At 36.1% G+C, this 72,089-nt stretch overlaps 1 protein-coding gene across 1 annotated transcript; it reads left to right on the plus strand.

Moving 5' to 3' along the window:
- Positions 1 to 22,152: 22,152 nt before the first annotated feature.
- On the plus strand, positions 22,153 to 46,429 carry LOC107775449 (copal-8-ol diphosphate hydratase, chloroplastic-like). The gene is made up of 15 exons (XM_016595176.2): positions 22,153 to 22,395; positions 24,846 to 24,932; positions 25,024 to 25,082; positions 25,696 to 26,008; positions 27,147 to 27,330; positions 28,144 to 28,358; positions 28,720 to 28,840; positions 28,958 to 29,073; positions 29,520 to 29,746; positions 30,231 to 30,346; positions 39,042 to 39,140; positions 39,250 to 39,492; positions 42,706 to 42,817; positions 45,310 to 45,504; positions 45,981 to 46,429. Exons 1-15 carry the CDS (start codon positions 22,287 to 22,289, stop codon positions 46,209 to 46,211), a joined length of 2,427 nt encoding a protein of 808 aa, XP_016450662.1. The 5' UTR covers positions 22,153 to 22,286; the 3' UTR covers positions 46,212 to 46,429.
- Positions 46,430 to 72,089: the final 25,660 nt, after the last annotated feature.

The raw sequence follows: 72,089 nt of genomic DNA on the forward strand, positions 1-72,089 counted from the left end.
CATTTCTAGTGGTTTTCATGTAGTATTTCATGTGATAAGAAGGAGAGAGAGTAGAGGTTTTCTTTGGCATGAAGGAATGAAATATGAAAGGAGGTTATGGACAAGCAAGTCACAAAAATAATATATATATGAACTTTGGATAAGTATGAAAAGGGTGGTTGCCCCAACTACTAAATATCTTTAGATAATATGGATGATTTGCTGCGCAAAATATTATATATATATATATATATATATATATATATTGTATTTCATAATAATTCATCAAAATGGTATTAAGCGTTACACATAGCAACACCATGGTACTTCTTTGTCAATATTAACACAATCTAAAGTAAGCAATGTTCATATATCAGAAAATTCACGTTTAGGAAGTGTGATGTAAAATCTATCCTCGTTATAAAGACGGTTAATTGAGAATGCAAGTATTAGAGTAAAAATATTAGGGTGCTACAGTGTTATTTTTTGTATTGTTGTTTTTTGTATTTTGTAGGAGTAGGAGCATAGAATCAAGTGTGGGGTACGCTAACATAAGATGTTGCCTGTGAAAAGTCTGAGTATCTCGTGAACTGCTAATGCTTCGGTCTTTGACCTACCAGGGAGTCTCTTTTACCATCTAGCTATTTATAGTATGCATTGAGGATATTGCAAAATTTTAAGTGTGGGGTGGGAAGATCTCATGAGTAATTTTTTTTTGTTATGTTATCCTATCTTAGTTGTAGTACTTTGTCTTAGTGTAGTGTTTTTTGTAAAAAACAATAAAAATTAAAAACGAAAAAGAATAAAAAATTAGAAAATTTGGACTTTTTCCAACGATGAATTTTCTGGACAGCTTTCTTGAGGGATTAAGATTCATAAAATGCCAAAAAGAAAAGATTTTCTTTTTGTTTCTAGTTACTTTTAGTTAGGTAATAATCTCCATTGGTTTTTCATTGTGCATCAGTTCTTTTCGAGGAGATGTAATTTGAACTTAGTATTTTTATCTTTTTAGGATTAGAGTAAGAGTAGGAAGGAAGAAAGAATTGCTCTTAGATGCCTTTTGACGTAAATATCTGAGAGAAGAGAAAAAATTAGCAAAACCAATAATACATCTTGTCCTTACTAGTGAGTGTGAGTCAAAGTAGTGCTTAAAGAAAAAGGTAATGTTTTGGGGTTGATATTGTTTGTTATGTTTAAAAATTGGGTTGAAGAAAGTTGTGCTTAAAGTGATTACTTGACGTGTTAAAGTGCTTAGCAGGGTTAACCACTATTTCCTATATATATCATATCCGTCCCTTAGCTCACGTTACAACCACGATAAAGTCCTAATTAATTTTAGATCGAAAGCCTACATTAGTAGAGGTTTACATAATGGGTAAGCCTATGGTACCTTTTTGCATGCATGTGACGTTTTTGTGAGAGTGAGTGATTTTTTTCTTATGTATGAGTCCGTAAATTACATTTGGATAACTGATTTGAATGTGCGGACTGTCTACTCTCTTTACTGTTTTGTAAGGGCTCATAATTTCGCAATGGATTGGTAATGTTATTAGACTTGTCTGTTAGGGTGAGTGTTCAAGCCATGGGTATTTTGTGATATTGAGTCAATTTTTGAGGTTAGGATTATCATGAGCATATAGAATAAGTTTGGCATGAAAAAGTGGGAAGTATGTGGAAAGTACATATATTAGAGCTTAATTGTTGGTATCAACCATAGTAATAGGTGTAGTATGTTTAGTTGTTATATGTTCTCTCATGATGTGGTCCCTTGAATTGTGTGGTTGAAGTTGTAAAGTTTAGGTTGCTCGAGAACGAGCAAAGATTTACTGGTGGGGTGGTGATGTTGGGCATATTTGTATATGTTTTAATGTTACTTTATTGGCATTTTGCCATTTGTTTTGATTGTTTTTTATGTCGAATATACTCAACTTAGCTTAATAAATGATTTTGGACTGATTTTGGGTGTTGATATTTTACACTTCAATACCACACAAGAGAAGGGGTGATTTTGTGTGGTGTCCAATTTTTGTGTGCACTAGATTATCGAAGGTCCTGGTTCTTCTATGCGTTCCTTACACTACAGTTGTGAAATCAATAATGCAAAAGTAAAGAAAATAATGTATTTTTACGTGGAAAATACCCAGCTCAAAAGATGAAAAAACCATGACCTACTACCCAGTAGGATATTCTCCAAACACTTCACTACAACTCTGAGCCAACAACAAAGTTTAAAAACTTTTGCAAACCTAAAGATTAAATCTAACCTTTATAGCAATATGCCACAGGATGTTGCGACTACTTTAAGTTAATTCTAACTTGAAAGATACAACTCGAGTTTACAACCTCTTGCAAACCTCAGGATTAACTCTAACCCTTGTAGCAACATGCCACAGGTTATTGTGACAGCTTCAAGTTAACTCTAACTCGACTGATACAACTCAGGTACCTAGTACAATTTGCTTCTAAGAAAGATGAAAGGTACAACTCAAAACGTCTGCTACACTTTGAACTAGAAATTAAGAAAGACGCATAAAACTCTTTATGGAATTAGGTATTCAATATGGTTCATGTAGCTTTGGGATCGCACTCTTAAAACTCACAGGAATTGCTCACAAAATGCTTTGTTATTTTACTCTCAATTCTTGCTTAACTTCAGTATGTGTACATCACCTGTAAAAAAGAACACATTTGATATTTATAGAGTTATAGAATAAGGATTAACTAGAGTTCTAATACTTTACTCTTTCTTAGTGGAAGAGTTCTAGTTATTTTCAACTTCTAACTCCTTCTTTATCTTGGATAGAGTTCTCTTCAAGTAAGGAGTCCTGCTCTTTATCAAATATGCAACCTTTTCGTTTAGGGATTACCAGAAATAACCACTTATACTTATCTCTTTCACGTGCATGCCTTTTGCTAGATTCTGTCTGTCATCTATGTACTTTGTCCATGGACCTAGTTCATGCATGTGTTCCTTTCTCAATCATCAAAACCAAAACTGCTCAGTCAACAAATTCCTCATTTTTTTATGATAACAAACTTTGTGCTTTTCAAAAGCATGGAACCTGTTTCAGCTCAACTCAACATCAAACACAATATCATAATATTTTCCATCTAAAGTCATAATTCATCAAGGACCAGGTTTATAAGGTTATAAACATCACATTCCAATTCAAAAGCATACCTTATCTTCCTACTTTGGGCATCATCAAAGAGTTTTATAATTAAGTTAAGTAACTAGATTTTAACATATATCACTCATGGCCACTGGGGCTAGGGTGTTTATCGGGCAGATAATTACGCTTAACGGTTATAGAATTATAAATATAGTAATCCGCTAGCCATCCAATAAGACAACGGGCAGATTGGTATCAGATTAACAATTATCGGGCGGTTATGGGACGGCTTATCGGCTAAACCAAATAGAAATTTTTGCACAATCATTCAATCAATACCAAATTTTTAATATCATCTAAGATCTAACCAAACGGTATTTTTTAATTGAAGAGTCTTCAAGACTCTACTCATACTGTCATACACATATTAACCAAATTTTTAATACCATCAAGACTACTCATACAGACATACACGTATTAATCATTGAGATTTTGATTTTTCATTTTCTTAGTTTTCAATTCAAGAGAGAAATGAGACTGACAACTTCTCTGCCTCGGGTGGCTGCAGACAATTGAGAATTTGAAAATCGAAATTATGGATTTAGCCATTTAGGGTTTCAATATTACTTTTTATACATATGGGTAAAAGTGTAAATATAAAAATTCTTAACGAGTTAACGGTTTACCCGATAAGAAAATTGACTAATTCGCCCCCAAACTGTTAAGTCGTTAATTATAAATCTCAATCCATTCACCATCCAATACCCCGATAATTCGATACCAATAAGATAATAAGCTATCGGTTTGATTCGGTTAACGGTTTCGGTTCGGTTTAGAACAACCCTAACTGGGGCTACTTCAAATGCAATCATGGATTCAATTTTCTCTTTACCAATCTAAGGATATTATCAATCTAAGAAATATCAACAAACAATTAGAGAAAAAGCAGTGAATTTCATTGATTGAAAAGATCCTACCACAAAGCATAAGAAGAAATGAAAACATAAATCCATGAGGAAGAAATAGTGAAATCCCACTTGGGTCACTAGTTACAACTGGGCTAGGAAAGATTTAGGACTGGAAGGACCAGGTTCTTGGTTCTTGGATTGAAGCAGCTTCAACATATCTTGAAGAATACCATCCTTCTTCTCTTTCTACTTTGCAAGCTCACACTTGAGAGAGTCTCTCTCAGCCTCTACTTCAGCTAACCGTTTCTTCAGACTTTCTATCTCAACATCCTTAGCCATTTTCTTCTACTATTTGAGCCTTCTTGCTCCTTTTGGCAGACCTGGTTCTTTTAGACACAATTGAGCCCTCTGGCTCAACCTCTATCTCTTGAGAATTCTTTTGAGAAGTCTTTCTCTTTTTGACACTAGGTGTGGGTACTTCCACATCCTCACATTATCTTCAAGAAGCAGGTTCATCTCCTCTATCTGGACTACTCCACTTGGCTTACTAGCCCTTTTTCTTTCCTTTCCAAGCCACTTTCTTGGTACTCTCAGCTAAGGCCCATTTTACATTGGCCTCACTCTGCTTTTTCTTGCTCCTTGTAGTTCTTCATATTATGGGAGGGGTTGCTACAGGGATAGAAGGAGCACTCTTTCTCTTAGTGCAACCCATGCCCTTTCCTGCAACCGTTCTAACTTTGCTCTTCTTCTTTTAATTGTAACTATCTGACACCTTTTGCTGCAGATCAGGACTCTTGTCTATTTTAGTAAGAGAGGAATTGGTTCATGAAATCGTTTTCTTAACCTAATCAGCCCATTTGTTGCACTTTTATCACCAGAACCATTACTTATATCCTGTAATTTTATCCCCATATTTTCATTCATAGTATCTTCATTATCACTAATCTCTGCACTCCAAACCACCATTGCACTTGTCTCCTCCTGTAATCCATAACTAATAGGTGAATCATATCCAGTCACTTGCTCTTCCAACCTTCCCCTCGCATCAACCTCAATACCCTCACTCTCTTTTTATTTTCATTTTTTATTTTTACCACCAATGTCTTCAGTAACAACATTTCATTTTTCAATACCAGCCATAGACCCAACCAAAATAAACTGATTCTCAAGATTTTCTGCAATTTCAGAACCAAACTCAGAGGTGGGAAACTTAGAGTTACCTGTTCAGTTTCAGAAGAAACTAGTTCTTCCCCCTCAGTCGAAGACCAGAAAGAATCATTAGAATTTTGTGATTTTTCTGCCTAACTGGCTTATAGCTTCTCATTCAATTTCTTGCCTTGTTCTTTGCTTGCTACTGTATTACCTGCAATTATTTTGATATACTTTTTCTTAGGGGGATTTGGGAGGTTGAAAGTGTGGGTGAAGGTTCTTTGGCTGGTGAGGAAGAGTTTTTAGAGTTTTTGGGATTCTGATGGATATTTGCCATTTGATCAATTCAGAAACTTGAGATAAATAGAGAGAGTTTTGAGGTTTTGAAGATTTTGATCTTTAGAAAAAATTTGAGATAAGAGGGTAAGGTCAGATCAATTTAAAGATGGAAAAAGTTGAGTATGTAACAACAACTATTTAAAGGTTATATGTCTTTTCATCTTGGGAGTTTCAGTTTGAAGAGGCGTCGGACTCTTTCCAAATATTTTGGCAATTATGGCGCGTGGGTTTAGGGTTGAAACTAGTTCATTAGTAAATGATTAGTTCAAAAGGAGTTTTGGATAAAGTGGGACTCTTTTTAGATCATGATTTATATGCAGTTATTTCAAATTATGCGAAGTATAGAATACATACCTTATAAGCTCGGTTAACCAGGTTCTTCACTGAAAGTTCTCTTGTGTAAGACTGATTTTTTCCAAGAAAATAAGTGTAATATCATTAGACATCAGTAAGACATTTTAGCACATGGCACAAGAGTATACTAATAAAAGTATGAGACTGAGCAATATCTAATCTAATTATTTACAAAATTCACAAACTATCTAACCAATCATTGAGTTAGAACCGTTTTTTTTAGGTGATATTAATCATACCTAATTCTAACATATTCCTTTCAGTAGTACAAAATTCCAGAGTGATCAAACCCTTCTCAAAGTTGTCGCTCACAAAGTGATGCCTAACATCTATGTGCTTAGTTCTTTTGTGATGAACCGGGTTCTTGGTCATACTAATTGCACTAGTGTTATCACAAAAGATGGGGATACAACCTACATCAATTCCAAAGTCCATTAATTTGCTACTTAATCCACAATAATCGAGCACTACATGAGGCAGCAGCCACATACTCAGCTTCAACAGTAGACAAAGCCACAGAGTTTTGTCTTTTTTTTTCGGCCCAAGACACAGGACATGAGCTAAAAAAGTGTGCCATACCCGAAATGCTCTTTCTATCCACAAAAAAACCTGCATAATTAGCATTAGCATATCCCACTAAATCAAAATTACTATATTTTGGATACCATAGGCAAAGATCAGTTGTACCTTTTATGTATCTCAAGATCCTTTTCATTGCTTTCAAGTGGGACCCCTTTGGATTTGCTTAAAATTTAGCACAAAGGCCTACACTGAACCTGGTTCATCCAAATCTAATTTTGTGGATGTTGTAATAGGAGTGTCAATTTCTTTGGATGTTCCTTCCTGGTTTTGTTGCTGAGGAATAGGTTAATGGACAGGTTCCCACGAGGTTTGAGAATCAGTTTCTCTCTAGTCAGTTCCCTCTGTCAGGTTGCCTTGTGTGGAAGGACCTGTTTCATCACTTATTCCTTCTTGTGATGCAGCTTCAGGCTAGACTGTTATTTCATCATGTGAATTTCTTATCAGCCCAATATCTTCATCATCTTGTTCCTGCCTCTTAGAAAGAGTGTTAGTTTTATCAAAATAATATATACACTTTCTTCTACACACATAATTCTTTTATTATATATCTTACAAGCTTTACTATGTGAAGAATATCCTAAGAATACTCCCTCATCACTTGTGGGATCAAATTTACCTAGGGAGTCCTTTCCATTATTATCCACAAAGCACTTGCATTCAAATATCTTAAGATATGATATATTTGGGTTTCTCCCTTTAAGTAACTCATAGGGAGTCTTCTAAATAAGAGGCCTAGTCATGCACCTATTTATGATACAGAATGCAGTGTTCACAGGTTCTGCCCAGAAGCTTTGATGAAATTTACTAGTAACATAGTCCTAACCATTTACTCCAAGGTCCTATTCTTTCTTTCAACCACTTCATTTTTTTGTGGAGTTGTAGGAGCAGATAAATTATGATTTATACCATGCTCATCACCAAATTCAGAAAATTTAGCATTATCAAACTCAGTATCATGATCAGACCTAATTGATGCAGTTGATTACCTAGTTATTTCTGAGTTTTTCTAAAAAATGAGGTGAACATGTCAAATGTTTAGTCTTTAGGTGTTAAAAACATAGACCAAGTAAACTTAGTGTAATCATCAACAAGCACCATAATATATCTCTTACCACCTCTTCTCATTATCATCATTGGTCCACACATATCCATATGGACCAGTTCCATCGACTTGCTAGTACTTACCATTTTCTTACTTTTAAAAGAGGATCTTACCTGCATCCCCCTTGCACAAGCATCACAAACTTTATCTTCCTTGAACTTAGTGTTAGGCAGTCGTATCACCAAGTCCTTGGAGACTAGTTTGTTGAGTTGACTTAGACTTGCACGTCCAAGTCTCTTGTGCCAAAGGAGTGGATCATTGTCCAACACACTTAAGCAAGTGAGTTCATTATCTGACAGTGTGGATAGATCCACTACATATATGTTTATTCACTCTTTTTCCCTATAAAACTATCTTAAGATTAATCAAAAAGTATTTTGTAGAGGTAAAAATAACCATGTTTCCTCTATCACATAGTTGTGATACACTAATCAAGTTGTATTCTAGTATATCTATTAGGTGGATATTCTCAATATAGTGAGAATAAGATTGACCTATCTTTACAACCCTAATGATCTCACCTTTCTTTTCATTTTCGAAGGAGATTTTACCTCCTTTAAGGTCCTCAAGTGAAAGGAATTAGTTCTTGCTTTCTGTCATGTGCATTGAGCAGCCACTATCTATGTACCATATTTAGGTGCTCTACTTCACTTGGACCTGCAAAAAGAAATTAGGGGTTAGTTTTAGGAACCCAAACTAGTTTGGGTCCCTTTTTATAGGCAAAAGGATAAATCAAATTATTTTTAGCCTAACTTGGACCCCTATTTTTTCCTACAACAAAGTTTTTGTTCTTTTGACTTGCCTTTTGTTTTGTAGTGCATTCACTATTATGGTGCCCAGTGCTACCACAGTGTATGCAAATTTTATTCTCAGGGAGTGTGAGGTACTTGCTTTTGGGATCCCATTTAGGTGCAGAGTTCCCAATGCCAAGTCCCCTTCTGTTGCTACTATGGTGTTCTTGTAGCCATAAAAGTGCATCAGAGGAATTGTTCCATTTATATGTTCTATCTAGCTCATGCTTAATCTTAGTCAGGTCCTCTTTCAAGGTTCTTACCAGTTCATCCGTTTTATATAGATCATCTTTTACCTTTCCTAGATCCTTCTCTAGTGACAGTTATGTGTCACTAGCTATTCTTTACCTACTCCTAACTTCAATTTCAGATTATCAGATCTAAGTTCTATAACATATGTGTCAAGTGCATGAACCTGGTTCATCATCACAGAATTTTCATTTTCCGTTTCACAAGTCCTAAGTTCCAGGTTTTTGTACTTTGCTTTCAAAATGACACACTCCTTTGACAATTATTCTTTTTCACAACTTATATTCTTAGATTCATCAATTAAAGTTAGAAACAATTCTAAGAGTCTATCTTTAGAAAGGAATTTAATTTTATCCTTTAGGTATATTAAACTTATCTCATATTCTTCATCAGGTTCTTTTTCAGATTCTTGAATTGCTATAAGAGCTCGTTCTGCATCATCATCATCATCTAAACTGTCTTTCCAAGCAGCAACCATTGCTTTGGATGGCCCCTTTATGTATTTCTTCTTATCATGAACCTGTTCCTTCTTTATATTTCTTCTTTTAGATTTCTCCTTTTTCCACTCGACTTCCCACATAGGACAGTTCTGGATCATGTGGTTCTTTTTTCTACATTGAAGCATCCATCGGTCATCTGCAAATGATCTCTTCTCCTCTCCTTCCATAAAGAATAGTAGTGATCATTGGATAGTGGCGGCCTAGTGGTGGATTGCTCTTTACCGCATTCCCGACAGAATTGCTAACAATGTATACTGGAGTTGTACCAAGCTAATTAGTGATATTTTATACTTCAATACCACACAAGAGGGAAGTGATTTGTGTGGTGTCCAATTTTCGCGTGCACTAGATTATCGAAGGACCCAGTTGTTCTATGCATTCCTTACACTACAGTTGCGAAATAAATAATGTGGAAAGTAAAGAACACAAGTGATATTTACGTAAAAAACACCTGGCTCAAAAGGTGAAAAAATCACAGCCTACTACCTAGTAGGATTTTCTCCAAACACTTCACTACAACTCTGAGCCAACAAAATTTTTTGAAAACTCTTGCAAACCTAAGGATTAACTCTAACCTTTTTAGCAACACGCCATAGGCTGTTGCGACTACTTCAAGTTAACTCTAGCTTGAAAGATACAACTCAAGTTTACAACCTCTTGCAAACCTCACAATTAACTCTAACCCTTGTAGCAACACGTCACAGGCTGTTGCAACTACTTCAAGTTAACTCTAACTTGAATGATACAACTCAGGTACCTAGTACAATTTGCTTCTAAGAAATTTGAAAGGTACAACTCAAAATGCATGCTACACTTTGAACTAGAAATAAAGAAAGACACATAAAACTCTTTATGGAATTGGTTCTTCAATCTGGTTCGTGTAGCTTCAGGATCGCACTCTTATAACTAACAAGAATTGCTCACAAAATGCCTTGCTATTTTACTCTCAATTCTTCTTAACTTCAGTATGTGTGCATCACATGTAAAAGAGAACACAATTGATATTTATAGGGTTATTAGAATAAGGATTAACTAGAGTTCTAATGATTTACTCTTCCTTGGTGGAAGAGTTCTAGTTATCTTCAACATCTAACTCCTTCCTTATCTTGGATGGAGTTCTCTTCAAGTAAGGAGTCCTTCTACTTATCAAATATGCAACCTTTTTATTTAGGAATTATCAGAAATAACCACTTATATTTATCTCTTTCACGTGCATGCCTTTTGCTTGATTGTGTCCGTCACCTATGTACACTGTCCATGGACCTGTTTCATGCATGTATTCCTTTGTCAATCATCAAAACCAAAACCGCTCAGGTCAACATGTGTTAATATAAATTTTAGGAAAATTTGAAGTTAATTCGAGGCAGAAGGAAGAAAAGTTGGAAACTAAAGCTGTCTGGAATCACAACTTGCGGTGGAGTTGCAATTGGAGGAATTTGATGTCACCCCAAAACAAGAAATGGTTAGGAAGTTAGGTATTGCTAGCAATACTCAAAGTAACTAGAATTTGGAGTGAAAATTGTCGCGACCCCAAATTTTTTCCGTAGGATATTGTGATGGCACCTAGTCTCTACGACTAGGTAAGCCTAACATTTAATAACAACTTAACAGATATAATTAACAGAAGTACTAAAACAAGTCAAATAAATTCATATAATCTTTCAAAAATAGAATCTCAACAATACACTCCCTAAGACCGGTGGAACTGAGTCATAAGCTCTATAGAGTAATACTAGAGTGTCTACAACATCACTGTCTGAATGAAAATACAACAGAAAGTAAAAATAAAAAGGAAGGTGACTCTGAGGCCTGCGGACGTAGAGAAAGTATACCTTGAAGTCCCCAAAAGTAACTACTCAAATCAAACGTCCGACACGGACAGACATAACTGGATATGCACAAAAAGATGTGCAGAAACATAGTATGAGTACACCACAACGGTACCCAGTGAGTATCAAGCCTAACCTCGGTAGAGTAGTGACGAGGTCAGGTCAAGACACCTATTAGAATATAATTAAACTGTATGAAAACATAAGAAAGAATAATAATGGATAGCATAGAAATAACTAATACGAAACAAGATAATAGCATGAACTAATACCGGCATTTTAAACATGGAAATAACATAAGAAAATCAATTAAAGAGAACCACAATGATCATATACGGGCAATAACTGATAGAGCAAGGAAAAATAACACAATAAGAAGTTTCTCCACCAAAACTCTTTGCAACATGAGATAAACAACAAGAATCACAATGAGGTACAGCCTCTATATAATAAGAATCACAACCAAGGTATCACCTCGTGTATATATCCAAAATCACAACCAAGGTACCTCCTTGTGTTCAAAGTTTATAATCTCAATCACAATCTTTCCTTATACCGCCGCGTGAGCCTTACAATTAAATAGGTTTTGAAAACAGTTTTCCCGAAATAGCTACACGCACTTTAGCCCACGTTATGACGCTGCATGGCTTCACCTAATTCCAATACAAGCAACACGCACATAAGTTCCACCTTATGCCGCCACATGCACATTAACCCCAAGCCTTATACCTCCGCTTGCGCGTCAATAACACATCGCAATAACAACTCGCACCACAAGTGCCCATATATCACAACTTGCCAAGAATCAACAATATCAATATTTCCACAATAATAGCCCATAGCTCCACCTCAACATGTACAAGAATATCAACAATAACAATGAATGTAAAATTCTCAACAAGAAAGATATCTCAACAATTATCAACTTCGCCTAAAAGTGATACGTCTTTTACAACTTCAACACCAATAACTTAACAATGAGAAAGATAATGTGTAACCATGAACTAAATACAAATAACTCACAATGGAAGCGATAACATGACTTCAAATAAGGATAATAGCAACAGAGGTGATAACTTGAAACAATGACTTCAAATAATGATAATTAACAATGAAAGAGATAACACGTACAATGACTTCAAATAATGATAATCAACAATGAAAGAGATAACATATAACAATAAGAGAGGCACAAGTTCAACTAAAGCATGAGAGGAGTTTATCAAGTAGAATGTAGAACAAGTGTCAAACAAGTCATTTAATTCATGTAAGGATAGACTAACACAAGTAAAAAAAGAAATTGACTACGAGAATTTAGAACATGATATAATATTTCAATTAAAGCATGAAAAAAGTCTAAGTACCCTAAACCGATCAAATACCATGCACAACCTCTGTACCCACTTGTCACCTTGCGTACACGACTTTCGCATAGCACAAATGAATCAATCAATACCAATCCTAAGGGGGTAGTTCTCCCACATAAAGTTAGGTAAGACACTTACCTCAACTAGGCCAATTCAACTCTCGGAAATAGCTTTTCCCCTAAATCTGCCTCCACACGGCTCAAATCTAACCAAAATCAACTTATTATCATCAAACAATACAAGTGAAATCAATTACAATAGAAAAAGCTATGATCTTTATACTTTTTCCAAAAAATCAACAAAAATCAACCTGAGGCCCTACCGGTCGAAACTCGGGTTCAATGATAGACTTCGACTATCCATGACCCCACGAGTTCTTATATGTTATTAGTTTCAAAATCTAAATCCAAATCGACTTTCAAAACTCAAATTCTTATTTTTCAAAAACTTGACAAAGTTTCACAAATTTTCACTTTGATTCACATGATTTTGATGTTAAACTCTAAGATATAGTGATGGAATATGATTAGAAATAGATTAGAATCACTTACCTAAAGTTTATAGATGAAAATCCCCTCTCAAAATTGCCTCCTACCTAGTCTAGGGTTCAGAAATGAGAGAATGAGAGATGAAATCTCGAATTCCAGTTCTTATGTTCAGCTATAGTTATCACAATTGTGATATGGGTTCGCAATTGCCAAAATATCACAATTGTGGCACTGACATGCCTGGGGAACTCCTCGCAAATACGAAGATGGGTTCGCAATTGTGAACCTTGTTCCCCTCGCAAAAGCGACATATTAGTCGCAAATGCGAACTACCCAAAATCCTAGACCACTTCGCAATTGCAAACCTGGCATCGCAATTGCGATATCTGAGCCCCCCTGCTAAGCTTTCAATTGTGAACCTAGTGTTCGCAAATGCGATACCTGAAGCATCAGCACAACAGATTATGTAATTTCAGTCCAAAACAATCTGATACATGTCTGGAACTCACCCAAGCCCTCGGGGCTCCAAACCAAACATCCACACAAGTCTAAAAATATCATACGAACTTGCTCGCATGATCAAAATACAAAAATAACATCTAAAACTATGAATCAAACACTAAAATGCATGGATTTCAAAAGTTAAAGAATCTCTATAATTAAATCTAAACGTCTGAATCTTGTCAAATTAACTCCAAATGATACCAAATTTTTGCAGATAAGTTCTAAATAGCATAACGGATCTATTCCAAGTCCCAAAATCAAATTCTGAACTCAATATCTAGAAATCAACCTACGGTCAAACTTTTTAACTTTAAATTTCTAAATTTCGGTAAAACAACACAAACCAACCTACGGACTTCCAAAATAAATTATCGGAGCCATCAAAACACCATTCCGGGGTCATTTTCACAAAAGTCAAATTTTGGTCAATATTTCTAACTTATGCTTCTAAGTCAAGAATCAAAGGGTCTGAATCAACACGAAAGCTTCTCAGAACGAAACTAACCAACCCCACAAATCATAAAATCATAAACACATATGTGTGAAACATAAAAATGGATAACGGGACGCGATTAAACAAAATGACTGATTGGGTCGTTACAAAAATTATCAAGGGCAGCTTGGTAACAAAAATATAACACAAGTCCTAAGTGAAATTGGATAGGGACAATTCGTTCAATTCCCAACAATATATAAAGGATAAGCAACAAGGGACAATGGTTCTTTTGTTTCACGCTAGGAACATAAGAAACGCAGCTGCAGTTCTTGGGAGACTTCAATAACGAGTTTTTCTTCTCTTCTTTTTAATTCTATAGTTCGTTAGTTCTAGGGTTGTGAGTGTTACATGAACGTTGTAGTTTGAATTTTGAATTGTTCTTATTATTTTATCAATATTAGTTTATTTATTCAATCTTTTGCTTAATTATTTGATTTCTTGATTATCAATTGAATACTATCTACAAATCTATGATTGAACTCTAGAGAAGAAATTTTAGATTGCAAATAGGATTGAGTAGAGCAAGATTTTGAACCTGAGCATCGGGAACGAATCTGCGGTTAGGATAGGGATATAACTAATCATCTTGCTTGGTTAATATACAGAAATTATTAATGCATTCTTGTTAATCCTAATTCCATAAAATTATAGGTATTAGGTTAGCTTAAATAGGCGAGTAGTAATTCAGGAGAATACTACGAGTAATATTAACTCTGTCAATCAATAAATCAGATAAATTAATTAGACAGTTTAAGTAAAAAACTCAACGGGGTTGTTAGCTAACCCATAGCTCTGAATATTCTCTCTCATTGAACTCATCTCTAAGATTGCTGACTTGTTTTCTTTAATCTCTAAGTTTTCTACTCTAGTTCATTTTTAGTTATACATTCACACTTTAGAAAATCACTTGAATAAATTAGTTGTCTTAGTTTAATTGGGTAATTAGTTAATCACAAGTATCTGTGGGTTCGATATCTGGACTTACAATCCTATATTACTTGTACGACCAAGTATACTTGCGTGTGTATTTGGGAGCAATAAGTTTTTGGCATCGTTGTCGGGGACTTAGAAATAAGCTGTTTTTATGTATTAGACTTTTACTTTAATCTTTACAAGTTTTTTTTGTAAATATTTTTATTTATATAATTATTTTATATTTTCTCTTAGTGTGTTTCTAGTTCTCGTAGCATGATATCTGGGGATGAAATATACGGAAGTAAGATTATTGATGAAGACACTTGGTTAACAGAAGACTTTTATAGCCCATATTTTTGGGCTTGTTATGACGTGACCTTTTAGAAGTCTAAATTTGAATATGGGAGTAAGGGTAGGTATTATGACAAATATTATCGATTAAGGGAATATAAAAAACGACGTTGTTTACTAACAACGTTGGTGAATAATTGATCTAAGGAGAGAGTTAATCTTGTACAAGAAATTGACAAGTTTGGCTTGGTTGTGCGTAACTTGGATATAGGTTTGAGTGCAAAGGTTGATGTGTGCAACGCCCAACATTTTAGTGATGAGTTGTGTGAAGCTTAAAAATATCTTCTAGGCCAAATTGAGGAGCTAAACGAGAATACCAATCATTAGACCATGTTCTTGTTGATGATGCCGAGGTTGAGGGAGTATATATTATTGATGGTGTAAAACATAATGCAGTTTTGGAGTTGGGACGTGTTGGTCCTCATTCTAAATATTTTTCTACATTATGTTTGGATGGAGACACGGAGATCGAGCCTTTGGAGAGATGTATAGAAAATGACATATCTCACTTAAGGGTCAAAAAGTGCAAGATGTGATATCTATTGCTTGCTTCCTTTATTTTCACACCACCACCCCAGAAACGTGATAGAAAAATTGATACAAAATTGGGGGTGCAATTCATATCCTCAAAGTAGAAGGAAAAATGGTCGAAGTGATGGCGTCGTGCCGCGATATTATATCAAGCACTTATTGGGAGGCAACCTAATTTTATTTTTTTTTATTTTGTTTATTGTGTTATTTTTTGTATTGTTATTTTTTTTGTATTTTGTAGGAGTAGGAGCATGGAATCAAAGCTAATAGGCATGTTAAAAAGCTAGCAGGGGGTTGAAACTACGTGTGGGGTACCCCGCACATAATATCATGACTGAGTGAGTATCCCGTGAACTCCTAAAACTTCGGTCTTTGGCCTACCAGGGAGTCTCTTTTACCTTTTTGATATTTATAGTGTACATTGAGGACCTTGCACAATTTTAAGTATGGGGTGGGGAGATCTTCTGAGTAATATTTTTTGTTATTGTACTATCCTATCTTAGTTGCAGTACTTTGTTTTAGTGTAGTGATTTTTGTAAAAAAAAAATAATAATAATAATAATAAAATATCAGAAAATTTGGACTTTTCACGACGATGAATTTTCTGGACAGATTTATTGAGGGATTAAGGTCCATAAAAATGCCAAAAAAAAGATTTTCTTTTTCTTTCTAGTTAGTTTTAGTTGGATAATAATCCCCCTTTGATTTTTCTTTTTGCGTCTGTTCTTTTCCAAGGGATGTAATTTGAACCGGGTATGTTTATCTTTTTAGGATTAGAGTAAGACTAGGAAGGAAGGAAGAATTGATCTTAGATGACTTTTGACGTATTTGATGCCAACATACTTATGCATTGGCATGTGTGCTTACCTTCCCTGTGTTTTAGAAATGTGTATGCCTTTTTGAATTGGATAACATGCCTTATGATGTCTATGCCTCGTTTTCTTGACTCATGTGCACTTTTGTTATATGACTTGATATTTTGTGGCTCTATGAATACTTACTTTAATATGAGAGACGGAATGAGACCGTCCTTTGTGAGTCATGTGCCATGTGTGAGTGAGATTTTGTGGAGTCCTTGCATTGCATTTTGAGTCCAGAACTTTCCCGGCATGTAAGTTGAAGCGAAATCTAAGGGGCGCTTGGTTTGAAATACGATTTTAGGCCTTCTTTGATCCTTTTTGAATTTTAATGCTACCACAAATAAAATCATCCCTAGTTAGCCATGTTGAGCCTGTAAACCTTTTATTTGGCACTCACATTACAAGCCCATACCTTTTTTTTTAATTATTATTAATCGATATTATTTTGATCATTTTGCCTCTTAAAGTGCTTAACTTGTAAAATAAGCGCCAGAAGAAGTAAGGAGAAAACTTGGGTGGCTTTCGAGTGGAACCAATGAAAGGAAGAAATGTGCACTTGTTTTGTAAGAAATACACCACTAGCAGAAATCGTAGGAAAAAAAAAGAAAGAAAAAATATGAGAGAAGAGAAAAAATATTAGCAAAAGCCATAATACATCTTGTCCTCGCTAGTAAGTGTGAGTCAAAGTAGTGCTTAAAGAAAAAGGGAATATTTTGAGGGTGATGTTGTTTGTGATATTTGAAGATGGGTTGAAGAAAGTTGCGCTTAAAGTGATTAATTGACGTGTTAAAGTGCTTAGGAGGCCTCGGCATTTCCTATATATATATATATATATATATATATATATATATATATATATATATATATCCTATCTTATCCTTTAACCCATATTATAACCATGATAAAGTCCTAATTGATTTTAGACCTAGTGAGCCTACATTAGTAGAGATTTACATAATGGGTAAGCATATGGTATCTTCTTGCATGCATGTGACTTCTTTGTGAGAGTAAGTGATTTTTTTCTTATGTGTGAGTCCTTAAGTACATTTGGATAACTGATTTGAATATGCAGACTATCTACTCTCTTTATTTTTTTGTGAGGGCACATGATTTCGCAATGGATTGGTAATGTTATTAGACTTCTCAGTTAGGGTGAGTGTTCAAGCCATGGGTGTTTTCTGACATTGAGTCGATTTTTGAGACTAGGATTATCATGAGTATATTGAATAAGTTTGGCATGAAAAAGTGGGAAGTCTATGGAAAGTACATTTACTAGAGCTTAATTATTGTTATCAACCATAGTCATAGGTGTAGTGTGCTTAGTTGTTATATGTTCCCTCATGATGTGGTCTCTTGAATTGTGTGGTTGAAGCTGTAAAGTTTCGGTTGCTCGAGGACGAGCAAAGGTTTAAGTGTGGGGTTGTTATGTTGGGTATATTTGTATATGTTTTAACGTTATTTTACTCGCATTTTGCCAATTTTTTCTTGAATTGTATGTCGAATATGCTCAACTTAGCTTAATTAATGATTTTGGACTGATTTTGGGTGTTAATATAATGGTTAGGAAAAATTGAAGTTAATTTGAGACTGAAGGAAGAAAAGTTGGAAACTGAAGCTGCCTGGAATCACAACTTGCGGTGGAGTTGCAATTGGAGAAATTTGATGTCAAACCCAAACAAGAAATGGTTAGGAAGTTAGGTATTGCTGGCAACGTTCAAAGCAACTAGAATTTAGAGTGAAAATTATCAAGGTTCAGCTTGGTAACAAAAATATAACACAAGTCCTAAGTGAAATTGGATAGGGACAACTCGTTCAATTCCCAGCTCTATATAAAGGAAAAGCAACAAGGGACATGGATTTTTTTTTCCACGATAGGAACATAAGAAATGCAGTTGTAGTGCTTGGGAGACTTCAACAACGAGTTTTTCTTCTCTCTTTCTAATTTTATAGTGTATTAGTTCTAGGGTTGTGGGTGCAACATGAATATTGTAGTTTGAAACTTGAATTGTTCTTATTATTTTATCAATATTGATTTATTTATTCAATCTTGTACTTAATTATTTGATTGTTTGATCACCAATTGAATACTATCTACAAATCTAGGATTGAACTCAGGAGAGAGAATTTTAGATTGCAAATGAGATTGAGTAGAGCATGATCTTGAACCTGAGCATCGGGAACAGATTTGCGGTTAGGATAGGGATATACCTAATCGCCTTACTTAGTTACTGTATATGGTCAAAATCGGGCCTACCCGATTTTGCTGTTTGATCAAGACAAGGGAGTTGCATCGGGGGTAGCCTCATAATAAATAAGACCCGAGCTCGAAGATGAGACATCAAGCCTAGAGATCGAAGTGTACGTTGAGACCGAGGTCAGCAACAATTGAGACCAAGTATGACGCTTCTCGATGGAGCATTGTAGACTATATAGTAAGAAAGAAAATCAGACTTAGAGAAATAAGAACAAACGCAAGCATGGTAGCATGTGCTAAAACTCACATGGTTCAGAAGCCGCTGAGCCTCATAAAAAATGAGTGATGCGTCAAGGTCAGAAACATCATCGACCCCTATGAAGCAACCACGAAATATATCGTCCCCTTTGGGGGCCGTCCCCACTTCGGGGGTTCCCATGGACCGGGCATCCCGAAATTTCCCCTCGAAGAACGTGGGATCGAGTGGCTAATCATCGATATTAATTGCCCCGAGTGAGTCACTCGGGGCATTCTCTTCTCTTTGAAGGGCCTCAGAACTAGATCCTTCGGGCACACCCGCCGGTTGCTCATCACGGCAGGAGGCGTCATCAATTGTCGATGCCTCAGGGACTTTGTTCGGACCTTCCCCCAAGATCACCTCGATCTGCGGCTGAACCTCCTTGACCGCCACCGGTTTAGCAGTTATCGAAGCTTCGACGCTTTTCCTCTTCCGAGCCACCAACAGGCAGTCGGCACATTCTCCCTCCTTGTCCTCATCTCGTAGCGTTTGGGCTACATCGACAGACAGAATGGAGGGATCAATCTTCGACTTTCGAGCCCTACTTTTCTTGGGTTTGGGGTATCTGGAGTCGAGGCCCTTCTCCTTTTCTTGTCTTTGGTTGGCTTCGGGGCCTCCTCTTCCCCGAGGGGAGGCGACCTCATGACGACATTATCTCCAAGACCTGTATAAGAAGAAATCAAGTTAAAAAGAAATATTTCATAGGAAATCATCAAACACGTATAGGGGAACTTACCATGATTTTTTGCCTCCCATCGACCCTTGGCTAAATCGCGCCACGAGTGCTCAGCATACGAGGAGGTTGAAACTAGTTGTCGAACCCAACCTGCAAGGCCCAGGACTGCACCAGAAAACCAGGGGGAAGCTGCACCAGAAAGAAGAATATAGATGAGAAGAGATAAAGGAAACGTAACAGGTAATCAAACGTTATCGGTGAAGTTCTACTTACGCTTCATATTACATTCTTCGGGGAATGACATCTTCTCGGCGGGGATTAAATTGGAGGTCCTGACTCGGACAAAATGGCACATCCATCCTCGGTCCTTGCTCTCGTCTATGCTCGAGAATAGTACCTTCGTGGCTCGACGCTAAAGCCTTATCAGTCCGTCCAGATAAAGATAGGGGTTGTATAGCCTAATGAGATGATCGAGGGTGAAAGACATCCCCTCGATCTTGCTCGAGAATAATCTGAGCAAAATGGAAATATGCCAAAAAGAGGGGTAGATCTGGCCTAGGGTTACCCGGTATTAGCGGCAGAAGTCGATTATGATGAGATCGACGGAACCCAGTGTGAAAGGGTAAGTATACACACTTAAAAAAACTTTTCACATGAGTGGTGATGTCCTCTTCGGGGGTAGGAATCACCACCTCTTTATTCTCCCAGCAGCAATCCATTTTCACCTGCTCGAGATCGCCTTCGGATATCGGATAAATATATCTAGACATGGGCTCGCATCGGCCAGGAACCGAAGAAGGTTTTTTGACTTTAAAGTCGGAAGTAAGTTCACATGGCTCGGGGATGCACTCTTCAATACGTGGCTCCACCGGTGTTTTGCCATCGGCCGGCCGCGACGAGGAGGCTTTTTCTTCTTGAGGAACGGATTTTGATGTTTTTTCCATTGCTATATGAGGTTTAAGGAAGAAGAACGCTGAATTTGTTCTTTAGAGATTGGAAAAAGGAAACCGGCAAAGTTGATGAACTTGAAGAGAATACAAGAGTTTTTTCAGGATTAGAAGAAATTTGAAAGTAAAGTTTAAGAGGATTATGGAGGTGGTCTATTTATAATAGCCACTTTGACGGTTTGAAAGCACAAGTGGCGGACCATCAATTGGCGTTAATTAATGACCTTGGGAACTGTGCAGACGCGATGCTTCAATCGCTTCTGTCGCTTATGTCACGATGTTGACGTCATAATTGGTCGAGGTACTAAATCGAAGGCTCATTTTGTTTCTTCTCATTACATTTCAAGAAACGAGGGGACTATCTGTATACTGTCAAAATTGGGCCTACCCGATTTTTTTATTTGATTGAGACAAGGGAATTGCATCGGGGGTAGCCTCGTAATAAATTAAACCCGAGTTCGAAGATGAGACATCAAGCCTAGAGATCGAAGTGTACGTTGAGACCGAGGCCAGCAACAATCGAGACCAAGTATGACCGACTTCGAGGGCAGCATAATAACGAAATGGCGAGATTCTTTGTCTTACTTACTGTTCATCACTACTTGTTCCATCCTATGTTGTTATTATTAACTAACCTCGAGACTATCTTGAGTCAAGGTCGAGGAATTGTTTGCAGACCGGTTTGATCTATTTTACTATCCAATTTATCTATTTAATTCGCTGTTTATCAATTGGTACTGGTTTAAATAACATATCCTTAAAACCACAACATAAGTTTAATTGTTACTCAATTTTTAGGGTAAACAGTTACTATACGGGAATTATTAATGTGTTCTTGTTAATCCTAATTTCATAGAAATATAAGTGTTAGGTTAGCTTGAATATGCGAGTAGTACTTCGGGAGGATACTACGAGTAATATTAACCGTGCCAATCAATAAATCAGATAAATTAATTAGACAGTTTAAGTGAAAAACTCAACGGAATTGTTAGCTAACCCATATAACTCTGAAATATTCTCTCACATTGAACTCTTCTCTAAGATTGCCGACTTGTTTTCTTTAATCTCTTAGTTTGCTACTTTAGATTAGTTTTAATTAAATATTCATACTTTAGCAAATCGTTTGAATAGATTAATTGTCGTAGTTTAATTTAGTAATTAGTTAATCACAAATCCATGTAGGTACTATATCTGGACTTACAATCATATATTACTTGCACGACCACGTATACTTGCATGTGCGATTGGGAGCAACATGAGGCTACCGAGTCCTCTCGAGACCGACTGTGCTGAGTCATGTTGAGGCCGGGTACAGTTAGTAGTAATTCATATTGCTTGACTTATCTAACGGGTTGACTTAGGTGTCATCACAACTTGGTGGGGTTTTTGGATCATGACACCGTAGTCTTCCATTAATTAATTTTAAGATAGAAAACAGATCAAAAGTATGATAACAAAAATATATTTTAATAGGAAACGTTATAGAAATATATATTTACAGGGCGTTTGACGCTTTACTCATGTACAGATTCCAAAACAATGAAAAAGAATTAGGCTAAAGAGGAAAAGATTCCAAAACAATGAGCACATCGAAATTGGCTGAAGAGGCAAAGAGTCAATTTATAAATAGGCGAGCAGTATCACAACAGCTCAAACCATTTCCATTGCTTCACAACTTAGAGTGTCTTTCTCTCTCAAAACTTGATTCTCTCTCTCCCCCAGTATATATTCTGGAGAAAGAATAATATTAAAAACAACCAGAAAATGCAGGTTATATCCAGCTATGGAGTTTGCTGCACAATTCATCAATTCAACAATCCTACTTTGTTGTCTACGCAGCAAGCTGAGTTTATTATTAAACACGGCCGCCCCAGTAAGTTACTTTATTCATGTTACTGCAAGAGGATATTTAGTTTTCTGACCTAACTTATATTGAAATTATAATGTGAGGATTACAATATAGAGATTATATAATGACAAGATTATTTAGTATATACTTTCATTGAGAAGATATTTTTTTAAAAAAAGTAATATTGGTTCGTTGGAGTAAAAATGTGATATACATGCAGAGGCGGATGGAATCTTATTTGTTGAGTTCAACTGAACCTGATAATCTCAATACGAAGCATAATTATTTGTACAAATTTAGTAAAATTTCAACAATTGTTACATTCTCAACCCATAATTTCAAAAATAAAATATATGCAACGGTAATAACTTAAATATTAAACCCATGAAATCAGAATTTTGGAGCTCCCACTAGTATATGGTATAATATAAAACAAATGTTTGGTTTTCTAATATTAAACTTTTAGTTCCAATTTAAGCTTGCTTTCTTAAAGGATTTCGGAAAAAGAGCTTTGAAGAAGGGTAATTAAACAAATGTTTGAGTGTGTTATAAAAATAATATCACAATTGTGGTATAAATAATTCGGAATTGCTTATACTAAAATAAATAATTTAACCAAACATATGATTAAATAATCTTACATTTTATCCCCAAATTATTATACGTTATCATGGCAACGAAATGACTCCTAAGGGATTTGTCATATATACACTAGCACGGTAAAACATTTACACTATAAATGAGTGTAAATTAATTTTTAAGTAATTGGTTTTATTTTTCAGGTCTCTCATTCCACTTATTATGAGTAGTATATGTACGTATCTCTGATAATGTAAAATTTACAGTGTTAATGTATAAAAATTAAAGGTATGTGTATTGGCGACATGACGCGTAGAATTCCCCATTTTTTTATTCTCATGATAACTTCCCATTTCCTTTTGCTTCTAATAATATGAAATCCGACATTTCCTTTTGCTTCCAATAATATGAAATCCGACATTTCCTTTTGCTTCTAATAATATGAAATCCGACATTTCCTTTGACATCTCTTGCAAGAAAATTAGAACAAAATTTCATAAGATAGAGAAAGTTAGGTGCTTTGATATTTGGATATTGTTGACAACTTTTCCACACTATATATGGAATCTTGACATTTTTGTAATAGAATTTCAGAACTATCAACTATGTCAGAAAATGTTGAGTCAAATTGGTTCTTTTTTATTTTTCCTGTCCTGCACTTTTGTCTTTCATTCGACCTACTACCGAGGAGAAGCTCATCCTCCCACTCAACGGAGTAATCAGGATTTTAGGGGGTCAAAATATAAAAAAATAAACTCAACAAGAAGTCAAAAGGTATCAATATATATATATATATATATTTTAAAAAGAATTACCTAACTACACAATGTAATTTTCGATTAAAGGGTGTCGGTTGACCCCTCTTGAGTGCTGACCCCTCTTGAGTGCATGTGGCTCCGCCACTGCTCCCACCCAATCTCAAGGAGGAAGGGTTCTTTTTTTATTTTATTTTTAAATAGAGAAAAAGTTTAATCCAAACTTGGAAGTAATATTTTGGTTTGACACTGCTTCGTACCCGAAAAGTAAAAAGGAAAAAAAGAGCTACGTCTGAGTTGAATTGTCCGTTTTTTCTCTTTCCAGTTTTGAATTAATAAAGCAGGTACAAACTAGGACGATGAAAATGTCATGTTTCAAAAACAACTGTGTTATTCCTATTTCCTTCTGTTATTCCTGTTATATATATATATAAACACTAAATTTGAAATAATATAACACTAAATTTTATATTACACCCTTAATGAGATGTATTATAATTATATAAATGTCTAAATCATATTTTAAATAAAGTTTTTTTTCTTTTTTAAATTTCATACTCATATAAATAGTATTGCATAAATTAAACATAGTGAGTAATAGTAAGAGAGATGGATATTTCTTGCGTTGATCTATGTTTTTCAATTAAATTATTGCTTGACCATTTACCGAGAGTAGCATCTGTCCGCTTATATTTCAGCCTAAAAGTTTTAGTTTAATAAATGTTCACCACTCGTACAAGAATTAAGGTGGGGATGCCGGGTGTTTTTTTTTTTTTTTTTGGTAAGAGGGGAAATTCGCGGGCGAGCACTTTGTGGTGAGCATTGGGTAAATCCCCTATGTAATAACATGTGATATATATTATAACCATAGACTCGTAACATATTCCATAAGTCTATTACTATATTAATAATTAGCTGGGGAGGCGAAGCCCACCTTTATAAGTTGGCTTGGGTATTGTATTTAGTCAATTAGTGACGAAGTTCTCTGTTCGTCCTCACGTACACTCTCATTAGCACATTTAAAATTTTAACAATTAGGACGGCATATCACTGGCAATTACTTAAGTCTTTGTTACCTTAGTAGTAGTATACCTAATTATAATTAATAAGTCATTGTCTTTCTATTTGGTATATTTTCAGGAAATTGGTTGTTCCAAACTAAAGGCTCATCACTTGTTCATAGACCAGTTCGTTTCAATTGTCCCCCTAATGCTGCAAGTTATTTTGGTATGAGCATCTATTGCCTAAAGATTAATTTGTTTACAAATTAATTAAAACCAGAAAGCAAGTTTTTCTAAATGATCTACATTTTGTTCAGGTAATGTGGATGAGCTACAATCTGATTACCCAGATAACTACGAAGCGGAAGACATTCAGGTGATAAGAAGATTATTTACTAGCTTTACATTCTTCAAATTTGTGATAAAATTGTTTCTAAAAATGGTGAAATTTGCGTATATTAAAACGTAAGATGCTCATTAGAAGTTTAATTTATCGTCAGTAGAGGCAAATCCATGATATAGAATCCGTAGATTTAAAATGATTATGATCTTATTAAATATCCTACACCGTGAGAATATATTGGGTATGTTATCATTGTATGATCTTATATATTAAATGTATAATTTTTGATGTTTTTATATTTATACACATAGTTCAAAACGGAAAAGCAACGGGTTCAATTAAACTCACATAACTCACCAAATATATATCCGCTCTTTGATGGTCACCGTGAAATTTAAAAAATTTATCATCTTTCTTTCTTTCTTTCTTTTCACATCTTTAGGAAAACATACTAGGTCATTGTGTTGCAGATTTATTTTATTTAGAAAAAAAAGTTAAAGTTTTGTAAGTAAAATAGATTATTTAGTTGAAACCCTCCTAGAATAAGTTTTCAATGTTTCACTAGCTAGTGCTTCAAATATAGAAGTTCAACTTTTGCAAAATTATACACATGTTATATATACTTAAAAACTGGTTTTCTCAATAGGTAACCACATCAATAACGATCAAGAATTTGACAGAGGAGATCAAACATATGTTGAGTTCGATGGGAGATGGAAGGTCAAGTGTGTCACCCTATGACACAGCTTGGGTTTCCTTTATTCGTGATGATACTAATAATGGAAGCAGCGAAAGACCCCTTTTTCCATCTTGTCTTAAGTGGATCGTAGACAATCAACTTCCTGATGGTTCATGGGGCGAGGAGCTTGTATTCTGCATATATGATCGACTCTTGAACACACTAGCATGCCTTGTTGCATTGACCTTATGGAACACATCCCTTCCTAAAAGAAACAAAGGTGAACTTTAGTTTGAAGTTAATATTATTGTTTAATATGATTCCTTGCTATTTTTCTTCCAGGTTAAATTATATATTATCGCTAACTAATAAGAAAGGTGGCAAATTAGCGGGTTAGAGGTCAAAACTCAAAATACGTCATCAACCAACCAATCCAAAGTTTGCTTAGATCAACACGGGTCCAATAACCGGCAAAACCGACCCCCAACATTACCCAAACTTCTTTTTATACTTTACTTTCTGAAATAAAAATTGAAACTTACCGTATTTTTCTATATTATTAGCTTAAATTCTTCAAAATTTGCATATATAGTATTTTCAGTCTCCAAATTTAATTTTGTATGTCTGGGCTTCAGTTGCATCTTAACCTATATGGCAATTTACTTTCTTTGACCCAATAGCTTGATGGATTATTTCAGGTTCAACTTCTTGAGTCAAGTCAATAAGCGGGGTGATAACCCCACATATATAAGCTTGGCGGTTAATTAAAAAAAAAACAAGTTTATTTTGTCACCTTAACGTACAAGTAAATATAGGTAAATTCTTATGATAAATATTAATTGATAAATTTATGAAAAAAATTAACTTTTGTATATTAGATGGATCACAGAAATACTATAAATATTTCCAAAAGATATACTTATTCTTTTTTTTTTTTTTAAGGTGGGTGCGCCAAGCCTAGCGTATAGTGCGACGCTTAGCAAGCTACCTAGGCGGGCCTTCCCCATAAAAATTGAAGTTAATATGTCATATTGATGTTTGAAATACTATATGAGGCGTTTTAGAAAATTCAGGTTTTCACAGGAATAGTTTATTGGTAAAGGATCGTTTTATAACTTGACGTCAGGAGTTCGATTCCAAGCCTCAATAGTAATGTTATTTCCTAGTTCATACGCCGGAATTCAATTTCTTCTTTTAATTTAAACGGTAAAGGACTTTTTGTTTAGATAACCAACATTTTATTTTATTCTACTCCAAAAACAAGTTACATCTGGGCTGAGAGAGCTGAGCTACTATCAGCGTCTCTAATCTTTCCTGAAAAGTAGAAAAATAGTGGTTCCTATAATGCATTATATGAGACAAGATTTATATATAAGAAAAAGGTTGGAATATTGAATTGGGTTACTCTTCTTTAATAGGAGTGATGTTTATCAAAGAAAACTTAAGCAAGCTAGAGACCGGGGAAGTTGAAAACATGACTTGTGGATTTGAATTTGTGTTTCCTGCTCTCCTTGAGAAAGCTCAAAAATTAGACATTGACATTCCGTACGATGTGCCAGTCCTAAAGGAAATTTATGCAAGGAGAGAGGCAAAGTTTACAAGGTAATTTGACTACTTTTTGTTCAAACTTTGTTTGATTGTGTGACCATCTTATCTAATGATTTAAACGGTTACATAAAATAAATTTTTTAATTATGTATCTCACCCACGCCCCCTAATTCGTGATTCTTTTCTCATGAATCAAACACATGAAGTATTTTATTTATTGGGTCAGGGTGAAATTTAAAACATAGCCTCTCTTGTATACAGACCTATGTTATACAGAGAGGGGTCACAACACCTATAAACTTCGGCAAAATTCTATGTATATGTATATGTCTTTAGAAATAGTTATCTATTAGTAGTGGTCACCGTATATACAACAGATTTTGGTTGAATCCAAAAGTGCATTCGCAGCCCTCTACTTGTAAACTTTGGTAACATATTAAATAGCGTGATCATTAATTTGAAAGTTAAGCTTCAAACCCAACCCCACCATCATAATGGTTCTTGGTTAAAAAAAAAAAAAAAAAAAATTAATGTTGTGATTATCTCATCGAGAAACTTAAACTGTTAGAGAAAATATTTCTTTATGAATTTTACATATTATGTCCCGACACGCTCCTCACATGTGAGTCTGATTTTCTTTTCATAGGCTAAACATGTGGAAGTATTGTTTATTTTTTGGGTGACAATGAGATTGAACACATGATCACTTGTTTACTAATTCTATTATGTCAAATTGGCTATCTCATCCTTTAGATAGAACTCGCTTTTAATTTAATTACGTAATTATTTTATGTCTTAATATCTTTGCATTTTCCCTACATTGGCTGACTAATATATGTGTCATATACTCATACATCTCTATTGCAGAATCCCTAAAGATATTATCCATACCATTCCGACAACAGTATTGTTTTCATTAGAAGGATTAAGGGACTTGGACTGGCAGAGGCTTTTGAAGCTTCAAATGCAGGATGGCTCATTCTTAACATCCCCTGCATCTACTGCCATTGCATTCATGGAAACAAATGATGAAAAGTGTTTGGGATTTCTTCAAAACGTTGTTGAAAAGTGTAATGGAGGAGGTACGTAGAATACTTCTTTTTTACAGTTTCAAACAGGTTGAATAATTAAGTCTATAAAAGTTTAAGTCTAATAATAGAAAACATACAAATACATACTCCCCGTTTCATTTTATATGACAATGTTTAACTAGGCATTCATTTAAGAAGGAAATAAATACTTTTGGAACTTGTAGTTTAAAATATGTCATGGCATCTATAAGGCAATGTAAAGTTAAAATGTTAGTAAGTGTAAAAAGGTATCATTCTTTTTGAATAAACAAACATAAAAGAGTGTCTCGTATAAAATGAAACAAATGGAGTAATTTTCTTCTTGAATTCACGGTAACGTGTGTATATTTACTTCCAATTTTATTATGTTTAGTGCCACATAGTTACCCAGTTGACATGCAAGCACGACTTTGGGCAATTGATCGATTACAACGCCTTGGAATTTCTTATTATTTTGCGAAAGAATTCAAAGAACTTTTTGACCATGTGATCAGGTAAACAAAAGGAGCAATATAATTCTTTTTCATTTGCTTAATTCACATAATCAAGTGCACGAATCATCAATTTTGAGCAATTTATGCGACAAGTTTATTTTATTTCTTGAACTACAGATATTGGAACGAGGAGATTGGAATTTTTGGAGGAAGAAATTCAAACTTTTGTGATATCGACGATACATGCATGGCTATTAGGTTGCTAAGGCTACACGGATTTGATGTTAGTCCAGGCAAGTCAATGGAAAATGATTATCTTAATTAGTCCTTTTTTTTGGTACATGGGAAAAGACTAAATCATTTTTTAATTTTTTTTTAAACTGCATGTTTTAAGTATACTAGGAGAAAAAACTCTACTTCCTTGAGCGCATTTTTTCAGATTAACACATCTACGGCATATTTGTCAAATCTGTGACATTCGTTTGCTAGAGAATCTGTACATTTGACGGCCTCGCCCTCTAAATGTGCGCTACATAAGTTGCCTTTCAAGCAACTCATGTAAGAGGGTGCTATCCTATGTCCTCTTTGATAAGCTTGTGAGAAAGTAGACAGTCTCATTTCTTTCTAATTCTCTATATCGCATTTGAACCATGTTTGATGCTCCATAGTTCTAAGTACCTTAGTAATATCACATAATTATAGCATTCGATGGCTTAATACAATTTCTTATCTGTCACAGATGTGCTAAACAAGTTCAAAGATGGTGATCAATTCTTTTGTCTAAGAGGTGAATTAAACAAGTCACCAACAGCTATGTATAATCTCTATAGATGTTCCCAAGCTTTATTCCCAGGGGAAAAGATTCTTGAAGAGGCAAAGGATTTTACGTACAATTTCTTGCAGCAATGTCTTGCGAACCACCATTCCTTAGACAAATGGGTTATAGCTAAGGACATCCCCGGGGAGGTAAAAAAAGTTTAACTTCTATACATTAACAATATAAAGTTAGTTTTTACCCTAGCATGTTAACTATAAGCTAAATATACGTAACTACCCATACAAAGTTGAGATTAGTAACCTTGAAAGAGTTTAACTAATATTGACTAAAGTTGTAAAGAATTTTGCACTAACAGGAACCGTTACTTGTAGCAAGTAACTTGTCTTATTTCAAGATTATAAATCTCACTTTTTATGGAGGGCTACACGTAGATATCTTTTGAGTTACATAGTAGTATACAAGTTTCTTTATACTGTTTGTGCATTTATAGATATATTTATTGAATTTTAACCAAGAAGAGGTGTCAACCCCCCCCCCCCCCCTACAATATGATTTAAATACACCGATAGTGTAAATAATGTAATAATTCTTTACGCTGTCTGCAACATCTGATACTCTCTTGTTTTACACTGACTAATTTACTAAATATGCTGTGCATACATTTGTTCATAGATGCAATGTGCACTAGAATTTCCATGGTATGCTAGCTTACCTCGGGTAGAATCTAGGCTATACATAGAACAGTATGGTGGAGCAGATGATATTTGGATTGGCAAGACGTTATACAGGTACCTCTTTAAATGTATTGTGAAACTTTATTTTCTCCTGTTTTAATAATGTTTTCAGTTCTCCACACAATCAAACTGTTCTCATGTTACTCCGCATTAGGTTTTATTACTGCACATAATGTAGCTATTCAAAGATAAGAACTAGAGAGCTTTTCACTTAGTAAAACTGCAACATTCTAGTCCTGCCAACGGTAAGGTATTTCCAACACATAATAGTTTTGCCAATTGCCTAATAGATAAGTGCGGATCCAAAATTTAGATTTGATAATTTTAATCTTTAAGTTATTACCATTTAATTAATTGCATTTTCAAAAATATGGGTTTAGAATATAATATTTATTTAAACTTTACTAAATTTTCACATGTATTTACGTAAGCTCTTTGTCGAAATTATAGAATTTGATGTTTTATAATTCAATACCACACAAGGGAGTGATCTGTGTGGTGTCCAATTTTTTGCGTGCACAGATTATAGAAGGACCTCGTTCTTCTGCAAGTTCCTTACACTATAGTTGCGGAATAATAAATGTACAAAGTAAAGAACACAAGTATTTTACGTGAAAAACACCCGGCTCGAAAGATGAAAAAATCACGACCTACTTCCCAATAGGATTTTTTTTAACACTTCACTAAATCACTGAGTCAAACAACAATGTTTACAAAACTCTTGTAAACCTAAGGATTACCTCTAACCCTTTGTGAAAACGAGCCTCAAGCTATTGCGACAACTTCATATTAACTCTAAATTAAACAATACATCTCAAAGTACCTGGTACAAATGCTTCTAGAGAAAGTTGAAAGGTACAATTCAAAAGCCCTACTACAATTGAACTATAATAAAAGACAGACACTTAGAACTGGTTTTTCTATCTGGTTCATGTAGCTTCAGGTTCGTACACTTGAAACACACATGCATTGCTTGCAAAAATGCCTTGCTATTTTGTTCTTAATTCTTGCTTAACTTCAGTGTTTATGGGTCACCTGTAAAAGAGAACACCACTGATATTTATAGAGTTAGTAGAATAAGAAATAACTAGAGCTCTAATGCTATACTCTTCCATGGTGGAAGAGTTCTAGTTATCTTCAACTTCTAACTCCTCCCTTATCTAAGATAGAGTTCTCTTTAAGTAAGGAGTCCTGCTCCTTATCAATTATGCAACCTTTTGGTTCAAGAGATATCATATATAACCACTTATGTTTATCCCCTTCACGTGTATGCCTTGTGGTTGAATATGTCTGTGCCCTGTGTACACTTTGTATGCACCTGGTTCATGCATGTATTTCTTTGTCAATCATCAAAACAAACTTACTCATGCCAACAAATTCTCTCTTTTTGATGATGACAAACTCTGTGCTTTTCATAAGCATGAAATCTATTTCAACTCAACTCAACATCAACACAATGTTAGAACACTCTCCATTTTAAAGTCACATATCATAAAGTTCGAGTTCATCAGGTTATAAATATCACAATTCAAAGTAAAAGCACAACCTATCTTCCCCTTTTGGTATCATCGAAAAGTTGCATAATTAAGTTATATAACCAAATTGTAGAAGATCTTACTCATGGCTACTGAGGCTACTTCAAATGCAATCATGGATTTAAGCTTCTCTTATCAATCTAAGAATATTAGCCATCTAAGAAATATCAACAAATTATTAGAGCAAAGACAGTGATTATCATTGATAAGATTCATCTACAAAGCATAAAAAGAAATAAAGTTATTGAACCATGAGCAAAAAAAGACAAAAAGAAACGTCCCACTCGAGTCACTGGTTACAAACTAGGCTAGGAAGGACCAGGTTCTTGGTTTCTGGCCTGAAGCAGCTTCAACATGTCTTGAAGAATGCCAGTATTCTTCTCTTTCTCCTTTGCAAGCTTAGACCTGAGAGCACCCCTCTCAGTTTCTACTTCAGCCAGCCTCTTCTTCAGCCTCTCAATCTCAGCATCCTTAGCCTCACTCTCCTGTCCCAAAGCTCTCACTTTGCTGTTCACAGGCACCCTCTTGGATGAACCAGGTTCTTTGAGAGCAACAAGGACTTCATAGTCACATGTAGTCAAAGTGTTGGCCCCAAAGTGATCTTTACTTGTGCTAACATCCCATTTCTTGAGGAGAACCTTAAAGTGAGCAAGCACAACAGTGAGTATGAACCCATAGGGTATGGCATGAGTTTTAGTGCCAAAAAGTACCCTATCAAGGAGCTGGATTGTAAACCTCGACCAATTAATCTGCCTCCCACTATCCAAACGCTTCATAAGGACTATGTCCATAAAGAGAGCAATGTGCCTCCTTTCCTGCCTGGGCAGAACCAATTTGTTGACAAATTCAAAGAGCACTTTGTTGGCAGGTTTTATTTCACTCTTATAAACAACCCTGGGTTGTAGCTCTAAGTCTCTGTCAGCAAATTTCTTGGTGATGGAAAGTGAGATAGGTAGGTTTTCTAGTCTGGGCCATTTCAACTTTTTGTAGTCATTGTACCATTCAGCATGTACCCCTAGAATCTCTCCTAGTTCCTTGTCATCAAAGCTCACATTCACCCCTTTCACTACACTAGTTACCCTTCCATTCTTGATTTCATAGTTTGCAAAGAACTCCACAATTTCAGCTCAGACTAGTTTCCCTTCCAACTGAAGGATCATGTCCTTCCAGCCTTGAATTTTTAATTTCTCCAACAACAACATCATTCATTCCTCCTCTAAATCTCTATGGAGTCTATCCTTTAAAATTGTTCTTTTTCTAAACTTACCCATTTTGTCTTGTTTTCATCAGTCTCCTCTTCTTCCTCACTCTCTTCTTCCACTATTTGCACTTTTCTTGATTTTCTGGCAGACCTGGTTCTTTTTGCCAAGGCAGAGCTTTCTGTATCTACAGACTTTGTGGGGGACTTCTTCTTGGAAGTCTTTCTTTTCTTAGCACTTGGAGTCATAGCCTCCACTTCCTCTGCCTCATCCTCATCATGGAGAACTAGGTCCATCTCCTCAATCTCAATTGTATCACTTGGTTTACCCACCTTTTTCTTTCCTTTAGCAGTAACTTTCGTTTTACTCTTACCTAAGGTCCTTTCTAGGTCAGCCTTATTCTGATTCCTGTGACTCCTTGTAGCTCTTCCTCTTGTAGGAGGAGTATCTATAGGGATAAAAGAGGCAGACTTTCTCTTCTTGCTTCCATAGCAGTACCAGGGATTTTAACTCCTGGAATCTTCTTCTTCTTTGGATTATAGCTATCAGACACCATTTTCAAAAGGTCGTGGAGGGGTTCCTTCTCAGATGCAACAAGTTCTTGGAACCTTTTCCTTAGCTTAACTAGCCCCTCCACTGCACTTGCATCTCCAGACCTACTGCCTCATTCTTCCTCCTCAACAATCTCCTCACTCTATATCATCATAGCCCCTGTTTCTTCAATCAAACCAACATGAATGGGTGAAGATTTAGCCACTCCTTCTTCTCCCTTTCCCCTCACATCTCCTGTTTCAACCCCACTCACTTTTTCTTTTCCCTTTTTTATTTTTACCACCTATTTTAGTATACTCAGACTCTACACCAGCTATAGTACCAACAAGAACAAACCTTCTCTCCAGATTTTCAGCCACATAAGAGACAACATCAGATGAGATTTTTAGCGTAGAAGTTACCTATTCTGTTTTAGATGAAACATGTTCTTCCCCCTCAGTTGCAGACTTGAAGGATTCATCTGATTTTTGGGGTTCCTCTGCCTGACTTGCTTTCAATTTCTCATTCATTTCATTGATTTGTTCACTACCAGCGATTGCTTTATGAACAATCATCTTAACATGTCCTTTCTTGGGAGTAGGGGTGGTTGAAGGTGTGGGTGATGGTTCTTTGGGTGGTGAAGAAAGGTTCTCAGTCATTTTGGGGTTTTTAGATGGGTTTGCCATTAGATAAGTGTAAAAGAGATGAGAGAAGGTTGAGAGAATTTTGGCGTCTTGAATATTCATTAAAGATCAGAGGTGAGAAATGGTTAGAGTCTAATCAATTTAAAGAGGGAAGAGTTGGAGTGTGTAACAACTGCCTTTTGGAGATTAGAAGTCTAATCATCCTGGGAATGTCAGTTTGAATAGACGTTGGACTCTTCCCTAGATTGTAGGTAATTATGGTGCGTGTGACTCCTTGGTGAAACTGGTTCGTTAGTAACAGATTGGTTCAAAAAGGAAGTTAGGATTAAGTAGGACTCTTTCATATCATGATTCAAATACAATTATTCCAAAATATGCGGAGTGGAGAATACATACCTTATAATTTTGATGAACCGGGTTCTTCATTGAGAGTTCTCTTGTGTAAGACTAAATTTTTCAAGAAAATAAGGGTAATATCATTAAAGATCAGTGGAGTTTTTAGCACATGGCACAATAGTATACTAATGAAAGTATGAGATTGAGAAATATCTAATATAATTATTTATCAAATTCACAAATTATCTAACTAATTATTGCGTTAGACTGGTTCCTTTTAGGTGATCTTAATCATCCCTAATTCTAATATATTCCTTTAAAAGTGATCTCTACTTAGAGCTTTTGTGAAGATATCAGCTATTTGCTTGTCAGTAGCACAAAATTCTACAATGATCAAACCTTTCTCAATGTTATCGCTAAAAAAGTGAAGCCTAATATTTATATGCTTAGTGCTTTTGTAATGAACCGGGTTCTTGGTCATACTAATTGTGCTAGTGTTGTCACAAAAGATGGGGATACAACCGACATCAATTCTAAAATCCATTAATTTTTGTTTGATCCATAACAATTGAGCACAACATGAGGCAGCAACCATATACTCAGCTTCAACAGTAGACAAGGCCACAGAATTTTGCTTTTTAGTAGCACAAGACACAAGACATGAGCCAAGAAAGTATGCCATACATGAAGTACTCTTTCTATCCACAAGAAAACCTACATAATCAACATCAACATATCCCACTAAGTTGAAATTACTATCTTTTGGATACCATAGGCAGAGATCAGTGGTGCCTTTTAGGTGAACATGTCAAATGCTTCATCTTTAGATGTTAAAAATAGTGTCCAAGTAAACCTAGAGTAATCATCAACAAGCACCATAACATATCTCTTACCACCTCTGCTCATTGTTCTCATTGGTCCACACAGATCCATATGGACCAGTTCCATCATCCTGGTAGTACTTACCATTATTTTTTGCTTTTAAAAGAGGATCTTATCTACTTCCCCCTTGCACAATCATCATAAACATTATCTTCTTTGAACTTAATGTTAGGCAGTCCTATCACCAAGTACTTGGAGACTGGTTTGTTGAGTTGGCTTAGACTTGTATGTCCAAGTCTCTTGTGCCAAAGGAGGGGATCATTGTCCAATACACTTAAGCAAGTGAGTTCATTATCTGAAAGTGTGAACAGATCCACCACATATATGTTATTCACTCTTTTTTCCTGCAAAACTATCTTGTCAGTAGTAAGATTTATCACCAAGCATTTTGTAGAGGTGAAGGCTACCATGCAACCTCTATCATACAATTGTGATACACTTATTAAACTATACTTCAGTCCATCTATCAAGTAGACATTCTCAATAGAATGAGAATCAGACTCACCTACCTTTCTAACCCCAATGATCTAACCTTTCTTTCCATTTTCAAAGGAGACATTACCTTCTTTAAGGTCCTCAAGTGAAAGAAACTAGTTCTTGCTTCTTGTCATGTGCTTTGAGCAACCACTATCCATGTACCATATTTGGCTGCTCCCCTTTACTTGGACCTGCAAAAGGGAATCAGGGGTTAGTCTTAGGAACCCAAACTAGTTTGGGTCCCTTTTTATAGGCAAAAGGATAAATCAAATCTTTTTAGCCCAACTTGGCAGCCTATTTTTCCCTAAAACAAAATTTTTATTGTTTTGATATGTCCTTTATTTTGCAGTGCAATCACTCTTATAGTGACCAGTGTTATCACAGTGTGTGCAAATTTTATTCTCAGGAAGTGTGAGGTACTTACTTTTGGGATCCCACTTAGGTGCAGAGTTCCCAAAGCCAAGTCATCTTTTGTTGCTACTATGATATTCTTGTAGCCATGAAAGTACATTAGAGGACCTGTTCCATTTACAAGTTCTGTCTAGCTCATGCCTGACCTTGTTCAGGTCCTCCTTTAAGACTCTTACCTGTTCATCCCTTTTATACAACTCATATTTTATTTTACCTACATTCTCTTCTAGAGTGAGTTATATGCCGCCGGCTATCGTTTTACCTATTCCTAATTTCAATTTTAGATTTTTAAATCTAAGTTATAGAACAGTTGTATCAAGGGCATGAACCTGGTTCTTTAACATGGTGCTTTTACTTTCAGTTTCACAAGCCCTAAATTTCAGGTTTTTGCACTTAGTCTTCAAAATGAATTATTCTTTTGATAGCTGTTGCTTTTTATTATAAACATCCTCAGATTCATCAATCAACTCTAGTAGTAATTCCGATAATCTTTCTTTAAATAAAAATTTAATCTTGTCTTTGAGATAAAAAACACTTACCTCGGCTTCTTCATTAGATTCTCCAATTGCCATTACTGCTCGTTCATCATCATTATCATCATCATCGGAGCTTTCATCTGAGCTTTCTCTCCAAGCAGCAACCATAGCCTTGGTTGATCCTTTGTTGTTGCCTTTCTTGAGATGAACCTGTTTCTTCTTCCTGTTGCTTCCTTCAACTCTTTCCTTCTTCCACTCAATATCCCACAAAGGACAGATCTTGATCATGTGATCAGTCTTTCCATACTTGTAGCAATCATCATTGGTTTGCTTCTCTGGAGCTCTTGCCTTGCTATAGTTTCTACTTCTTGAAGAACCATTTTCTCTCCTTAGGTACTTTTTGAAGTCTTTGGTGATCATTGCCATTTCATCATCTTCCAGGTCACAACCTTCAGTATTCTGAATGCTAAACTCCTTTTCTTATTTGGTACATCTATTTTTATGGTTTGTCTCCTAAGTTCATAAATAGTGAGATTTCCAATCAATTCATCAAAAGGGAGTGCATCAATATTCTTTGATTCCTCAATAGCAATGATCTTGCTTTCCCAAGTAATTGGCAAGACCTTAGTAAATATCTTCTCAACCCTTTCTTCTTCAGGGATAATCCTGCCAAGAGATTTTAGGTCATTTGTCAATGCAGTGAATCTTGTGTATATCTTCTGAATGGTTTCTTCATCCTTCATATCAAAGTTTTCATACTGAGAGTACAACATATTTACTCTTGATCTCTTCACCTGAGTTGTTCTTTCATGGGCCGCTTGCAGTTTGTCCCAAATTTGTTTGGCAGTAGAACAACCTTGGATTATGCTGTACTCATCTGGACCAAGTCCACAAACAAGCCATTTCTTGGCTTTGGCATTCTTTTCCCACTTCTTCAAATCCTCAGCATTGCAATCAGCTCTTGTCTTTGGCATATCTACCCCTTCAGCATTTTTTTCTTCAAAGTAGTGAGTGGACCATTAGTGACAATGTCCCATAGCTCATAGTCCTCTTCCTGTATGTGATCTCTCATCCTTGACTTCCATTAAGATTAGTACTGGCCATTAAAGAGTGGTGGTCTCACAGTAGATTTTCCTTTCCAATATTCAGGTGGTGCACTCATCTTGATCTTCTCCTAAGGTATTAGCGTCTTCAAGGATAACCTGCTCTGATACCAATTGATATTTTATACTTCAATACCACACAAGAGGGGGGAGGGAGTGATTTGTGTGGTGCCTAATATTTTGCGTGTGCAAATTATAGAAGGACCTAATTCTTCTATGAGCTCCTTATACTAAAGTTGTGGAGTAATAAATACAGAAAGTAAAGAACAAAAGTATTTTATGTGAAAAAAACCCGGCTCAAAAGGTGAAAGAACCACGACCTACTTCCCAGTAGGATTCTTTCCAACACTTCATTAAATCACCGAGCCAAAAACTAGCGTTTACAAAATTCTTGTAAACCTAAGGATTACCTCTAGCCCTTTGTGGCAACCAACCTCAAGCTGTTGCGACAACTTCAAGTCAACTCTAACTTGAAGAATACAACTCAAAGTACCTAGTACAAATGCTTCTAGAGAAAGCTGAAAGGATAACTCAAAAGCCCTATTACAATTGAACTAGAATAAAAGACAGACATTTGGAACTGGTTCTTCTATTTGGTTCATGTAGCTTCAGGTTCACACACTTGAAACACACAGAAATTGCTTGCAAAATGCCTTGCTATTTTGCTCTCAATTCTTGCTTAATTTCAGTGTTTGTGCGTCACTTATGAAAGAAAACACCACTGATATTTATAGAGTTAGTAGAAAAAGAAGTAACTAGAGTTCTAATGCTATACTCTTCCATGGTAGAAGAGTTCTAGTTATTTTCAACTCCTAACTCCTCCCTTATCTAGGATAGATTTCTCGTCAATTAAGGAGTCGTGCTCCTTATCAATTATACAACATTTCTGTTCAAGAGATATCAGATATAACCACTTATGCTTATCTCATTCACGTGCATGCCTTGTGCTTGAATCTGCCCATGCCCTGTGTACACTGTGTATGGACCTGGTTCATCCATGCGTTCCTTTGTTAGTCATCAAAACAAATTTACTCAGGCCAACAAAGTTCAACTAAATTAGTAAACAAGATTGCATTTGCATCTCATTGTGTGAAGACATATAAAATTTGTGTCAATTCTCTCACGATAATTTTATTTACTTGTTTGCCCATGTAGAATGCCCGATGTAAGCAACAACGTATATTTACAAGCTGCAAAATTAGATTACAACAGATGCCAAAGTCAACATCGATTTGAGTGGCTGATTATGCAAGAGTAAGCACTTGAAACTTCTTATATATGTTCATAAACTATTAAATGCCAACCTTTCAATCTTCTTAATAATTTTGCTCCATATATATATATATATATATCACATGAACAGGTGGTACGAGAAGTGCAATTTCCAACATTTTGGAATAAGCAAAAAATACCTCCTAGTTTCTTATTTCTTAGCTGCTGCAAGTACATATGAGGTAGAAAAGTCAAGGGAACGACTTGCATGGGCTAAATCTCGTATAATATGTAAGATGATTACATCTTACTTCAATGAAGAAGCCACCACTTGGACCACTAGGAATTCACTGTTGATGGAACTCAAGGGTTTTCATGACATGAGCAAAAATGGGTATACTCTCCATCCCAGTACTTTAAATTATTAGTTTATGCATAAAATCTGCCTATCGTCTCACAACAATTACTTTAAGAAGCAATATTGATTCACTCTTTTCCGTCCATTAAAAAAATCTTCTGATAGTACTTACTACTTAGTCATAAGAAATATTTGACTTCTTCCTTAAATAAACTACTATTGACTATATGCCGTATTGAAATAGTAATGATGAAATTAAAAAAAAAATTATGCCTTCTTGATTTCTAAAGTGATCAATATTTTGGATCAATTCTTTTTGACTAAAGTAACATATAAAAGGAATTGAGGGAGTACGACATAAAATATGGATTAATGAGTCACTTGATTCTAAGACTATAAAATTTTGTCGTAAATGAGAACTACAGATTGAAAAAAATACTTAGAGAATGTTAATGTTACATAGTGTTAAAATATATTTAGAAATATTCTACAATAATTACTTTCCTTCTACTTTAGGATCTACATTAATTATTGAATATATGTTTTCCTTTTAGTTAGTGGAAATTTTATATAATAATTGTAGAATATTTACTTCCTTTTAATTTAGGATCTATAAGAAAGACACAATATTCTCTTTATTTTATTATCTTTAATTATATATAGATAGTTATAAACTCCTATGTTTTTAATGCAATGAGCTATCAATCGTTCTCTCTTCAGCTCTCTCTACTTTCTCTGATTTCTTAACAACGGTATCAGAGTTGTCACACTCCAAAATTATGTAGCCGACACTCAGTAATCTACCCGCACCAAGCTAACCAATCCCTTATAAAATGACCCAACCATATGCATTTAAATACATAAACAAAATAAATTTCAATTAACAAATCATGCATGAAGCAATAACCTATTTATATAACAACCATTCATATATAAAAAAAATACATAAAGAAAATAATATGCATGCCATATGAATAGCCTTGCATAAAACTAAAAGAATATAATAATATATGAAACCTGTATGACAAGAAATGAACTAGTCAACTGAGATTAAGTCTCGGTGACTCAAACAAATACTCATCACTATACCTCCACGAATTCAAGTTGGAGTAGTCCTAACTAAGCTGCTCGTCCTGAGCTACACAAGTCCCTAAAATTGAAATGGGATGGCAACCAAAAGGCCTAAGCTCCGTATACCTAATTTGTATCATAGATCATTTCACCAAGAAGCTTGATAAGTATTTAAATAAAGCATGAATAATGCAATAGACGTTGATATAAAGAGTAAAACATTTATTTTAATTTATAAATCTGATATTTGAAATAAATAATCAAGTAAAACACAATTCAAACTCAACATTAGATCAAAAGTTTCAAATCATAAAGTCACATATTTATAGTTTAACCGGGAGTACTAAAACAAACATTTCAAAGTACTATATCTGTATCGTTATGGCTGTTGGTGTCTTATTATTAGATGCTAGCTGTGCTTATGCTAAGCTATGGGTTTGTAACGTTTCTACTGGTGATTAATGAATGATTTTAATTACAAAAAAGAGTAAGTACTATATCGACACTGATTACATCAATACAGCGGGGAAATATCCTCCCAATTGTCTGGTGCAATCCAAATATAATATCGTACAAACAGACAAAACATGCATTAATAGCCAAAGTGTAGGCCACGGTAATTTTTGTACGTCGAATTTATAGAAGAACGAGAATAAATTATTTTAATTATCATATTTTTAGTTAAAAAATAGCCTTAGTCTATTAGTTTTGTTGAGTTTTCAGTTAAAAAAGGTTTTGAGTTCAAATTATATTTAATCATAATATTTAACCAGAGGCCCAATCAAATATTTGTCAAACATACATACTAGTTGAGATTTGTACCGCTGACCTCTTAGAGCAAAATCAGACACATAACCAACACGCCAAGAGACAACTTATATTAAGCAATTTTCATTGTTTCCTACTTATTTGTTTCCTTACAGTATTAATATATATAACTAGTAAAATTTTCCGACAAAGCGGTGTCGCATGATACCGCTTCGTTCAAGAACGTGCCTCCGCCCCTAAAAGTGCCGACACATGGAGGACTTTAACATGTAGGCTTAAACCATTGTGTTTAGCCTACGTCCCATACACCGGCATGTTCAGTTTCTCGAAACAAATCAGATTCATATGCATATCAATCTCGGCTCTCACAAGTAAATCATAAAATATTTGGTATTTACAATAAACCACATGACATTAATAACCTCAGAGTAATATATTCTTATCACATCTTGGCACTCATGACCAATCCAATACATCTGAATACATATATAAATGTAAAATATGTCAAATCATTTACCAAATGAGAAATAAACATATTGCAAAACATTTATGCTTTCAAAAACATAAATTCGTCATGTTTCACGAAATATAAAATCAAATAACACTTAAGCAATTCATGATGTAAAACAACAGTGCAACTCTAATCCGCTCGTCCCACAAGTTAGGATTCTCTATTAGTATCAAGTTTCTAAACCATTTCAAACATATGAATTTGCAGAAGAAATGCTCCAAGAGGTACTAAGTCTAAATAAACCTTAACTTGCTTTTCACCCTCGATTTTCTAACGTTGCTAACAACTCAATGTCTACACCAAGATATTCAATTTACATCAATACTTGTTCAATAACCCAAAAAAGATTCATTAGGCTTATATTTTTACTTCAAGTCTTCCAAATTCAGGATTCTACCCCAAGGTGCTAGCCGTAGAGGCGGAACTATGTAGTACGAAGGGGGTTCAACTTCGTTATAGAATTATACTATGCAAATACGATAAAAATTATTTTGTTGGTTATATCATATATATATATGTGACCCATTGAATCTCCTTGATATAAAGAAAAATTCAAGTATTATAGCGAAGAGGGTTCAAAAGTTACTTTAGGTCATAGGTTTAATTTTCAAGTGCAACATCCTAAATTTTTTTTTGAATCCCCTTAGATCATAGGTTCCGTCCCCAAACATGTATCTAATACCAAAGATCACTACATCTTCTATCCTAACCACCAACATTCCTGTCAAACTAGAGTTACTTTAATACCATCTTCCAACTACGTCCCTACATAGGCAATTCTAATTTCTCTGATTTCTTATCACATAGGACGCAAAAAGTTACCTAGCTGATTGCTGAGCTGATTAGATATTTAACCTAGCTATGACAAGTTATTTTGACAATTTTCTTTTTCGTTGCAGTAATAAAACAAAAGAGATGGTTCTCAACAATCTTCGTCGGTTTTTGCACCAACTCTCCAAAGCAACATATGAAGACCTCGGCAAAGAGATCCATCACCAACTACACAATGCAGTGAGTATATACAAGGCCTTTTACTGTACCTTATTATATCACAAAAGATACACAAGCAACATGATAAAGCACAAATAGTAACTTTACCAATTACAGTACTTTTCTTGGGGTAATAGGAGATGTATTTTTTGTGTCTTGGATTTTTTCCTTGTTTGAAACCCCATTGTTCTAATAGATTTACGAAAAAAACATTATTGTCCTTGTAGGATTGGGAAAATCATTCTCTTATATGTTTAGGACTACTTGGGATCAATATATAGAGGTTGTAAGTGGATATTCTTTGTGTGTGATTGTGTGCTAGTTAACTCACGATCTTCCGCAACAATTAGTATCTCAGCCAGGCTAGGGTTTCTACAAATATTCTAGGGTTAAGATATCTTCACCATCTTTAAAAAAGTATGAAGTAAAGAAATCCGATGTGGGATCTAGTTTATGTGTATATATGCAAGATTAGGATTAGATCATCCTTGATTTTATAAGGGTGTTATAGAAAGTAATTGATGAGATTTTTTTTGAAAAGATGAAATAGTCAGAGAAGACAGACCTGAAGGAGAGGGCTTTGAATCTTGATATTCACAAGAGTTACAAAATGCGTTCTTCGGGAAATTGAGAAACCTTTGCATGCAACACCGACATAAAAAAGCTGGAAGATCTGTATTCTAAGAAATCGCTGACAAATCGCCTCTACTTGAAAATGAGATTGTATAATCTCCATATGAATGAAAATACACTTGTTAAAACTCACCTTGATGAGCTAATTCAATTATAATGGACATGATGAATGTAGATATAATAAAATTGAGAGTGAAGATCCAGCCTTGCTGATAAATTGCTATTTGAAAAGGACAGTATTTCATTAGATAATGTTTGTAATGTACTAAAATCTAAAGAATTGAAAAATGCTTTCCGGAGAGCGGAACTGAGGGCGAGGATCTTGTAAATAAAGGAAGAACACAATAGAAAGACTTTAATAGGAAAAAATCTAAAGCTAGATCGAAATCTAGAGCAAGGAGCAGAATTGCTGTAAGTGCGGGAACAGAGTTACTATAGGAGATATTGTCCTAAGCTGAAATAGAAAAAAAAATAGAAAGTAGATAATTCTACAAATATTATTTACACTGGCAACAATTCTAATGACAATGACTACGTAGGGAAAGTCTGTGGCTTGAGTTCTAATCATGGGCAGAATCTTTAGGTTCTTGATTCTAGAATAACTTCTCACATGTGTCCACACAAGAATTGATTTGCAACGTTTAAGCAGACGAGTAAGACTGTTTACTTAGAAAATAATAATCTATTATCGGTAGAAGGGATTGGTAATATTAGATTAAGAATGTTCGATAGAATTATCATAATCATTAAATATTGGCTGTTCCTCGGATGAAGAGGAATATAAATTTTTTTTTTTTGACTTTGAATGATCAAGCCTAAACTTAGTTAATGTACAATAATGGATAAAGCCCTTTGTGAGGGGTGGGCGAGAGAGAGAGGCATTCCTATTAATAAAGAAAATTCAAGTCACGAGGAAGATTTGTTATTTGGATCTTGAACTTTTTTTTCTTGTATTTTCAGGAAACTCATTGTTCTAAAAAAATTGAGAAAGAAAAAATGAATTGTCCTTATAGGATTGAGAAAATCATTATGTTATAGCTTTCAGACTACTTGAGATATATATATAGAGATTATATATGGAGATTCTTTATAGTGTATTGTACTATTTAATTTTCTTATTTATAATGAAAAACTCTCTCTATTTCTGTCCCGAAGGTTAGGCTAGGCCAAAACTCGTTGATTCCTTGTGTAATTATTTCTTGTCAGTTTGCTCTGTGTGTATTCTGTACTAGTTAACATACAATTTTTCACAACAAGAGGCCTGGAAGAGGGTAAGGAAAAAGAAAAGGTCTTGATGAAAATCGAACCTTACACTTACGAATAAAAGGCAGCAGTCTTACTAGTGATTAGATTCATCATTCACTTTATCCGTTTAACTATGGAAGAAATAAATTAAACAAAGAGAAGCAGATTTTAGATGAGTCTCGTAAGTTCAAGTGAATCCATTATTTTAGCTCTAACCATGTAAATATTTATAAAAATTTAAAATATATACACATAATACAACAACAACAACCCAGTATAATCCCACTAGTGGGGTATGAGGAGGTTAGTGTGTACGCAGAGCTTACTCCTACCCTGGGTAGATAAACTGTTTCCGATAGACTCTCGGCTCCCCCCTCCAAGAACTGCCCACCTTGCTCTTGGGGTGACTCGAACTCACAACCTCTTGATTGGAAGTGGAGGGTACTTACCACTAGAGCAACCCACTCTTCTCTATATACACATAATAAGATAACATATTTTTTCTCTACTCATCGATTTTATATATTAGGTTCGCCTTTGCAAACAGGACGAGAACCTCTGAAACTAACCAATGATGCCCAAAATTCAAATTCATCATATGATATGTGATCTTATTTATTTTCTTTTGGATGTAGTGGGAAACATGGTTGATCTCCTTGAGGGAAGAGAAGAATGCCTGCCAAGAAGACGCAGAGTTGCTAGTGCAGACAATTTATCTTTCAGCTGGCCATATGAAACATGATGAAATACTATTTGATGCAGAGTACAATAACCTATCCATCCTGACCAATAAAATATGTCGCATGCTTAATGAGCTCCAAAACGACCAGGTTAGAAATCACTATATATATAAAGATTTGTTTTAAGTTATATTTATGTATAAAGATTGGTTTTAAGTTATATATAAGGACAACGTAAAAAAATTTTAAATTATAACCTGTGAAAGCAGGTTAATTACCACATATTAATTAATATTTTTAAGAGATTTACCATTTACCTATTAAAACATGATTGTATAAAGATGTATTACCATTAAATGTTATCCTCTAATAGCAGGTTACTTAACGTTTTACACTATCGTGTATTTTAGCGAATCAACCTTACTTTTCATATTACTAATTCAACTTTTTATGAATGGCTACTTATAGATACAGTATTTTTTAGGTGATCTAATAGTTTAAATTTTAATTATTTACATTTCTAGTCTATTGAAATTATACTCTATGCATAATCATCTTTTAATTTCCTTTTTGTTTATAGCTTTCTAATTCTATTTTTTCCCTGTTTGAATCAAAAACATTGTTAGATATCTGCTGACCAATGGTGTAGTAGGACTACTGGCAGCTCAAAGACCACTGATATTGAATTAGACATGCAAGCTCTTGTGAAGCTAGTTTTCGGTAACTACTCAAGCAACATCAATCAAGACATTAAGCAAACTTTTTTTGCAGTTGCGAAGACTTTTTACTACACTGCACATATTACAGAGGAAATAATCGACATTCATATATCCAAGGTGTTGTTTCAACAAGTTTAGTAACGTTCTTAGGTATCTAGTGATTGTGTTTGTAATATCACATGGTACTTTCTCTCTTTTTTATATTTTGTAATTGTCATCACTATCCATTTGAAACTTCGCTTGTAATATGTAGAAGTGGAATTTGTTAGTGCATATTCACAATTGGAGAACTAAGATGATTCTGCAAAAATTTACTTAATTTTAATGTCAATTCATTAGAAGATCCCGAAAACAACGAAATATGCAAGGACGAATCTACAAAATGCGTTTGACGAGTTGCTTTGATAAACATGCGAATCAGCAATATGTATTTGACGAGACTTATTGCTTTTGATAACATTATGAATATTTTGTACTGTATCTTTAATGTAAGGGCAGCTTAATCCTTGTGAAAAAGATACATCTTATATATTTATATATATATATTTCATGTACTTGTTCATATATTATCAAAGAATATAGACTTTTTATTACATTCGAGCAAATAAAAGTTATAGTTTCGAGTCTTATATGATTACCAGAATGTGCCTGACCTAATAATATATAAGAGGGTCATGTTGGAAAGAACGTATCACAAAAAGGAAATACACTTTGTGGCCCCAACTACCTGTGAGCTCCCCATTACAGTGATCAAAGGAGCTAATGGGCAAATCCACACAACATCTCTGACCATTCCACAAGCCCCACTCACTCTCTTGCAGAATGAAGCACGTAGAAGAATGCCTATCAGTGCTGGTTTTGATGACAGAGTATAACAGATATTAATAGCAAAACTGCAGAAATTAATGATTGAAATTGATTAACGTAGGGTACTTTTTTGGATGAGGATGCAAAAAGAAACGTAGTACAACTATATGTACTTTTCCCTCCCTCCCCCCCCCCCCCTGCCCCCTTGTAATAATAGTTGGCGACAAAAGCACAATCATACTACCTATTTCTCATAATAAACTGCAAAATGGAAAATTAGGTTCATCCAAGTATTTTGATCACTGCAGGTATTATATATTCCCTCAACTGTGAACCTATTTCCTTTTTAGTCCGTGCAAAAAAGAATGACCAATTTCCTTATTTGGAAATAATTTACCTTTATGTAATGATTTATATGTGCCTCATTTTACACCACAAGTTCAAAAGTCTTCACTCTTTTCTTAAACTCCGTGCCCAGACAAATGAGTTCACATAAATTGAAACGGAGAGAGTATATAAGTATTGTTAGTTTGGGTGCACCTAATTTGACAAAAGAGGGAAGTGAATTTGGATCGTAACGAATTGTTGCACTTACTTAAATTTACCTACGAACCTGGTTCTTTAACTTCTTTTAGTTTAGACAACTAAATCTATAAAGTGCGAAATAATAAAGAATATAGGATTTTTACGTGAAAAATCACCCGGCTAAAAGGGTAAAAAAAACCACGATCTAACTCTATAGGATTTTTCTCTAAAACCCACCAAATAAACGAGCTTAAGATTCAAATTACAACGCTTGCAACCTGGGACTTCTCCCTAAGCCCTTCGCATAGATTCGCAACTGTTGAACTCCTTTTTTTTCAAAACAAAAACGACCTACGAGTACTTCTAAATGCGCTAAAAGTTACAAATCGATAGCCTATAAAAAAAGAATCAAACAATGAAATAAAGGACAAACAACTCCAGTGATTCTTTACACACTCTCAGATGACCAGTCTTCGAACTCTCAAAGCAATGAATTGATTGAAAGCTCTCAACTTCTCTGCATGATCTCTCAATGTGTGTAGGTGAGAACCTGCAAAATAAATCTATGCAGGTACGGACTAACTAATTCCAAGTCCTTTTCAAGTAAGGACTCCTAAGCCGCCCTAAATACTTTCCAAAGATAATAAATTGCAGACCATAAAAAGACTCCATTTACAACTCAATGTGTTAGCAAAATCTTTTGTGTATTATCGCGTATTGCATGCATTAAAATAGCAGATACACAAAGATCCTCAAACGTGCCCTATAATCCTTACTAATGTAGTCCTACTCCTATTAGGACTGACCAAGTACCTGGTCCTTAACAATTGCAGCCTATTTGTTCTGAAAAACACTGAAGCATATGTGAACCTGTACGAAACACATACAAGGCCATATTTAATTTGTTAATCATCAAAATACATTAATACCTAACAAATTCTTCCTTTTTAATGATGACAAACAAATGTGCTCGTTTTTAATTATATCATGAATTCAAACCTGTTCATGGCCAGACATGCAAAAGACATACACAACTGGAATTCAACTTATTCAGAAATTAGTAGGCACTATATCAGATAACCAGTTTCTTTCGGTGTACAAGCACCACCCAACACTTATTCCCCCTTTTGGCATCACTAAAAATTTGCACATGCAAAGATCTTTAGAGCATAATAGCAAAAGAAATTTAAAAACCCATGGTCATTCGATCTACAATACAAGCACAAAGATTGAAAGTACAATAGGGGAGGGTGAATTGTCGATTTTTCTTTTTATATCCTAAGTAATTGACTAGTTTACTAATTAGTTGACTGAAAGTAAAAACAGAATATAACTGAAAGCAGAAGCAAAGTGCAGGAATTAAAGACACCCAGATTTTTATACTGGTTCGGATTCAATGTGAATCCTACTCCAGTCCCCTTGGGTTGCAAGTGTGTTCTCTCTTCAAAGCTCCTTGAATAATTTCGTACAATTGTGTTGATATTATCTTCAAATACCAACTCACTTTTGAATCTAAGTACGTTCGTGATATTTTCGATACAATACCTCACCAATATTTTTCTCTCTTTCTTCTCTCTACTGATTACACAGTAAACTTTACTAAGATTACAATGTTTGTTTATATATAGTAGAACAATGAGTACGAAGTTGGTGTGATCAAAGTATATGGCTTCAAGACTGGTACGGATGTATATATACTCTGTGAGGTCTTTTTGTCTCTTGAATGACGTGAATCTTGAGAAATTGCAAACCCAAGGGAGTTGATCCTTGAAAGGAAACATAGAATGATTCTTTCCAAGAATAACATGTTACTTTTGTTGATTTACCTTGACTTGTGGTCTTGATTGGACTTTTCATTTGCTAAGCAGATCTTTCTGTTATTTGATAAATCAAATCCGATCCCTTGATTCTAGCTTTTAACTGTCTTCCTTTGATGGAGGAATCTTTAGTGCATAGTTTCACCATCTTGATTCCTTTAATTTAGGTCCTTCCTATAATATTCTCCATTAATATGCTGCCAAATCCTTGATTGATTTTCCCTTCGGATTTCCGCTACTCTTTCCTTTTTCGTCTCTAATCTTAGATACTCTTTCTTTCTATTGCTTTAGGAGTGTTCCTACACATAAAAGATGTGTTATTTTGCATCATTAAAATAAACGTAGATCTAACAATCTACCCTTTTTTTTATGATGACAAAATAATAATGTGATAACATCAGTTTACTTTCCTGTATATCAGTCGACTCTGTATTAGTTGTACTTGACTCCCCCTTAATTTGTGTTTCATGTCAGATGTTTTAGTCGACTCCTCCTTAGTTTGACATCATGTATGTCAGTTGTTGTAGTCGACTCCCCCTCAATTTTCAGTGTAATTTACCTGCAAGTTTTCTGGAGACACAAGACAGCCAGTATGTTAGGGATTCAAAATGAGAGGCCATATTCAGAGGGAGTGTCATGCATCCCGTCAGGGTGACCGGAAGGGGCACAACTCAGTCATCCAGTCCTACATCCGCTACATCTTGAGCACCCTTTACAACTCGAGGCTCTCCAGCACCCACAAGGCGTGGTGCAGCTAGGGGTGGTGCACAAAGTTTGGGAGGACCCAGTCGATTCTATTCTTTGAGTGGTCGACAGAGTGCGGAGGCTTTCCCAGATGTCGTCACAGGTATATTGATTGTTCAATCTCATGATGTGTATGCCCTTATTGATCCCGGATCTTCTTTGTCCTATGTTACTCCTTATGTTGCTACGAGCTTCGGGATAGAACCGGAACAGATTCATGAGTCGTTCTCTGTATCTACTCCAATTGGCGAGTCTATTATGGCTGCACGGGTTTATAGGGATTGTGTTGTCACGGTGCGTGGTCAGGATACCATGGCCGATCTGATTGAACTAGGGATGATTGATTTTAATGTAATAATGGGAATGGAATGGCTTTATTCATGTTTTGCGAAACTCGATTGTTGAGCCAGAAACATGAGGCTTGAGTTTCCTAACGAGCCAGCTGTTGAGTGGCAGGGGAATACTGTTATGCCAAAAGGTATGTTTATTTCTTACCTTTAGGCCACAAAGATGATCATGAAGGGGTATATTTACCATTTTGTCCGAGTTACGGACACCGCAGCTAAGGTGCCTACCCTTGAATCTGTACCAATTATATGAATGAATTCCCCGATGTATTTTCGGATGAGCTCCCTGGAATTCCTCCAGATAGGGAGATTGATTTTGGGATTGATGTGATGCCGGGCACGTAGCCTATATCCATTCCACCTTATAGCATGGCGCCGACAGAATTAAAAGATCTAAAGGAACAACTAAGGGATTTGCTAGAGAAAGGTTTCGTCCGACCGAGTGTATCGCCTTGGGGCACACCGGTTCTCTTTGTAAGGAAGAAAGATGGATCACTGCGGATGTGTATTGATTACCGGCAACTCAACAAAGTCACAATCAAAAACAAATACCCATTGCCTAGAATAGATGATTTGTTTGATCAATTACAAGGTGCTAAGTTCTCCAAAATTGATTTGCGGTCCGGGTACCATCAATTGAAGGTAAGGGAGCAGGATATTCCGAAAATAGCTTTCAGAACCGGATATGGGCACTTTGAATTTTTGGTAATGTCTTTCGGGCTAACAAATGCCCCGGCAGCTTTCATGGATCTTATGAATCGAGTCTTCAGACCGTTTCTTGACTCTTTTGTGATAGTATTCATTGACGACATCCTTGTATATTCACGAAGTCGAGAGGATCACGCCGACCACCTCAGGGCAATTTTGTAGACTCTTCATCACCACCACTTGTATGCATAGTTTTCGAAATGTGAATTTTGGCCTGAATCTGTTACATTCCTGTGTCATGTCATCTCCGGAGAAGGAATTAGGGTTGATCCTCAAAATATTGCAGCGGTGAAGGATTGGCCTAGACCCACTACTCCAACAGAGATTCGCAGTTTTATGGGTTTGGCCGGGTATTATAGTAGGTTTGTGGAGGGGTTCTCCACTCTTTCCTCTCCATTGACTAAATTGATGCAGAAAGCGGTTAAGTTCCAGTGGTCCGATGCTTGTGAAAGGAGCTTCCAGGAATTGAAATCAAGATTGACTTTGGCGCCGGTATTGACCCTGCCAGAGGGTACCAAGGGGTTTGTGGTGTATTGTGATGCTTCAAGGATCGGTCTTGGGTGTGTATTAATGCAACATGGTAAGGTTATAGCATATGCTTCAAGGAAACTTAAGAATCATGAAAATAACTATCCAACTCATGATTTAGGCTCGCGGCGGTGGTTTTTGCATTTAAATTTTGCGTCATTATTTGTATGGAGTCCATTTAGATGTATTCACGAACCACAAGAGTCTTCAATACATTTTCAAAAAAGAAGGAATTGAACTTAAGGCAGAGAAGGTGGCTTGAGTTGCTCAAAGATTATGACATCGACATTTTGTATCATTCGGGGAAGGCTAATGTGGTGGCGGATGCTCTTAGTCGGAAATCTATGGGTAGTTTGGCTCACTTGGAGGCATGTCAAAGGCCCTTGGCCCAGGAGGTTCACCAGTTGGGCAGTTTGGGAGATCGTCTTGCGGACTCTAATGAAGGGGGAGTGATTGTGCGAAATAGGGCGGAATCATCGCTTGCGACGGAGGTCAAGGAGAAGCAATACAGTGATCCAGTGTTGGTGCAGCTGAAGGAAGGGATTCATAAACATAAGACTACTGCTTTTTCTCTTGGCATGGATGACGGTACATTACGGTACCAAGGACGACTATCTGTTCCAAATGTAGATGTTCTTCGGGAAAGAATCATGGCAGAAGCTCATACTTCTAGATATTCTGTGCACCCAGGTTCTACAAAAATGTATCATGACCTCAAGGAAGTTTACTGGTGGAATAACATGAAGAGGGGTGTGGCGGACTTTGTGGCAAAATGTTCAAACTGTCAACAAGTGAAGGCTGAGCATCAAAGGCCTGGTGGGTTAGCTCGGAGTATAGAAATTCCAATGTGGAAATGGAAATTCCAATGGGTTTTGTGGTAGAGTTACCATGCACTCCGCGTAAGTTTGACTCAATTTGGGTGATCGTGGACCAACTCACGAAATCAGCATACTTTTTACCAGTTAAATCCACCGACACTGCGGAACAATATGCTCAGTTGTATATCAAGGAAATAGTCAGGCTTCATGGTACTCCAGTTTCCATAATTTCCAATCGAGGGGCAAAATTCACAGCTAATTTCTGGAAGAGGTTTCAGCAAGGTATGAGTACGTAGGATATATATTTAGCACGGCTTTCCATCCACAGACTGACGGGCAAGCAGAGCGGACTATTCAGACGCTTGAGGACATGTTGCGTGCGTGTGTGCTTGACTTTAGGGTAGCTGGGAAGATAATTTTCCACTCATAGAATTTGCTTATAACAACAGTTTCCATGACACTATTCAGATGGTGCCGTTTGAGGCCTTGTATGGTAGAAGATATAGATCACTGATTGGGTGGTTCGGGGTTGGAGAAGATGAACTAATAGGACCAGACCTTGTGCATCAGGCTATGGAAAAGGTTAAGATCACAAAAGAGCGGTTGAAAACTGCTCAGAGTCATCAAAAATCCTACTTGGATGTTCATCGCAGATACTTAGAGTTCAAAGAAGATGATTAGGTGTTCTTAAAGATATCTCCCATGAAGGGGATCATGCAGTTTTGAAAGAAAGTGAAATTTAGTCCAAGGTATGTCGGGCCATATAAAATCATTCAAAGGATAGGTCAGGTGGCGTACAAGCTTGAACTACCACCTGAGATGTCAGTAGTATACCCGGTATTCCATGTGTCCATGTTGAAGAATGTAGTTAGAGATCCGTCCGCTATTGTGCCGGTTAAGACCATCGAGGTTAGTGAAGAATTGTCATATGAAGAAATTCTGGTTGCTATTCTTGATAGGCAGGTCCGGAAGTTGAGAAACAAAGAAATTGCATCCGTGAAGGTGTTCTGGCGAAACCAACAAGTCGAAGAAGCTACTTGGGAAGCCGAGAATGAAATGAAATAAAAGTACCCTCATTTGTTTGAATAGCCATGTAATAGTTTTATGAAGTTGTTTCCCCTAAAGTTTGTATCGCTTGTTCGGCTAATATAAAGACACTCCTTTCTAGTTATATGTCCCCCATGAGTCTTCGGTTGGTGTTATTTTGCATTATGTTGTGTTATTTAATTCTATATATGTTGCTAAGGTATGTTTCGGGGGCTCTCTGGCAGGTGGATAGGCCTAATTACAAAGGAAACTCTTGCAAAATTTTCAGAAAGGTAGGAAGTTAGGCAAATTTGGGGTTGATGGTATGTGGCATGACTGAAACTGCGTTAAGTGAACCTTGATCCTCATTCGAGGATGAATGATCTTAAGTGGGGGAGGATGTAAGGACCCGTAAAAATTTTAACCAAAAACTCGGGGTTTCGTGGTGCCAAGTTGGATTCCTGCGTTATTATAGTAGTGGTATACTCATACTATGCTTCTGCACATTTTTTGTGCAGATCCGGGTACGTCTGCTCGTGCCAGTCGTTAGAGATTATTTGTAGCTGCCTTATGGAGACTTCAAGGTATTCCTGCTCGGCGTCCGTAGGCCTTGGAGTCCCCTTCTCTATTTTACTTCATGTTGTATTTCTTTCAGAAAGTGATGTATTAGATATTCTAGTTTTATTCTATAGAGCTTATGACTCAGTTCCACCAGTTTTGAGGAGCGTATTGTTGAGATTAGGTTTTATATCGAAAGGCTATATTAGTTATTCATATTTGTTTTAGTATTTTGATAATTGTTTCTGCCAAGTTATTACTATCTGTTAGGCTTACCTAGTCGAAGAGACTAGGTACCATCACGACATCCTACAGAGAAAAGTTGAATTCGTGACAAGTTGGTATCAGAGCTCTAGGTTCATAGGTGTTATGAGTCATAAGTATGTTTAGTAGAGTTTTGCGGATTGGTACAAAGATGTCTGTACTTATCTTTGAGAGGCTACAGAGCTGTTAGAAAAAAACTTCACTTATTTGATTCCATATCGTGCAAATTGGTTGACTTCGAAAACTAAATCTTTGATTTTATATTCTCTCACAGATAGTGAGGACATGCACGGCTAGATCGGATGATCAGACAGTCGTGCCCCATGCTAGAGCCACGAGTGGCCGGGGTCGGGGCAAAGGTCAAGAAGGGGCACGTGGTGTAGCCAAAGCACCTTCCCGAGCTGCGACAGAGGAGCCACTAGTAGCTTCAGTCGAGGGACAAACACCCGAGGCACCTGTTGCCACTCCAACACTTCAGGAGACCCTCCCATATCCTTGAGCATATTTGGTACCCTAGCTCAGGTGGGGTTAATTCCACTTGCACTAGCCACATCTTAGGCGGGGGGAGGTGTAAGGACCCGTAAAAATTTTAACCAAAAACTCGGGGTTTCGTGGTGCCAAGTTAGATTCCTGCGTTGTTATAGTCGAAATGCTTCGGACTTTTTAGATTGAACAGTACTCTACGGACTTAGAGGAAAAGGTTTCGCAGAAAAACACGTTTTTGCGGCCCATTATGCGGCCGCATACATAATGGCTGCAGAGTGAAGCAGTAAGTTTGGCCAACTTGAGGTCAGTTTTGCGGTCGATTATGCGACCGCATAATCGATATGCGGACCGCATAACAGTCGCATAATTTCTTTTTGTGTTTTTGCGGAGGGTGTTCTGCGGTACATTATGTGACCGCAGAACAAGTATGCAAACCGCATATTGGTCGCATACCTGAGCAAAAAATTTAGGCCCCTGAGGGCCATTTCTGCGATCACATTGCGGACCGCAAAACCATTATGCGGTCGCATATGTGACCGCAGACCTGTGTTGGGGCACCATTTTTCTTAATTTAAAACCCGACCCCCATTCCGTTAAAACACCCATTTAGCCTATTTTGAAGCTCATTTTTTATATTTCTTGTGTGAGAGAGAGAGGGTTCTAGAGGGAGGGCCTAATTCCCATCAATTAATCTTCAACCATCACTCAAAGCTTGGAAATATTCAAGTAGAGTACCAAATTCGTCATCCAAAAAGGTAAGACTTCATCACCCCAGCTCTTAATTTCAAACATAGTTATAATGGGGTATTAATAAGATGGTCCATAGGTATGAGGGTTGTTCATCTTGCATGCATGTGATAAAGAGTGTGGGAAAAATAAAAAGTGAACTATAACCATGAACTTTTTCCTAATTTTGGGTTCAATTTGTATATTGCAAAAATAGATAGAGGTTGCTAAGGGTTCCAGATAATTGTAGAGTCTAAAGAAGCGCAATTGAGGTATGTATGGCTAACTCTCTTTTTCTTAGAATCGAACTCCTGGTGTCCGAATAATTGGTGTAAGTTCCAACTTGATTATACTAGAATTGTTTGCCTTAGTGTGTTTGATTGAAAGATTCATGTTCCCTAATTGTTTTAGATGGTTACCATGTCATCATGTTATTTGAGAACGTAATTATGATTTTCCAAGCTCCTTCCCTTATGCGTGAAATGCCTTATGTGATGGTACTTATCGACAAGACTGATGATGTTATTTGAACAAATAAAAAGGGAAAGACTTGAATTGTAAAATGTGCCCAAGTGCCAAGAACTACTTAATAAATGGGGTTCTTTGTGCCAGGTAATGAAGATGGAAAAGAAATGTGAATTGAGTGGACAGTTGAAAGAGGTTATGTCTCAAGTGAGATGGCTTAGCCGATCGGGTCTAGATCGGACGCCATGCTGTACACATGGTGGCATTTGTACTGGAATTATTGAATTACATTGTGGATATGGATATGTCTCACTTGAGATGGCTTAGCCGGTCGGGACGAGACCGGACTCCGTGTAAAAACACGATGGCATTGTGAGTTGTGGCTTTGGCACTAAAGAGTATTAATCTAAAAAGATAGAAAGATTGAATTGGAAACTATGTGATCCTTACTTGGTGTTTTCTTTGTATTCCTATGAAGTACTTATTGATTACTATGACTGCCTTCTCTTTGTTTCACTGTTCATTCTACTAAGATTGGTGTTTGAATTACATACTAGTATTATTCGACAGTACTAACGTCCCTTTTTCCGAGGGCGCTACATCTTTGAATGGATGTAAGTGGTTCCATCGTAGATAGTGCCGATCGCAGATAGTGGTGTTCTCTTTCTCTCCTCACAACAGTCTTGGTGAGCCCTATTTCTCCCAGGGGTCATGTAGTCCTTCTTTTGTATAAGTTTTCACATTTTGAGGTATAGCCGGGGCCTTGTTGCCGGCAATGTCATATTGCTCTTTTGTATCCTTAGAGGCTCCGTAGACTTTATTTGTGGGTCATGTATGTATGTTGGGGTGGTCATTGGATCGAGTTGTATTTTGGAAACTCAACTATGGCATAATGTATATAAGGAAAATGAACTAGAAATGTTTATATATTTATATAATCGATCTCTCCCTGGTTTTACAAATAGTGATGCGGTCCCTTTTGGGTTATGAATGAGTCGGTAGGAAAGGTTTAATAGGCTTGCTCGACCGGGTTCACTCGGTTGAGCGCCGGTCACGCTCCCCGAGGTTTGGGCATAACAGAGGAGTACAGACTCTCGCGGCCTGTACCCCAGAGTAGCGGGTCCAGGTTGATTAGGTACTAGAGGTTTTACCGGTGTAGCCTGTTTCTCCGGCTCAGCCCGTGGTTAGGGCAGCAGCATTTGAGAAGGAGCAGCTTAGGCTCGAGAGGTTCAAGAAGTACCACCCTACTACTTTCAATGGTTTGGCTTTAGAGGATACACACAGTTTTCTTGAGGAGTGCCACCGTATTCTCCACATTATGTGTATCGTGGAGTCGAGCGGGGTTGCTTTCACTACTTTCCAGTTGTTCGGACTGGCATACCAGTGGTAGAGAGTGTACGGGAAGGGTGGCCCAGCCAAGGCAACTTCACTTACATGGATTCGATTTTCAAAGTTATTCTTGAGACAGTTTGTCCCTCAGACCTTTCCGGATGCATGGCGCACGGAGTTTGAACAGCTGTGCCATGGTACTATAACAGTGTCGGAGTATGCTGTCCGATTTAGTGATTTGTGCTAACATGCATCTGCCTTGGTTTCTATAGTTAGAGAGCGAGTCTGTCGATTTATCGAGGGGCTCAACTATGGTATTAGATTCAGCATGGATGGAGAGTTGGAGACATATACTCCATATCAGCAGGCAGTTGAGATTTCACGAGAGTTGGAGGGTATGCGAGGACATGAGAGAGATGATAGGGAGGCCATGAGGCCTCGTGGTACAGGAGGATTTGGTGGTGGCCGTGCTCCAGCTACATCCCATCATAGTAGAGGCTATGTGAGTCGTCCAGTTCATTCAGCACTTCCAACTTCTAGAGGTGCTCCGATTGTTTCGAGGTCTCAGGTTGCACACTTTGCTCAGCCACTTTCTAGTACACCTCCTGCACAGGGTGCCTTCAGCGGTTAGTCCAGCCGACCAGGCCCGAGTTAGTCTCAGCCTCCACGCCCACTGAGAGCTTGCTTTGAGTGTGGTGACACCTGCCACATGGTTATAGACTGCCCCAGATATAAAAGGGGTGCACGTCCATATGCTACTCAGGCTCTACGGATTCAGTCAGGTACATAGACGAACCAAGCCATGGTTGCTACCCCAGTTGCCGCTCCACCCACATAGCCAGCAAGGGGTAGGGGACGGGTGGGTAGAGGTAGCCCTAGAGGGGGAGGCTAGGCCAGATTCTATGCTTTTCCTGGTAGGACGGAGGCAGTTGTTTCAAACTTGGTCATTACAGGTATGGTTCCGATTTGCAATAGAGATGCATCAGTCTTATTTGATCCGAGGTCCACTTATTCATATGTATCATCTTACTTTGCTTCGTATTTGGATATATCTCATGATTCTTTGAGTTATCTTATTTTTGTGTCCACGCCTATGGGAGATTCTAATGTTGTGGACCATGTGTATCGGTCTTGTTTAGTTGTTATTGATGGTTTTGAGACCAAAATTGATTTAGATGTTATCTTAGGCATGTATTAGTTGTTGCCTTATCATGTTATTCGAGATTATTACGCCAAGATTGTGAAGTTGGCCATGACAGGTTTGACATGGTTAGAGAGGAGGAGCACATTTGATTATATTCCTAGCAGTGTTGTATCATTTCTAAAGGCTCATCAGATGGTTGGGAAGGGATGTCATGCTTATCTAGACTTTGTGAGGGATATCAATGCTGATACTCCTATAGTTAAGTCAGTTTTGGTAGTGAGAGACTTTCCAAATGTATTTCTAACGGATCTTCCGGGCATGCCGCCCGATAGGGATATCGATTTTGGTATTGACTTATTTTCGGGCACTCAGCCCATCTCTATTCCACCATATCACATGGCCCTAGAAGAGCTAACAGAGTTAAAGGAACAGTTGCAAGAGTTGCTTGATATGGGCTTCATTCAGCCTATTGTGTTGCCGTAGGATGCACCGGTCTTGTTTGTGAAAAAGAAGGATGATTATATGCGCATGTGTATTGATTATCGGTAGTTGAACAAGGTTACAGTGCAGAACATGTATCCATTGCCACTCATTGATGACTTCTTTGATTAGTTATAGGGTGCCAGAGTATTCTCAAAGATTGATTTGCAGTCGGGTTATCATCAGCTGAAGATTCAGGATCCGGATATTCTGAAGAGTGCCTTTAGGACTCGGTATGGTCACTACGATTTCCTCGTGATGTCAATTAGGCTGACTAACTCCCTATCAGCATTTATGCACCTGATGAATAGTGTATCCCGGCCTTATCTTGATTCATTCATCATTGTGTTTATTGACAACATCTTGGTGTACTCCCATAGTAGGGAAGATCATCAGCAGTACTTGAGAATCATGCTTCAGACCTTGCTTCAGACCTTGAGAGAGAAGAAGCTATATGCAAAGTTCTCAAAGTGTGAATTCTAGCTTGATTCGGTGGCGTTTTTGGGTCATGTGGTGTCGAGTGAGGGGATCAAGGTAGATCCGAAGAAGATTGAAGCAGTGCCTAAATTGTCAGCAGGTGAAGTATGAGCATCAGCAGCCGGGTGGTTTGCTTCAGCAACTTGAGATTCCAGAGTGGAAATGGGAGCGTGTCACCATGGATTTCATTGTTAGGATCCCACAGACTCAGAAGATATTTGACGCGGTATGGGTGATTATGGAAAGGTTGACCAAATCTCATTTCATTCCAGTAGTGACTACTGATTCTTCAGAACAACTGACTCATATCTATATCCGCGATATTGTCCGACTTCATGGCGTACAGGTATCCATCATCTCTGACAGGGGTACGCAGTTCACATCGCATTTCTGGAGAGTTGTAAAGCGTGAGTTAGGCACACGGGTTGAGTTAAGTACAACATTTCACCCTCAGACAGACGGATAGTTCGAGCGCACTATTCAAATATTGGAGGATATACTTCACGCCTGTGTTATAGATTTTGGGGGTGCTTGGGATCAGTTCTTAACACTTGCGTAGTATGCCTACAACAACATCTACCAGTCGAGTATTCAGATGGCTCCCTATAAGGCCCTATATGGGAGACAACGTCGTTCTCCAATTGGGTGGTTTGAGCTGGGAAAGGCTAAGTTATTCGACACAGATTTGGTTTGAGATTCCTTGGAGAAGGTCAAGATGATCCAGGATCGGCTTTGTACAAACCAATTTTGACAGAAGAGTTATGCAGGTCGTAAGGTTCGCGATGTTGCATTCATGGTTGGTGAGCGAGTCTTGCTCCGGGCTTCACCCATGAAAGGTGTGATGAGGTTCGGGAAGAAGGGCAAGTTGATCCCTGGTATATTAGACCTTTTGAGATCATTGAGATGATGGAGAGGTGACCTAAAAGCTTGCTTTTCCACCTAGTTTATCTGCGGTTCATCTGGTGTTCCATGTCTCTATGCTCCAGAAGTATTATGGTGATCCATCCCATGTTCTAGACTTCAGCACAATCCAATTGGACGAGGATTTGACTTATATTGTGGAGCCTGTGGCTATCTTGGACAGGCGAGTCCGGAAGTTGAGATCAAAGATCATTGCTTCAGTGAAGGTTCAATGGAGGGGTCGTTCGGTTGAGGAGGTGATTTGGGAGACCGAGCACGGCATGTGGAGTCGTTATCCTTATCTATTCACCACTTCAGGTATGTCCTTATGCACCTTTGAGGACGAACAATTGTTTTAAGAGGGAGAGAATGTAATGACCCGATCGGTCATTTTGTGTGATTGCCCCCCTCCCCCCCCCGTTACCACTGTTTATGCTTCACACATGTGTATTTATGATTTTATGACTTGCGGAGTCAGTTAGTTTCGTTCCGAGAAGCTTTCGGGTAGATTTAGACCTTTGACTCTTGACTGAGAAGTTTAAATTATAAAATATTGACCAACCTTTGACTTTTGTAAATATGACCCCGAAACTGTGTTTTTATTACTCTGATAGCTTCGTATTGTGATTTCGGACTTGGGCATATGACGGATTTGATTTTGAAAGTCTGTAGGTTGATTTATATTGGTTTGCCAAACTTTGGCAGTTTGAAGATGAAAAGTTTAACCGTAAATTGACTTTTATCTATCGAGCTCAGAAATTTATTTTGGGACTTGGAATAAGTCTGTTATGATATTTAGAACATGTCTGCAAAATTTGGTGTCGTTTGGAGTTGATTTGATAGGATTCAGACGTTTAGTTGTAATTTTAGAAATTCTTGAACATTACTTTGGAAATCATGCATTTTAGTGTTCGATTCATAGGTTTAGATGTTATTTCTATGTTTTGATTGCGCGAGCGAGTTCGTATGAAATTTTTAGACTTGTGTGGATGATTGGTTTGGAACCCCGAGGACTCGGATGAGTTTTGGACATGTTCCGGAGTGATTTGGACTGGAAATCTGCAAAATCTGGTGTCTGGTGTCGCAAATGCGAACACCAGGGTCGCATTTGCGAAGGTAACAGAAGAGGGGCAATTGTTGCAAATGCGACTTCCTCTTCACATTTGCGAAGATAATAGGATTTTGTCTGGTTCGCAATTGCGAACAATTGTTCGCTTTTGCGAGGAAGGCCAGTTCGCAACTGCGAAGCCTTTTCTCGCAATGGCGAGGTTTCATGAGGCAGTCGGTAAGCGAAAATGTGAACCCTGGTTCGCAATTACGAGGGTTCACAAATGCAAACCTTGTGCGACATCTACAGCTGGTTAAAGGGCTGGGCGACGAGATGTTTGAACTCATTCTCGCATTTTTTAACCCTAGACTCGACATGAGTCGATTTGGAAAGGGGATTTTCACCTACAAACATCAGGCAAGTGATTATAATCTATTTCTAATCACATTCCATCAACATATCTTAGATTTTATCATCAATTTGGACTCGAATTTTGAAACTAATCATATATATGAACTTGTAGGGTCATGGGTAGACGGAATCTACCATTGGACCCTGGTTTTGACCGGACGAGCCCCGAGTTGACTTTAGTTGACATTATGGGAAAAGTATAAAGATCTTAGCTTTATATATTGCAATTGAATTTTCTAGCATTCTTTGATGATATTAAGTCGATTTTAGTTAGATTGCGGCCGTGTGGAGGCGGATTTTAAGGAAAAAGCTATTTCCAAGTATTCATTTGGCCTAGTTGAGGTAGGTGTCTTAACTAACTTCGTGTGGGGGAACTACCCCTTAGGATTGGTATTGTTTGATTCAATTGTGCTAAGTGAAATCTGTGTACGCAAGGTGACGAGTGGGTACACGGGTTATATGTGGTATTTGACTGGTTTAGGATACATAGACTATTTCCATGCTTTTATTGAAATGCCATATCATGTTCTAAATTCTCCTAGTCAATCTATTTTTACTTGTGTTAGTCTATCATTATATGCCTTAATGATTTCGTTAACACTTGTTTTACCTCCTAATTGATAAATGGCTCTCACGTTTTAGTTGAACTTGTTGCCTCTCTTAATGTTACATGCTATCTCTTCATTGTTGATTATCATTAATTGAAGTTATTGTTCATGTTATCTCTTTCATTGTTGATTATCATTAATTGAAGTTATTGTTCATGTCACCTCTTTCATTGTTGATTACCATTATTTGAAGTTATTGTTAATGTTACCTCTTTCATTGTTGATTTCTTTTATTTGAAGTCATTGTTACACGTTATCTCTTCCATTGTGAGTTATTCTTATTTAACATCGTGGTTATACATTGTACCTCATTATTGAGTTATTGGTGTTGAAGTTGTGAAAGTCGTTATCACGTTGAGGCGAAATTATTATTGTTGAAACATATTCCTTTTGAGCCTTTTACATTCATTGTTGTTGTCGATATTTTTGTATCCGTTGTTGTGGAGTCGTGTGCTATTATTGTGGAAACATTAATATTTTTTGAATTATTTGCAAATTGTTATATATGGGCACTTGTGATGTGAGTTGTTATTGTAATGTGATATTGATGTGCATGCGGCATTATAAGGCTTGGGGTTGATATGCATGCGGCGGTATAAGGTGGGACTTATGTGCGTATTGCTTGTATGGGAACTATGTGAAGTGAAGCCACGTGATATCATAAGGTGGACTAAAGTGTGTTTAGCTATTTTGGAAAAACAGTTTCTAAACCTATTTCAGATGTAAGGATGCGGCGGCAAAAGAAAAGATTGTGATTGAAATTGCGAAATGTGAATACGAGGTGGTACCTCGGTTGTGATTTCATTATACATGAGGTGGTACCTCGTTGTGATTCTTGTTGTTTATTTTATGTTGCAAAGAGTTTTGGTGGGAACATTTCTTGTTGTTTCCATATATGATCATTGTAGTTCTCTTTAGATGCTTCTTTTATGCGTTTCCATGTTTAATTTCCGGTATTAGTTCATGTTACTATCTTGATTCGTATCGGTTATATCTCCACTTTTAATTTTATATCCATAATACATTTCCATACTGCTTATTTATATCCTACTAGGTATCTTGACCTGGCCTCATCACTACTCTACTGAGATTAGGCTTGATACTTACTAGGTACCATTGTGATATACTCATACTACGCGTTTGCATATTTTTTGTGCAGATCCGTGTACGTCTGCTCATGCTGGTCATTAAAGATCATTTGTAGCTGCCTTTTGGAGACTTCAACGTATGCCCCGCTCGACGTCCGAAGGCCTCGGAGTCCCCTTCCCTATTTTACTTCTTGTTGTATTTCTTTCAGACAGTGGTGTATTAAATATTCTAGTTTTATTCGATAGAGCTTATGACTTAGTTCCACCGATTTTGGGGAGTGTATTGTTAAGATTATGTTTTGTATCAGAAGGCTATATCCATTATTCAGCTTTGTTTTAGTATTTTGATAATTGTTTCTGCCAAGTTATTATTATCTATTAGGGTTACCTAGTCGTAGAGATTAGGTTCCATCATGACATCCCACGGAGGAAAATTGGGATCATGACAATAAACTATATCTATGATTATAACACAGATCTATCATTGATTTTGACTCTAAATCAAGGAATCTAAAAAATGATAAAAAGTTTTGGACTGGAAAGTTAAGAAAGTATAATTCGGATTTTTTATAACCGATTTGAACTCATATTTAAAAACTAATCACATATTTAGAATCGTGAAGTTATGGGTCAATGGGATCTGACTTTGGTCTCAGATCTTTACCATGCAGGCTTAGAGTCAACTTTTTGTTGACTTTTGAAATTTTAATAAAGATACAAGAATTTTAATTTAGAGTTGACTCCTATAGCTTTATTTGAACTTGTCTAGTAATGTTTTACTATATTTTAGGCGTTTGGAGGCCGAGAAAAGAGGAAACAAAATATATCTTGGAGGGTTGAAGCCTACCTCGGATAAGCCAAGTATCTTGGCTAACCTCGACTTGACAAAATTTTCTTGAAATGAACTTACGTGCTATGTGCTACGTGTTTGGAGGTAACATATATGCAAGGTGATGAGGGAAAATGCGGGTACCACGATTTATTAATGCACAGAGCAGTTTCTTAAGATTTTTATGGCTTGTTTGATTACGTACCTCCACTTGTTGTTTATTTCATCTTTTGTATGGCTACCTAAGCATCTCGTCTATACTAAAAAAATATTATAGACATCCTTCACATGATGGTTTAACATTTTGAATTTCATATACTTGTATTACATGGTAAAATTGCATAATCATATATTGTTCCTTATATGCACCATACTAGCATATAAATCTACAACAGCAACATACCCTTTGCATTCTTACAAATGGAGTACGGGGAGGGTAGTATATGCGCAGACCTTACCCAACCTTGTGCAGGTAGAAAGGCTATTGATTGGAATGAAGCAGGAGTAACAAATACTTTAGGAGCTAGGATAAAATTTCTACAACAATGGTTTGTACAGTTTTGTGAAAAATATAAAGAAGAAACAAAAATAGAAAGAATATTAATAAAAAACTTAAGATATTGTAAAAATAAAACAGCACCACAATTTGGATGTACAGATACAGATAAATATAATAAAAAATGGAAAACAAAGAAATATAATAAATATAAGTCAAAATATAAAAATAAAAAACCAAGAAAAAGATATTATGTAAAAAATTATCAGGCTAAAAGACCATTTAGACCAAAAAAGAAACTAACAGAATGTACTTGCTATAACTGTGGAAAATTAGGACATATAGCTAAAGACTGTAAAGCACCTAGGAACCTAAAGAAAAAGCAAATAACCGAAATCATAATTAATGATGAAGAATATATGCAGATGGAATATATAGATTATGAACTAGATAGTGAAGATAGTGTATATGAAATATCAGATATAGAAGATGAAATAGAAGATGAAATAACTAAAGAAGATGATGAAACATAATGACTGAAAAAGAAATAGAAGTAATAACACGAGAAGAATATAAAGATGAAGAATCCTCAGAACAAAAAATTATATTTGATAATAATATATTTGAACAAATAAAAGAAAAAGAATTAGACCTCAGTGTAGAAAAAATATTTGAAGTACCTACAATAAAAAATTGGTTCAAAAGACAAAAAGAAGAATATTACGTGGTTAGCCAAAAAGAACATATAATTGACTGTAAATATACAAAAGGAAAAGCCAAAATACCAATAATAAATAAAAGAATAATAAATAAAGAAATACAAGATATAAAGGAAAAAAACCCAATTAAATATGTACACTTAGGAGGAACTGAAATACTAATAAAAGCATGTTTTAGGGAAGGAATAGATACCCCTATAGAAATATATTTAACAGATGATAGAATAATTCAACCTATAGAAAAAAGCATAATAAGTGCAATAAAAGGAAATCTCATATATCAAAAATTTAAATTCATAATAAGTGCCAATTATTCAATAACAATAAACGATAAGAATATAGACAAATCATTAGTATTATACTGGAAAATGTCAGGAATAGAATTAACACCTGGAAGTAAGATATTTACAGCTAGATGTAAAAATCTATACGTCTTAACAACCAAACATAAAATAGCAGCAAAAAATAAAATTAATAAAATCAAAATAGAAAACCCGTTTGAAAGAATAGTTACAGTTATTGACAATCTTTTATTATTTTAGAATTAAAAGGTTCTGGTAATTTTGTGAAATATAATTTCCTTATTTCTTTGCCTTCTTCTGTATTATATGTTCCTTTATAATAATATTCTCTAAATGCACAAGTATATTCGTCTATATAGCACATATTACATATTGCTAATTTTGTTATTAGATTTCTATTTGTTTGTTTTTCCTTATTTTGTTCTTCAATTTCTGTAGTCATACTACTAAATTCGTTTCTTATGGCTATTTCATATTTGTATAATATTTCTATATTTGTTGTTGCTATTTCACCATTAAATTTTTTATTATTTCTTAAGGTATCTATACTTTCCTTTGTTAAATTGTGTAACCATAATTTTACTGTTCCTATGAGTGTTCTTTCTATATATCCTGGTGTTTCTGCCATTCCTATTTTATTATCTACCAATTGTTTAGATAAATATCCTATCCATAGTTGGATTATTTTATTTATATCTGCTACGCAATCTAAATCTAAAAAGTTATATTGTTCAGATATTGGTTTTGGTGTCCATTTTCTGTTTAGTCTACTATCCCATAGTGTATTATTTCTATCATGTTGTTCATAGTTAGATGTATAATAATTTGGGTATAATCCTTTTGGATTTTTTACACCTGATGTACTAGGTTTTTCTTCTATTTTTACATCTCCTGTATTTATTTCTACATTTTTTATTTTTTCTATATTTTCTAAAAGTTCTGTATATGTTTCACTTATTTCACTTGATTCTGACTTTTGGTCATCTATATTGTTATCTATTTCTTCAATTCTATCTATTTCATCAATTCTGGGAATTTCTTCTAGTTTTAATATTTGTTTAAATTTATTTATCTCATCTGTTAATTTTATTTCTTTATTTTTCTCTCTTTGTTTGTTTTCATATAGTGCTTTTAACATGTTTAATTCTTTTTCTAATGCTATAATTTTTGTGTTTTTAGTTTCTTCTAATTGTTGTATTTCCCTGTGTGCTTGATTTTTGATAATTTCAATTTCTTTTTTCTTATCAATTTCTTCATTTTCTTTACTTATTCTTGTCATAGCTGTCAAGCTATCTTCTAATCTTGCTGTTTCCTTTTCTATCATTAGGTATAATTGGTCTCCTATTTTTTTATATCTTCTGCCTAAATTTGAAAATATTATTTTTATTTTCAATCCATCTTGATTTTCATATGTTCTTTCGTCTATGGCAAATTCTTCTTTGTTCATTTTTAATCTATAGCTCTGATACCATTTTTACGGTCCTTTCTATTTTTATTTAATTTTATTTATAATTCAGTCAGATGTAAAAGCTTTTTCATAATATTCTTTTTGTAGTGGAATTAGTCTAATTATTTCTTTTAAGCTTTCTAATATATATTCTATATATTCTATATCTTGGGTTTTTTGGTATTCTTCTATATTAGTTTTTACTAGATTTGTTAGTAATTTTATACTGTCGGTAGTTTGTTGCCAATATTGTAGGTATATATTATTCATCATGTGTTATCGAAATATAAATCTAGTTATTAGGGGGAGAATGTAATGATTCGGCCGATCATTTTGAGTATTCTAGCCCTTTTCCTCCATTTATTGTTTATTTTATATTTGTTTGTTGTTATGTGACTCGCCGGGTTGGTTGGTTTGGTTTCGGGGTTATTTCAGAATGAATTGGGACACTTAGTCCCAAGGTTGGAAGCATAAGTTGAAATAGTTGACCAAATGTTGACTTATGTATAAATGTCTACGGAATGGAATTTTGATGGTTCTGATAGCTTCGTATTGTGATTTTGGACTTAGGAGTGTGCCTGGATATTGATTTGGAGGTTCGTAGGTGATTTTGGCTTGAATTGGCAAACGTTGAAAAAGTTAAAGTTTGGAGAGTTTGGATGTTTGACTAACAGTTGACTTTGTGGTTTCTAGGCTTAAATTTTTGTTCTTGAAGTTGGAATAGGTGCATTGTATCATTTATGAATTGTGTGCAAAATTTGAGGTCAATCAGAGTTGGTTTGATAGGTTTCGACATTGATTGTAGAAGTTTAAAATGCCTTAGTTTTACTAGGCTTGAATTGGGGTGCGATTCATATTTTTGATATTGTTTGATGTGATGTGAGGCCTCGACTAAGTTAGTATGATGTTTTAGGATGTGTTGGTGTGTTTGAATGGGGTCCCGAGGACCTCGGGTAAGATTCGGATTGAGTTTGGCCTTGTTGAACTGCAGAACTTTTGGTGTCTTGTTTCCCGATTCGCGTTCGCGGGACAGGTCTCACGTTCGCAAAATGTTTCTGGGTGACTGGTGAAGTTTGTTATTCGCATTCGCGGATAAGTCCACGCGTTCGCGAAGCTATAGGGGGTTTATGCATTGCGATCATGAGTGGGGACTCGCGCTCGCGTAGAAGGATGAGGTAGGTGGGGCACCGAGCCTGTAAGCCTTCGCGTTCGCGGGAGTTGGTTCACGTTTGTGGGAGTTAGTTCGCATTCGAGTAGGCATGTGTTCATTGGTCATCGTGATCGCGAGGGAGGTCTCGCGTTCGCATAAGAGAAACTTTTGGCAGTTGAGGTTTTGTGCTTCACGAATGCGAGGAACTTTCTGCGTTCGCGAAGAAGGGCATCTGAGCAGCAGTTGATTGGGGTAAGTGATTCTAACTCGAATTTGGTTAATATACATGAATCTATTATTGTTTTTACCATTTAATTAGAGTTTTGGGTTGGAGAAATTGGGGAAATTGTCAAAACTTCATAAGCTGTGTTTTGAGGATTTGAAAGGCGATTGAAGGTCGGAATTGGTTGATTTTAGTATGGTTGGACTCGTTGTTAAATAGGTGTTCGGAATTTTGTAAATTTTGACAGATTCCAAGTCATGGGACTGGGGTAGACTTTTTTATTTTGGTTAAAGAATCATATGGAATCGATTCCTATAGCTTGTATTGATTGTATTAAGTTGTTTGTGGCTATATTTGAGTCGTTCGGAGGCCGATTCACGAGGCAAGGTCTTGTTGGAGTTGTGATTTGCGCGGTTAAAGGTAAGTAACACTTCTAAACTTGGTACTGACGGTGTGAATCTCTAAAATACGTGTTATGTGGTTCGTATTGAGGTGATGCACATACTAGGTGATGGGCGTGTGGGCATGCACCGTGGTAATTGTGACTTGGTTGATTCTGTCGTATCGTATAGTTATCAAATCTCTTTGTTATACATGTAATCCCCATGTGCTAGAGTAATTGAGTTGTGATCCATGTTAGAAACCATATTTAGGCTATGTGCTTGTACTGTTGGGACCCACCGAGGTCATTTCTGCTGTTGAGTTATTTTCTTAAGTTGCAATTATGTACTCAGTCACATTCATCAATTGCATATCATATCTCATACTTTGTTATCATTTATTGTTACATCATGTATCTTTGTTCAGGCTGATTGGCATGAGATTTATGAGCCTGAGAGACTGGAGATATTGATGACTGAGTTGAGGGAGAGGGCCTAATTGTGAGTGATATTTTTGGGATCGGGTTGCATGCTGCACCATGCCATGTTAGCTTATATTAGTGCTTGGGCATGATCCACCCCTTCGGAGTCTGACATACCAGCAGTGAGCGCAGGTACCGTTGAGTGTTGAGTTATTGACAGTGCTGAGTGATTAAGAGTGCTGAGCGATTGAGCGTGCTGAGTGAGGTTGAATACTCCAACAGGTGACATGCATATTTGACATGTAGACATAGAGATGTAATATTCCTAATATTAGCTATACTTGGCACATTTTATCAGTATTGAGCTCAAGCTGTTGAACCTGAAAGCATGTCTACATTTCTATACTGTGTACAAACTATTTATGACACTTCTCTAAGTTATTATTGTTATTTCCCTGTTATACTTGTACTGTTATTATCTGGATTTGGACTGTACTTTTATGAGTTCGTTACTACTTTTAGCCCAAGGTTAGTCTTGTTATTTATTGAGTATATTGGGTCGGTTGTGCTCGTACTATACTCTGCATTTCGTGTGCATATCTAGGTACATCTGGACCTAATGGTTGCTAGACTTGGAGTAGTACCTGCTTGGAGACTATTGAGGTAGCTGCTATGCTGACCGCAGACCTCGACTCTCCTTCTTTTAAGTTTATTCAGCATTGTTCTATCTTTCCAGACAGTTGTATTGGAAGTTTTGACTGTGTTGACACTTTGGTGACACCCAGAATTTAGGGAGATTTTGTAGTTAAGTCATAGTTGTGCATATCGGTATTTATGATATTTTTCACTGGTAAACTTATTTCATCATGCTTCTAATTTATAATGTGTAGTTATTTTATGATTGTCGATTTTTCTAGTACTATGCTAGGCGCCATCACGACATATTGAGATTTGGGTCGTTACAGTTCGGTTTTGGTTTTGGATATTCCAAGAAGATTTTGGCTCTATTTTTCGAAGGTTGAAATTTTGAAGAATTGGAGAGTTCCTGTAGGTTTGGCGAAGGGATAATGTTTGCCTTCGCATTCATGGAGGGATTCTCACAGGTTAGGTAGTGTTGGTCTTCACGTTCATGTGGCGAGCATCACATTCGCGAAGAGTAGCTAGAGTTGGGGGTCGCATTTGGCCTTCACGATGACGAGTGTCCTATCGCGAACGCAATGAGTATCGCAGGGCAGTGTAATTAAGTGTTTATTTTCGGGATTTTTCCCATTCATCCATATTGTTAGCCCTAGATATTGAGAGGAGAATATTTTGAAGAGGGATTTCACTATAATATTGGACGTAAGTAATTTTCACTTGGATTTGGTTATATAGCTTGATTCCCCATGGATTTCTACACATAATATGAAATTTTGAGATGAAATTTGGGGTTTTTGTCTATAACTTAAGACATCATATTTTGGAGATTTGAGTACTAATTTGGATAAAGTTTTAGAAATTAATTATATATATATATAGACTCAGTAGGTTATGGGTCATCGAGATTTGGTATTGGTTTATGATTTCTGACACGTGGACCTGGGTTTACTTTTGTTGATTTTTTGGGAATTTATCAACGATCGAAGTTTTATGGATTGGGATCGCTTCCTATAACATTGATTTAGTCCCTTTGATTATGTTTGTCTTGGATTTGCGTGATTGGAGGGTTAGAACGAAGTTTTGTAGTGATTTGAGGTTGAAGACTAGCCGAATTAGGTAAGTGTCTTATCTAGCTTTGGTTTGAGTGGATATTTCCTTATAAATAATATTGTTTTTCATGCGGGGTGATGCATATACGAGGTGACATGCGTATATACATGTACTGGATTTATCAATGCTCAGGGTTGATTATATGCTTCTATATGCCTTGTTGAACTTTGTGAACTTCTTGGGTTATGTTTCATTTTCTTTTATGAATATATGAGTATAATTATCTATGTTAGAGGTCGTGTTTTAGTTATGATATCCTAATTGAACGTGATAGACTATTCTTAAGATTCTTTATATACTCCTTGAAGACATACTTTATATCATGAATAACTATTTATATCTGTTATTCTTGTGATATTTGTATATCCATATTCATGCTAAAGATCATGTTTAATTTTTGTTGAGATATTTGAACATTATGGTTCTTGAAATGTTGACTCGCCTATTGGTTCAAGAGTTAAAATTATATCTCAGGTGGAGTATTATGTTATATCACTCTTCTTTTTATGTTCTTTATGCTTCATACCTTGCTTGGTACAGTTTTATGTATATGCTTGGTGAGGAAGAGTGAATTGCATGAGGGTGTTTTCATGCTAGTAAGGAAGAGTGATTTATGGACGAAGGGTTTTTCCGTGATTCTTGACATTATTATTATTGGACGAATGGTGATTCCGTGCTTAGTGAAGATGAGTGATATGATAATGGCACGAAGGATATTTTCTTGCAAGTAAGGATAAGAGATCATGAAAATAATGGTGGTTCCGTGTAGGCAAGGACGAGAAACATGCATTATATTACGTTCATCCTTTCCTCACATACATAATATATGCCTTCTACTATGCTTTATTCTTGTTACACCTTTGCCTTTTCCTTATTTGCTATTGTTACATATATGCGTTTTATCTTATTTGGTTGTTGTAATGACCCGGCCGATCGTTATGTGTGTTTGAGCCCCATTTCCCTATTTGATAATTATCATATGCTTGTTTATTGTT

Source organism: Nicotiana tabacum, chromosome 15 (genome assembly GCF_000715075.1).
Source record: "Nicotiana tabacum cultivar K326 chromosome 15, ASM71507v2, whole genome shotgun sequence".
Classification (NCBI taxonomy): domain Eukaryota; kingdom Viridiplantae; phylum Streptophyta; class Magnoliopsida; order Solanales; family Solanaceae; genus Nicotiana; species Nicotiana tabacum.

Excerpts from the sequence above, each read along its gene's own strand:
- LOC107775449 (XM_016595176.2), top strand. The coding sequence starts at position 22,287 with ATGCAGGTTATATCCAGCTATGGAGTTTGCTGCACAATTCATCAATTC. Across the intron at positions 28,841-28,957 it reads CTTTTTGACCATGTGATCAG|ATATTGGAACGAGGAGATTG; the intron begins GTAAACAAAAGG and ends CTTGAACTACAG. Across the intron at positions 45,505-45,980 it reads ATGAGCTCCAAAACGACCAG|ATATCTGCTGACCAATGGTG; the intron begins GTTAGAAATCAC and ends AAACATTGTTAG.